Source organism: Oncorhynchus gorbuscha, linkage group LG18 (genome assembly GCF_021184085.1).
Source record: "Oncorhynchus gorbuscha isolate QuinsamMale2020 ecotype Even-year linkage group LG18, OgorEven_v1.0, whole genome shotgun sequence".
Classification (NCBI taxonomy): Eukaryota; Metazoa; Chordata; class Actinopteri; order Salmoniformes; family Salmonidae; genus Oncorhynchus; species Oncorhynchus gorbuscha.
Window position 1 is genome coordinate 46,912,310 of NC_060190.1, and position 71,598 is coordinate 46,983,907.

General features: G+C 44.3%; 3 protein-coding genes and 1 long non-coding RNA gene across 5 annotated transcripts; all 4 read left to right on the forward strand.

Moving 5' to 3' along the window:
* The first annotated feature begins 614 nt into the window (after positions 1–614).
* On the forward strand, positions 615–8,494 carry LOC124003305 (inositol hexakisphosphate kinase 2-like). The gene is made up of 3 exons (XM_046311447.1): positions 615–1,206; positions 6,092–6,323; positions 6,472–8,494. The coding sequence occupies exons 1-3, from the start codon at positions 990–992 to the stop codon at positions 7,418–7,420; spliced, it is 1,398 nt and encodes a 465-aa protein (XP_046167403.1). The 5' UTR covers positions 615–989; the 3' UTR covers positions 7,421–8,494.
* A 21,491-nt stretch (positions 8,495–29,985) lies between these two features.
* LOC124004288 lies at positions 29,986–33,195 on the forward strand. The gene is made up of 4 exons (XR_006833341.1): positions 29,986–30,231; positions 30,898–30,970; positions 31,662–31,773; positions 31,862–33,195. It is a non-coding gene; the product is annotated as an uncharacterized LOC124004288 (long non-coding RNA).
* Positions 33,196–43,525: 10,330 nt separating this feature from the next.
* Positions 43,526–48,946, forward strand: LOC124002885 (protein transport protein Sec61 subunit alpha). The gene is made up of 12 exons (XM_046310690.1): positions 43,526–43,733; positions 44,596–44,663; positions 44,783–44,848; positions 44,956–45,034; positions 45,296–45,427; positions 45,548–45,657; positions 45,896–46,049; positions 46,245–46,405; positions 46,601–46,798; positions 46,951–47,142; positions 47,333–47,409; positions 47,544–48,946. Exons 1-12 carry the CDS (start codon positions 43,727–43,729, stop codon positions 47,728–47,730), a joined length of 1,431 nt encoding a protein of 476 aa, XP_046166646.1. The 5' UTR covers positions 43,526–43,726; the 3' UTR covers positions 47,731–48,946.
* Positions 48,947–50,011: 1,065 nt separating this feature from the next.
* On the forward strand, positions 50,012–56,540 carry chchd4b (coiled-coil-helix-coiled-coil-helix domain containing 4b). Of its 2 annotated transcripts, XM_046310692.1 has the most exons (4): positions 50,012–50,645; positions 54,663–54,761; positions 54,984–55,387; positions 55,745–56,540. In XM_046310692.1, the coding sequence occupies exons 1-3, from the start codon at positions 50,624–50,626 to the stop codon at positions 55,346–55,348; spliced, it is 486 nt and encodes a 161-aa protein (XP_046166648.1). In that variant the 5' UTR covers positions 50,012–50,623; the 3' UTR covers positions 55,349–55,387; positions 55,745–56,540. The 2 variants fall into 2 exon arrangements, with proteins under 2 accessions (XP_046166648.1, XP_046166647.1); XM_046310691.1 differs by having other exon boundaries at positions 54,984–56,540.
* The last annotated feature ends 15,058 nt before the right edge of the window (positions 56,541–71,598 follow it).

Consider the following 71,598-nt stretch of genomic DNA (forward strand, 5'->3'; position numbering starts at 1 on the left):
GTTGTAAAATATATCATTAGTAAAGTACAGATCAACAAAAACACCACAGTAAATACTACATTAAAGTCTGCAAAAAGCACTACAGTGAATACTATAGTATTTTTTTCACGTGGGTCTCTCTCTCCCAGATTCAAATTATCTTCTGCAGTGGCATCGGAATGATAAGTAGAATGTTTCATAAGCAGCAACCAATTCAACAGATATGAACGTACTGGCCTATGCATTTCATGTCTGTCTGTCTGTCTGTCTGTCTGTCTGTCTGTCTGTCTGTCTGTCTGTCTGTCTGTCTGTCTGTCTGTCTGTCTGTCTGTCTGTCTGTCTGTCTGTCTGTCTGTCTGTCTGTCTGTCTGTCTGTCTGTCTGTCTGTCTGTCTGTCTGTCTGTCTGTCTGTCTGTCTGTCTGTCTGTCTCTCTCTCTCTCTCTCTCTCTCTCTCTCTCTCTCTCTCTCTCTCTCTCTCTCTCTCTCTCTCTCTCTCTCTGCAGTGCTCTCCTTCCTTTGTTTGCTTGTTCCTGATCTCAGTGCTTAGTTCCCACCCAACAACAGCTGCTGAGCTCTGATAGGCTGAAGCGGGTATGAGGCGGGGCCGACCTGTTTTTATATTTTTCTTGATCTGAGCTCCGTACAGACCCCAGTTCAGTATCGGCGACAGACAGAGTCAGGAACAATCTACACTCGCTCTCACACGCAACCTACAGCCCCAGACCTGTCGAAAATAATGATTTACTAGCACTACGTACACAGGGATATTACCTTAACCCGAACCTGGACTATACTACTCTGCTTTCGGACCAGGATAGCACGGGGAACTAAACGTTTTTTCTCTTCTCCTTCCTGCTGCACCCTTTCTTTTTCCTGCTGTGGTCTCTGCTGTCCGAGCAGGTGTCCTCTAACGCCCCCCAGAGAAAAAGAGCGGTACAGCCAGAAGATAGACAGCCCGAGCAGCCTCATCGTGGGCCCCTCCAGTTTAGCTGTCCGATGCGGAGTGAGGATGAGCCCTGCTCTAGAAGCCCTTATGCAGGCAGACGGGAAGCTCCCCTATCCCGGGAAAGGGGTGATGCTTGAGCCCTTTGTGCACCAGGTGGGGGGCCACTCTTGCGTACTGCGTTTCGGCGACCAGACCATCTGCAAGCCCCTCATCCCCCGAGAACACCAGTTCTACAAGAGCCTGCCCCCCGAAATGAGGAAGTTCACCCCCCAGTACAGAGGTAAGCTTATTCCCTGATCCAACCTAAACCTACAATATAACGCTACCATCATCTGAATAACATCCATTATGCTGTGTGCGCCACTGCTACTGCCCCACATTTCTCTCCCCATCTCCCATCTTCTCTCTCTATCTTTCTACATCCACCTCTTAATCTCTCCCTGGTTTCTCCACTGATATGGTCAGCTGCAGTGTTTTGTAACATTAGCTGCATTTAGGATTACAGTAGGTCACTGGAGATGGCAGTACCACAGCAGCACAAAGGGATTCGTTTCATGGTGGTGCTTAAGTGGGGGGTTGGGGACAGACAGTATGTGACTGCATGATACATCAGGGCTCTGCAGTGTCAGGTTATGTAATGGTGGTGGGGGTGTGTATGACAGGATCTTTATCCCCTGATGGATAGGTGTGAGCCAGGCATTCTGCATTAGACAGAGACAACCCTCCCACACAAAGGTGTCCTTGGTTGGGTGTCAGTCACACAAACAGGATTTAATGTGTTTTATATTATATTTTGTTCCATTGGATTCGATCACCTTTGAAATATCACAGAGGACCAACAGTATCGCTATCTTGTCTGCTCAGACCCTCTCCTGACAGTAGGGATAAAAGCCCAGTAGCCCTGCACCTGCCTGCATCTCCGAAGAGGGCTAAAGTTCCTGGAGGAAGGATCCAGTTCCCAGCATACTCAATAATAATGGGGCTGATCATCAGAGACGGAATGCTGAGTGGGAGAGATAGCGGTGTCTGACTGGACATCAGCCTGTCATGGATAGTTAAATAAATGTTCAATCAAAAAAATGTGTGTTTAACGAGTACACACACAAACACTCTCACACACACACACACACACATATACACACACACACAAACACTCTCACACACCTTGGGTGGAAAATCTCACTCTGTGTTGTTTTTCATTGACCGTGATGCGACATACGGTGTCTCCTGACACTTGCACTCACAGATCGGCCTACACACGCACATCTCACACACACTTTCTATCAAGTCACTCCTACCCTGGCACTGTGACAGAGTTGAGGCACCAGCGTGGTATCTGACTCCGCAGCAATGCGTCGTGGAACTATAAAAAACCCCAGGGTGATTTGGATGGGAGATGAAGTTGTAGAAAGAAGAGCACAGACGTCTGGTGACACTGAGAATATTACATAACAAACACATTCACTTCTGCTCAAAACACTTTTACACACACTCTCACACTCTTACAAACGTATGTTGGCCCATATACAGTCACGTTCACACACTCGCGTACTCACAAAACACATGAGTCGCAGGCACTTAAACACTCATCCTCACATGCCCCGCTGACAGTGCAGCTCTGACAGTTGAAACAGGCCTGGCCAGTAGAGGGTTAACTGCTGCAGGGTAGTGACATCACTGTGCATGACATCACTAAAGGCGGGAGCTGCAGAGGAGAGATAAGCACTGGGTCCCATTGTCCTCCATGTCACTGGCCAACACACCCGTTATCACTAAATACACATAGGCCCTAATGAAGGGTCTGTCTTGATGCTGTAGAGAACCTTCCCTCCAGTGTAAACCAGGGATGTTTTTGTTTGTATTTCAGAAAGGCTGGGATTTGCTTTTGTTGTCAGTCTTATTATCATGTTTATATTCAATGGGATGCTGAATATCCATCCTCCTCCCTATCTCTCTCCATCTCCCAATCCCTCCCTCTCTCTCTCTAATTTATCTGTCAGCCCCTGCAGCTGTGATGTTTGCTCTTCCTGTCTTGACACCCACTGCCCCCTTCCCCCAGCCTGCAGAGAGGGTTGCAATACATAGGCTCTTCTACAGGGGTTTATTAGGTAGAGTGGGGTAGGGGTGTGTGCATGTTTAGGGAACGCATCATAAATGATCCCAGGAATAAGTAAGTGTGTACAGTTTTCTATGAAAGTGTTCTGGAGACCCACCACCCTCCTCCCCACCACCCTGTCCTTCTCACCACCCTGTCCTTCCCACCACCCTCCTCCCCACCACCCTGTCCTTCCCACCACCCTCCTCCCCACCACCCTGTCCTTCCCACCACTCTCCTCTCCACCACCCTCCTCCCCACCACCCTGTCCTTCCCACCACCCTGTCTTTCCCACCACCCTCCTCCCCACCACCCTGTCCTTCCCACCACCCTGTCCTTCCACCACCCTCCTCCCCACCACCCTGTCCTTCCCACCACCCTGTCCTTCCCACCACCCTCCTCCCCACCACCCTGTCCTTCCCACCACCCTGTCCCACCACCCTCCCCACCACCCTGTCCTTCCCACCACCCTGTCAATCCCACCACCCTGTCCTTCCCACCACCCTGTCCTTCCCACCACCCCTGTCAATCCCCCACCACCCCTGTCCTTCCCACCACCCTGTCCTTCCCACCACCCTCCTCCCCACCACCCTGTCCTCCCCACCACCCTGTCTTTCCCACCACCCTGTCCTTCCCACCACTCTCCTCCCCACCACCCTGTCCTTCCCACCACCCTCCTCCCCACCACCCTGTCCTCCCCACCACCCTGTCCTTCCCACCACCCTGTCCTCCCCACCACCCTGTCCTCCCCACAACCCTGTCCTTCCCACCACCCTGTCCTCCCCACCACCCTGTCCTCCCCACCACCCTGTCCTTCCCACCACCCTGTCCTTCCCACCACTCTCCTCCCCACCACCCTGTCCTTCCCACCACCCTGTCCTTCCCACCACCCTCCTCCCCACCACCCTGTCCTTCCCACCACCCTGTCCTCCCCACCACCCTGTCCTCCCCACCACCCCATCCATCCCTTCCCTTTTTACTTTTTAGTGTGTTTGGATTATTGCCTTGAAATGCTGTATAAAAAGGCAAGTCAAACCTGAATGGACTCTTAAAATAGAGAGACGGTGCTCGCAAAATGCCCGACTTGATGGAACTGTTGTATCTTAATGAAATATAATTCAGGTGTGTTGTTGTCGTGGTTGTTTTTGAGTTTATACAGTGTATCTTTGCTATCGTTTCCTTTGGGTTGCCTTGAAACCTTGTAGCACTATGTGTATCAGTTAATGTGTGGTTTGGGTGGGTTTGGTAGTTTCTCAATAAAGGTTGGACTGAGTGTCACATTCGAGCCTCCTGTGGTGTTTGTGTATCTCTTTGCTTCTTGGGTTCATTCTCACGTACACATTTGAAGTACTTGGGAACACATACATTGTTGCTGCTGCTGCGTCCTTGCCCCCCTACCCGCTCTCTCTCTCTGCTGCCTACTTGCCCCCCACCCGCTCTCTCTCTCTGCTGCCTACTTGCCCCCCTACCCGCTCTCTCTCTCTGCTGCCTACTTGCCCCCTACCCACTCTCTCTCTCTGCTGCCTACTTGCCCCCTACCCGCTCTCTCTCTCTGCTGCCTACTTGCCCCCTACCCGCTCTCTCTCTCTGCTGCCTACTTGCCCCACTACCCGCTCTCTCTCTCTGCTGCCTCCTTGCCCCCTACCCTCTCTCTCTCTGCTGCCTACTTGCCCCACTACCCGCTCTCTCTCTCTCTCTCTGCTGCCTACTTGCCCCCTACCCGCTCTCTCTCTCTCTGCTGCCTACTTGCCCCCTACCCGCTCTCTCTCTCTCTGCTGCCTACTTGCCCCTCTACCCGCTCTCTCTCTGATGCCTCCTTGCCCCTCTACCCGCTCTCTCTCTCTCTGCTGCCTACTTGCCCCTCTACCCGCTCTCTCTCTCTCTGCTGCCTCCTTGCCCCACCAGCCCGCTCTCTCTCTCTGCTGCCTCCTTGCCCCCCTACCCGCTCTCTCTCTCTGCTACCTTTTTGCCCCCTACCCGCTTTCTCTCTCTCTGCTGCCTACTTGCCCCCTACCCGCTCTCTCTCTCTCTGCTGCCTACTTGCCCCCTACCTTCTCTCTCTCTCTCTGCTGCCTCATTGCCCCCTACCCACTTTCTCTCTTTGCTACCTTCTTGCCCCCCTACCCGCTCTCTCTCTCTGCTGCCTACTTGCCCCCCTACCCGCTCTCTCTCTCTGTTGCCTACTTGCCCCCTACCGGCTCTCTCTCTATGCTGCCTACTTGCCCCCTACCCGCTCTCTCTCTCTGCTGCCTACTTGCCCCCTACCCGCTCTCTCTCTCTGCTGCCTACTTGCCCCCCCTTCCCTCTCTCTCTCTCTGCTGCCTACTTGCCCCCTACCCGCTCTCTCTCTCTGCTGCCTCCTTGCCCCCTACCCGCTTTCTCCCTCTGCTGCCTACTTGCCCCCTACCTTCTCTCTCTCTCTGCTGCGTCCTTGCCCCCTACCCGCTCTCTCTCTCTGCTGCCTCCTTGCCCCCTTACCCGCTCTCTCCCTCTGCTGCCTACTTGCCCCCTACCTTCTCTCTCTCTCTGCTGCGTCCTTGCCCCCTACCCGCTCTCTCTCTCTGCTGCCTCCTTGCCCCCTTACCCGCTCTCTCCCTCTGCTGCCTACTTGCCCCCTACCTTCTCTCTCTCTCTGCTGCGTCCTTGCCCCCTACCCGCTCTCTCTCTCTGCTGCCTCCTTGCCCCCTACCCGCTCTCTCTCTCTGCTGCCTCCTTGCCCCCTACCCGCTTTCTCTCTCTGCTACCTTCTTGCCCCACCACCCGCTCTTTCTCTCTGCTGCCTCCTTGCCCCCCTACCCGCTCTCTCTCTCTGCTGCCTCCTTGCCCCCTACCCGCTCTCTCTCTCTGCTCCCTCAATAGGAAAGCCTGTGTTTGTTTGTGTTTGTCTTTCTCTTTACAGAGTGTATTTGGCTGGAAGCAGGACCCAGTTGGTAAGAACTGCCTATGACTAACCAGTTACTGGGAGGTTTTGGCTTCATCATAGCATTATAAAATAAAAAATCCAATGCCGGGTACTAACCACCTTCCTATCGTTCTCTTTCCCGCTTCCCTCCATCTCTCCCTCTCTCAGGTGTGGTGTCAGTCAGCTTTGAGGAAGATGAAGAGGGCAACCTGTGTCTCATCGCTTACCCCCTCCACAATGAACCAGAGAACATGGAAAACAAGGACCCCTCAGCTGAATGCGAGCCTAAGAGTAAGATGATCAAGTGGGGCAACAAGAAATCATCGTCCCTATTGCTAGATAATGACAACTACAGCAAAGACCGGGTCAGACAGAGCACTAAAGAGAACAAGAGCAAAAGGTGAGCACATACACTGTTACATCGGTACACATACTGTATATACAAATATATCCAAACACCAACGTAGATTCATAGATTCTATACAGCAAATATGTACTGTATGGTGATTGGCAGATATCTAACCTCTCTTTCCTCTCTGTGTGTGTAGTTATAACGGTGCGGAGGTGCAGCAGCAGGCAGAGGTTCTCCGCTACAGCCTAGATCGGAAGCAGATCAAACACAACCCCTGGAGTCTGAAATGCCACCAGCAGCACCTCCAGAGGATGAAGGAGAACTCCAAGCATCGCAACCAATACAAATTCATCCTGTTGGAGAACCTGACGTGGCGTCACGCGGTGCCGTGCGTGCTGGACCTGAAGATGGGCACGCGGCAGCATGGTGACGATGCGTCAGAGGAGAAGAAGGCCAACCAGATCCGCAAATGTCAACAGAGCACTTCCGCCTCCATCGGTGTCCGCCTTTGTGGCATGCAGGTGTACCAGTCGGACTCAGGCCAGCTGATGTTCATGAACAAGTACCACGGGAGGAAGCTGAGCCTGCCGGGCTTCAAAGATGCCCTTTTCCAGTTCTTCCACGATGGGCAGCGTCTGCGGCACGAGCTGCTCTCCCCGGTGCTGCGGAAGCTCCGGGAGATGCAGGAAACCCTGGAGTCCTGCGAGTCTTACCGCTTCTACTCCTCCTCCCTCCTCATCATCTATGATGGGGAGCCCCCTCGCCCTCGCGCCCCCACTCGACGCCACCGCGGAGGAGAGGAGGGTGATGAGGACGAGCTCTCAGATGAGGAAGAGGAAGAGGGGGCGTTTGGGTTCACCCGTGGCTCGGCAGCTGGTAGCAGTGCTGGAGGGAGCAGTAACGGTAGCAGTAGCAGTAACGGTAGCAGTAGCAGTAACGGTAGCGTCGGTCGCTCGTCCCGTGGTGCAGCAGGGGAGGCCAGCAGCCCGGCAGTGGATGTGAGGATGATAGACTTTGCTCATACGACGTGTCGCCATTATGGGGAGGACAGTGTTGTGCATGAGGGTCAGGACAGCGGCTACATCTTCGGCCTGCAAAACCTCATCACCATCATCTCCCAGCTGGAGGAGCACAGCGCCGACTAAAGACTGAGCCTCCACTCTGGGAAACTTGAACCTAACCTGGGAATAACAGCACTGAGCTGTCGCTGTAGCCCTGATTTACCCTCCTCCGACAATGGCCTGGTCCTAATGGGCACCACACGGCTGGGGGTCTGACCCCCCACCTACTGTAGGGGACAACCATGGAGTTTCTGGCCCGGGGGAGAGGCCACGCTGGAGTCGGTTCTGCACTCCCCACCCTCCCCCTGAACCAACACGGGACAGGACCACTTGTGCACTCGTTTGCATCTTGTCTCTGTGGCTGTTCTCTCTATTTCTTCCTTTCTTTCTTTTCTATGTGGTGGGAGAGATTGTGACTGAGACTCTGGTCTATTAACAGGCTCAAGGACTCCTGTATCGTTCTGTCCTCCTTTCCTCTCGTTTCCACCTCTCTGCTCCTCTGTTACAGACTGTTTTCTTTACTGTATGGTCTCTCTGAGAGAGAGACGTAAAGCTTAAGTGTAGTTCTGGGAGTCAGACTTGGTGCTTATTAAACTGTAAGGTGACATGAGGTGTTTGTGGATGGAGTTTGGACTGATATTCCCCCAACAGCACAGCACACACGAGTGGGGGTTGCTTCTGTACAGACTAAACGGGGCTGGCAGCTTTGTAACGAGTGATCTCCTCGCTCTCCTATGGCTGACATTTCATATTTCCACCATACACCCCCCCCCTGTACTGTTTTGTCCCTAAATCATAGACATTTAAAGTAGGGGGTAATAAGGGGATAACATCAATACTTTGTAACTTTCTTTGTTTGTCATTCCTGAAATGGTGACTGAAGAAGAGAATATATTGGTTAGGACAATAAATACTATATAGAGAAAGTGTATATAGAATCTTTATTTATTTGAAATATTTCTTCAAAATAAACTAAACAAAAAAAATGAGAAACAAAATGGAGAAAAGAATTCCTACATTCCATATTACTGTTCTAAATGTTCTGTTCTGATGACATTAGTGAATCTAGTTTTTTTGCAAGATACCTCTCTTGTATACCTGTGAGTAAACAGTATGTTGTATGTTGGAAGTAAAATAAAGACATTTCTTTGTGGAAAAGCACTTTCCTGTCATTGAGCGCATAATACTTCTAGGAAAGGGGTGGCAGGGGCACAGAGTGTTGTAAAATAAGGTGGGGGGTTTTAAAATAAAGTGTGGGGGGGGGTTAAAAAAGGTGGGGGGTGTAAAATAAGGTGGGGGGTTGTAAAATAAGGTGGGGGAGTTGTAAAATAAGGTGGGGGGTTGTAAAATAAGGTGGGGGGATGAAAAATAAGGTGGGGAAGTTGTAAAATAAGGTGGGGGTTGTAAAATAAGGTGGGGGTTGTAAAATAAGGTGGGGGTTGTAAAATAAGGTGGGGGGTTGTAAAATAAAGTGTGGGGGGTTTAAAAAGGTGGGGGTGTAAAATAAGGTGGGGGGTTGTAAAATAAGGTGGGGGGTTGTAAAATAAGGTGGGGAGTTGTAAAATAAGGTGGGGGGTTGTAAAATAAGGTGGGGGGTTGTAAAATAAGGTGGGGGAGTTGTAAAATAAGGTAAGGTGGGGGGTGTAAAATAAGTTGGGGGGGTTGTAAAATAAGGTGGGGGGGTTGTGAGAGGAAAGTCAGTAAATAGAAATGACAGGGCTGTTAAATTGACCACTGAAATACTCTTGTGTCACCATGGCACACCACACTTGCAGGGAGGAAGTCTGTTTAAATAAGCCATCCTGTGGGAAAATTAGTCACTTCTTCTACACAGGTGTGGTTCATGGAGAGAATAAAGAGGACTGAATCTGATGTCACTCCTTCACCCTATCCACCCAGTTACACCTCTTTCACAGCCAAGGGCATTGGCAGTTCACAACTCAATTAAAACAATTAACTAAATGGAGTTTATATGATTTAGAGAATGTCCCTTTGCCTGTTGATGGACTGGTCTTGGGGTCTATGAGTGCACAATGGAAAAATTAAGGACACTTTTCATTACATGCGTCACACTATTTGAAAGTTTATCCTGTTATGCAGTTGAGGTGTTTTTCTTTGTTTTCTGTCCGGCTGAGACGTCTGTGACTGCCACACCTGTTGTAGCACGTTTATGACCCTGGCGTTAGGGCTCAGATTATCCTCTGCAATCCAGAAAAACTACAAGAGCGGAAAACATTTGGTATTGTGTAAAGTAGTAGGCTGGTAGAACCAGGTGTTATGTTTGTTCCTTATATAATGACAAAATGGGGTGTAGGTTTACTACTTTTAATGAACATATACTTCAGCTAGAAAACTCCATGTTTAGCCATGCAAGACATTCTTCAACCCTCCGCAAAGCCTGCTGGGTAACGTAGTCTAAATGTTATTAACACATACCAACACATCTTCTTTCCTTTAATTAAAAGAAAACTACTTTTTAATGCAACTACACATGTCACATCACATTTGTTTACTCAACCTGCATAACATGCAATTTTCTTCTCCCCAATTTCTTTCCCCCCAATTTTTATTTTTTTCAACTAAATATAGTCTGTCCAACAATACTATATTGTGGCTCTTTCCTTTTCTTTTCACATTAACAAAACATTCAGTCCAGGTGCCCCTTTTTTTCAGCAATTCTCAATAAGCCTTTCAGGGGCTCTCACAGTCCTTTTTGGTCGCTCTGCTGAAGTGCTTCCTGAAACAGTTGGACAACGTTCATTGTCAGTCAGGGTCTTCTGACGGAATTGTCCATTTCTAAAGGCATTTGACGCTTCAGCAGTATCCTCCTGATGATCCTCAGTTCCTTGAGTGAATGGCTGAAGCCTTAGATCCACTCCGTTTCGTCTCAGTTGTGATCCATGCTCCGTTTGGATTTCATAGGATCGCGGTGCAACTTCACTCTGCACACACCCTTTGCTGCATCCAGGTCCCTGTAGTGATGTCTCGGAGTCGTACATGATCTCCAGGTTTCAGTTCAGGTAAGTGCTGGCACTTTTGTCGTGTCGCTGTTTTTGTTTGTCTTTCTGTTTTTCCTTTGCGAGTTTGACTTTGTGAGCACCTCTGGGTGTTAACAAGTCCTCATGGATGGGTAGGTTGGTTCTGATGCGACGTCCCATCAACATTTGTGCAGGTGAAAGTCCGTTCTGCAGCGGTGCGCTGCGGTAGTTCAGATTTTTAGGAAATCCTCCTTTCCATCGTGTGCCTTTTTCATCAGACCTTTGACAATTTTGACTGAACTCTCTGCTAAGCCATTGGACCTTGGGTAGTTGGGGCTGGAGTTGTTGTGTCGGAATCCCCAGTCGTTAGTGAACGATCGAAATTCGGAACTTGAGAACTGTGGGCCATTGTCTGAGTACAGTTCAAACGCAAACTCATGTCTTGCAAAGACTAATTTCAGGTAGGTGATTACAGCTTTGCTGGAGGTAGCTGGCAGTGTTGCTACTTCAGGGTAGTTTGAGTAGTAGTCGGTAACAACAATGTGAATTTTGCCATTGCAGTCAAAAAGGTCAACTCCAACATTGTAGTAGGGTCTGTTGGGTACTGGATGAGGCATTAGCGGCTCTGCTTCCTGCTTCCTTTGGCCTGTAGGTCAAACACAGTTCACATGAAGCAGTGGTCTGGCTGATTTCCTGGTTCATTCTTGGCCAGTACACTACTTCTCGTGCTCGTCGTTTGCATTTTTCCTCACCCAAGTGGCCCTTGTCTATTTTCTGTAGCATTTCTTTGCGTAGTGTCATGGGAATGACAATCTTATTGCCTTTGAACACTATGTCATCCACATTGGTGAGCTCTGCTCTGCACATCCAGTAATCCTGTATTCTCCTCGGACAGTTGTTTTTCTGTGCGGGTCATCCTATCAGTGTTATTTCTTTCAACTCTGTCATTGTTTGGTCAGCTGCGGTCTCTCTTTTGATCTGCTCCATTCTCTCAGAAGACACAGGAAGTGATGCTACGATCAGGTCGACGTAGGCTTGAATCTCAGTGTTTTTCTGTGTGTCGAAGCTCCTTCTTGTCGACTGCTCAAGAAAGAGTGTCGGCGGCGAGCATGAACTTTCCCGGGGTATAGATCATCTTCACATCATACTTTTGCAGTCTGATCAACATTCCCTGGATTCTCATTGGATAATCATTCAGGGGCTTAGACATGATTGACACCAATGGCTTGTGGTCAGTTTCTACTTCGAAGTCTCGTCCGTAGACGTATTGGTGAAACCTTTCGCAAGCGTATGTGCTCGCCAGTAGTTCTTTCCCTATTTGTGCATACCTTATCTCTGCGCCTGTCAAGGCTCTGGACGCATAAGCGACGGGTTGCCATGTGTCGTCATGCTGTTGCAGAAGAACTGCTCCCAGGCCAAACTGTGACGCGTCTGCAGAAATCCTTGTGCTTTTCTCTGGATCATAGAACCTGAGCACTGGCTCTTCTGTGATTGTCTTATTTAGGTTTTTGAAGCAGTTTTCCTGTTCATGGGACCATTCCCATACATTTTTCTGTTCCAAAAGACATCTGAGTGGAGCGGACTGTGCTGACAGTTGAGGTATGAACTTTGTACGGTAGGTGATCATGCCCATGAAGCGTCTCAAATCGTCCTTGTTCTTCGGGCGCTCCATGTTGTTGATAGCTGATGTTTTCCTCGGGTCTGGTTTGACTCCGTCCTCTGAAAGTACGTCTCCCACGAAGGTAAGTGTTTTCACACCAAACTCGCATTTGTCCTTGTTTAGTTTTAGGTTGACGTTCCGTGTCAGGTCCAGCACTTGTCTCACTCTCGCATCGTGTTCTTCTTTTGTGGACCCCCAGATGATGATGTCATCCGTCAAAGTCTCCAGTCCTGGAATGTGCTCGAAGATCATATGGATTGTCTTTTCACATTAGTGCTGAGTGCAAGTGCTGAGAGAATCCCATATGGTAGACAAAGAAATCTGTACCTGCCCTCAGGTGTGTTGAATGTGCATAGCCTTGAGCTTGCATCAGCTAGCTTCATTTGCCAGAATCCTGATGAGGCATCAGGCTTACTGACATTATCTCTTCTCTGGTTGGCAACTCTGAAATGCTCTCTCTTGATTGCTTTGTTGAGAACTCTCGGGTCTAGACATATCCTGAGATCGCCGTTCTTTTCCCCCACAATAACCAGTGAGCTTCCCCAGTCTGTAGGTTGATCCATTTTTGTGATGACGTCCATCTTTTCCATGCGTCGTTACAGTTGTTACATGATTTGCCATGTGCAGGGAATTGTTTTGGCTTGTGGATAAATCCACATTTTCCACATGTAGTGTTTTGATTTCTCTCTTTTGCTTGTTTATGTTTTGTACGGCGTTGTGTGTGTGTTGCTCGTCTCTTTTTATTGCATACACTGACGTCTCTTCCCTGCACAGCTCTTTAGCGTGTGCTCTGGCGGTTTCAGCTGCTCGACACATATTCACTGCTTTATCCACAGTTAAATCTTGCTCACGCAGCAATCGCTCCTTGAGTCCATTATCAAGTGTGCCACAGACTATCCTGTCTTTCACTAGTGAGTCTTTCAGATTTTCAAATTCACAAGTTTTTCTCAGTGTGTTCAGCTCAGCCAAATACGGGTCCAAACTGACTCCCTGTTTCTGATCATGAGAGAAAAACTTGTATCTCTCAAACATGACGTTCTGGCTTGGTACAAAGTACTCCTCAAATTTAGCCATTAGCACAGTCAATGTCAAGGAAGCTTTCAATTTGTCATCATCTCCCCCTGCACCACTGGCTGCTAGGTAGATATTGAATCTCTGCTTGAAACGTTTCCAATTGTCAGCTAAATTGCCTATTAACTGCATAGGAGTAGGAGGACTAAGCCTATCCATGACGGAGAACAGGAACAGTATCAATTTCTCTTACGTATGTTGCTCATCAACTTGCTCGTCAACAGATTCCAATGCAGCCTCACTCTCGCTGCTGTCACTCTCGCTGCTGTCACTCTCGCTGCTGCGGCTCGTTGCCCCTCGCTCTTGCAAGCTGGCATCTTCGACTTCTCACGTCACTTGACTTGTGGTAGAATGTTCCATTTTCGATGCGGAAATTTGCAGTTACTCCTTTCTTATCTCTGTCTCGTCATAGCGACTACCAGTCTGACACCATGTTATGTTTGTTCCTTATATAATGACAAACTGGGGCGTAGGTTTAACTCCTTTTAAATAGCATATACTTCAGCTAGAAAACTCCATGTTTAGCCATGCAAGGCATTCTTCAACCCCCCGCATAGCCTACTGGGTAACGTAGTCTAATTGTTATTAACACATAACAACACACCACGGAGTGGTAATCTCCCTAAGTAACATTTTGGGTTTACATGTACCCTCTGACCCTCGTATTGGAAGCCGTTGTTTCTTAGTGGCAGCAGAGCCTTTGTTCCACATCCAAATCGGCTTACCAGGATTGGAAAATGCTGAACTGGGTAGGGTGATACCACAGCTTGACAATGTGGAAAGTATGTGAGGAATGCTGCTTTACACTACAGGCATGGCTCACCTGATGCATGTGTGAGACAGTTGACGGGGCGAAGTGACAGGATACATAAAGAGGCTTAGAGGCCTTTATCAGTAGTGGAGCTGTAAACTGAGAAGGGATGTGTTGTTAAAGTGGAGTGTCGGTTTAGAGACACTGGATATGATTTGTACTTGGATTATTATAGACTGATGGGCTCATTTTACATGGCGTTTTTGTCATTTAGCAGACGCAATTATCCAGATGTCTTTAGAGGGAGAGATTGTGGATGTAGTGAAGTTGAATGATGGAGGCTGAGAGAGACAGTATATTTGATCCATCATCAAGGAGCAGATCGAGGTCCATGTTGAGGATGTAATTAATATGACACATGGAGGTTGAGAGAGAGAATGCTGAGGTCTAGATAGGCCGATGACGTCTGTGGAGTCTGACGTGTGGGCTTGATGTTTACTGGGCTGATGGAGGCCTAGGCTGTGGAGAGCGGCTTGATTATGCACCATGAAGGGCACACGGCGCCTGGGGGAAAGTCACGCAGACTCCTGCCCACCCCTATGTCCACCATGATCCGATCCCAACTGATATGAGCTGAGTGGCTCACTCAATCAGGGCCTGCAGTCAGACGACCCACATACACAGACACGATGTGTGTGCCATCCATTCATTCACCCATGATACACTGATACTAAGGCCTCTGCTGTGTACTGTACCAAGCCTTGCACTCATATCTGCTTACAGTAAGACTCAAAGTCAAATCAAATCAAATGTATTTGTCACATACATATGGTTAGCAGATGTTAATGCGAGTGTAGTGAAATGCTTGTGCTTCTAGTTCCGACAATGCAGTAATAACCAACGAGTAATCTCACCTAACAATTCCAAAACTACTACCTTATACACTTTTATTTTATTTTTAATTTATTTCACCTTTATTTAACCAGGTAGGCGAGTTGAGAACAAGTTCTCCTTTACAACTGCGACCTGGCCAAGATAAAGCATAGCAGTGTGAACAGACAACACAGAGTGTAAAGGGATAAAGAATATGTACATAAAGACATATGAATGAGTGATGGTACAGAACGGCATAGGCAGTAGATGGTATCGAGTACAGTATATACATATGAGATGAGTAATGTAGGGTATGTAAACAAAGTGGCATAGTTTAAAGTGGCTGGTGATACATGTATTACATAAAGATGCAGTAGATGATATAGAGTACAGTATATACATATACATGTGAGAAGAATAATGTAGGGTATGTAAACATTATATTGAGTAGCATTGTTTAAAGTGGCTAGTGATATATTTTACATCAATTTCCATCAATTCCCATTATTAAAGTGGCTGGAGTTGAGTCAGTGTGTTGGCAGCAGCCACTCAATGTTAGTGGTGGCTGTTTAACAGTCTGATGGCCTTGAGATAGAAGCTGTTTTTCAGTCTCTCGGTCCCAGCTTTGAAGGATCGTAAGGGGGAAGCTACAAAATTAATCATAAACACATCCATAATTGTACAGCAGATTTCCAAATTGTCTTGAGTTAGCCCTGCCTCTTACGTCACAACTTAGAGTAGTAAAGTCGCAATGCGTTCAAGGACAGTTTCAATAACAATCCATCTTGCTGTAGGCCCAATAACTGACGTCAGCTAGAACTGCCGAGTCAATGCTTCAACAAGGAAATCCTCTAATTACTGGAAATGTCATTAATTCATCTTCATTACCAAGCAGAAAACTGACAACTCACCCCCCTACCAGACATTGGACCAACACCAACATCAGCTATGAACTGATTTATCATCATAAGAAAGGCAGGGATCAGCTATTTCATATGTGGTCAATTTCACACTCTTGTGCATATACCCTGCCTCTAGTCTTTTCTAGGAAAATTGTGTAATTTGTTATCGTTATCAAGGTCGATACTAAAACTGAACTTGACCATAGTTAATCTCTTATCAGTCGCCCAGGCTTGCAGTTTGAAGCGTTTCACTGCTCTGCCTCTGTTCCTCATGCAGTCCTTTTGTAAATCCGTGTTCCAAGCTACTCGTTCTGGTGCTCTGTAATTATAGGCCCCTTTCATAAGCCTCTTCAGAAACTCTGTGGCTTTCTTTCTGTTACTGACCCGGGATTTGGTGTGTACTTTTCTACTATGTTTGGGGGTGGAGGGGTATGTGTGTATAAGTGTGGGTGACTGTGTGGGTGACTGTGTGGGTGCGTGCATTTTATAATATAATATAATAATAATAATAATATATGCTATTTAGCAGGCGCTTTTATCCAAAGTTCTGCACCTGTGATCTGAGGACACCGTGTTTCATCAAGGGAACATATGGAGAGGGAGGAAATAGAGATGGACAGGGTGGGATTAAACAGTATGATAAATATTCATATACAACAGCATGAGGAATGATAATCTGTTTTGCACAAATCTAAACATGGTCAATAAATCTGTAATCCCTGTTCGTCACATGAGCTCTGGCTTTGTTAAATGACTGATGTGATGGAGGGTTAATTTTGTTAACAATTTTTTTTTAAATCAAACATTTTTATATTTTTAAGGCAAAATAGACCCAGAAAAAAACTATAACTAAAGAAACATTATTATTTATTTCAGTTGACTAAGATGAGAAGAGAGAAAATGTGTTCAGCAGTGGGAAGGACGGGTCACACCAGGCAAACACAGCCTACATCAGCTGGTAAGCTGCGGTTGAGCAATCGATTAGTGTGGGCAGAGCAGCAGACAGGCTGAGCCTGTGCATGTGACTCTTGCTTCACCTAACTATCTCACCACCAGCTTTCTAGTTAGCTACCATTTGCCTGGTTAAAAAACACATGCTGCTTTACAAAATTAAAAACAATAGCAGCACTGATTTTAATAATAAAACAACAGTCTAGCTATGTTTATCTCTCCCTTGAGTCGGCTATAGAAAAGCAGGCTGTCTTTGAATATGTAATCTCATACAACCCTCATGCTTTTCCCACTGCATTTCATATACATGTTCTGTAGCCAACGTAGCCGAGTCTCCCTAAAGCTTGGTCGCAAATGGCTCTTCCAAATGGACAATGACCCCAAGCATACTTCCAAAGTTGTGGCAAAATGACTTAAGGACACCAAAGTCAAGGTATTGGAGTGGTCATCACAAAGCCCTGACCTCAATCCTATAGGACATTTGTGGGCAGAACTGAAAAGGCTTGTGCGAGCAAGGAGGCCTACAAACCTGACTCAGTTACACCAGCTCTGTCAGGAGGAATGGGCCAAAAGTCACCCAACTTATTGTGGGAAGGTTGTGGAAGGCTCCCCAAAACTTTTGACTCAAGTTAAACAAAATAAAGACAATGCTACCAAATACTAATTAAGTGTATGTAACCTTCTGACCCACTTGGAATGTGATGAAAAAAATAAAAGCTGAAATAATGTTAATGTTAATAATGTTTTCATCATTTTGACAATGACTAGATTAAATCATTATTCAAATGACAAAAATGTGACTAAGACTTAATGATATTTTAGTCAAAATGACTAAGACTAGACAACAAAAAAAATGTAAGTACCAAAATTAACACAGACGAGATGTGGATTAGAGCATTGTGTGTGTGTGTGTGTTACGTGCTCCACTTTCCACATTTTGGGGGATTTTCAGGTTGCCATAGTAACTGAATCAGTTCCGTAACGGAGACAAGTCTCCATGGCAACAGCACCAGTAGGCATGGAAGGGTTGGCGTGTTCCAGTTAACCAAACAGTTCAGCATTTTTAGGAAAGACCTCGAAAAAGGACAGAAGAGAAAAGAGCTGAGATTTCACTTCAGTTGCAGCAGAACTTCAATTCCAGTACACACAAATCTGTTCAAATCTCATGCCATCCTTCTCGTGGGTATTATTTTCTCAAAGCTTTTCTTTACAGATGATGGTCTTGCTCTTGCCTTGATCACACTACAACAGTAACACTTTGCCTCACAGTTGGGCTGACCTCGATAAACTGCCTCTTGGTCTAACTACTATATTATACTGTCCCGATTGGCCAGAAACTTTGACTTGTCACAATCTCACCTGCAGTTCATTAGGTTTTAAGAGCTTTATCAGGCTCTAATGAGGATAGTCATTGTATTAGGCCATTCATAATGTAGGCTACTGATAACATTAATAATGCTGTCTGCTAAGACCTACTGGTGCCTAAGTTCTGTAACACTGTAAAGTCCATGGAGAATAAGAGCACCTCCTCCCAGCTGCCCACTGCACTGAGGCTAGGAAACACTGTCACCACAGTCACCACTATAATTGAGAAGTTCAATAAGCATTTTTCTACGGCTGGCCATGCTTTCCACCTGGTTACCCCTACCTCGGTCAACTGCCCTGCACTCCCCACAGCAACTCACCCAAGCCTCCCCGATTTCTCATTCACCAAAATCCAGATAGCTGATGTTCTGAAAGAGCTGCAAAATCTGGACCCCTACAAATCAGTCGGGCTAGACAATCTGGACCCTCTCTTTCTAAGATTATCTCCCAAAATTGTTGCAACCCCTATCACTAGCCTGTTCAACCTCTCTTTCGTATCGTCTGAGAATCCCAAAGATTGGAATGCTGCCATGATCATCCCCCTCTTCAAAGGGGGAGACACTCTAGGCCCAAACTGCTACAGACCTATATCTATCCTACCCTGCCTTTCCATGGTCTTCGAAAGCCAAGTTAACAAACAGATTTCCGACCCTTTAGAATCCCACCGTATCTTCTCCGCTATGCAATCTGGTTTCAGAGCTGGTCACGGGTGCACCTCAGCCATGCTCAAGGTCCTAAATGATATGATAACCGCAATCGATAAGAGACATTACTGTGCAACCGTATTCATCGACCTGGCCAAGGCTTTCGACTCTGTCAATCACCGCATTCTTATAGGCAGACTCAACAGCCTTGGTTTCTCAAATAATTGCCTCATCTGGTTTACCAACTACTTCTCTGACAGAGTTCAGTGTGTCAAATCGGAAGGCCTGTTGTCCGGACCTCTGGCAGTCTCTATGGGGGTGCCACAAGGTTCAATTCTCGGGCCGACTCTCTTCTCTGTATACATCAATGATGTCGCTCTTGCTGCTGGTGAGTCTCTGATCCATCTCTACGCAGACGACACCATTCTGTATACTTCTGGCCCTTCGTTGGACACTGTGTTAACTAACCTCCAGACAAGCTTCAATGCCATACAACACTCCTTCCGTGGCCTCCAACTGCTCTTAAATGCAAGTAAAACTAAATGCATGCTCTTCAACCGATCACTGCCCGCACTTGCCCGCCCGTCTGACTTAGAATATGTGGATAACTACAAATACCTAGGTGTCTGGTTAGACTGTAAACTCTCCTTCCAAACTCACATTAAACATCTCCAATCCAAAATTAAATATAAAATCGTCCTCCTATTTCGCAACAAAGCATCCTTCACTCATGCTGCCAAACATACCCACATAAAACTGACCATCCTGGCGCTCCAGCTCCAGCAGGTATATCTCACTGGTCACCCCCAAAGCCAATTCATCATTTTGCCACCTTTCCTTTCAGTTCTCTGTTGCCAATGACTGGAACGAACTGCAAAAATCACTGAAGCTGGAGACTCATGTCTCCCTTACTAGCTTTAAGCACCAGCTGTCAGAGCAGCTCACAGATCACTGCACCTGTAAATAGCCAATCTGTAAACAACCCATCCGACTACCTCAACCCCATACTGTATTTATTTATTTATCTTGCTCCTTTGCACTCCAGTATCTCTACTTGCTCTACATCTTCTGCACATCTACCCTTCCAGTGTTGAATTGCTATTTTGTAATTACTTCGCCACCATGGCCTGTTTATTGCCTTAACTCCCTTATCTTACCTCATTTGCACTCACTATAGATTTTTTTCCTACTGTATTATTGACTGTATGTTCTGTTTATTCCATGTGTATTTTGGCTAAAGCTGCTGGTGTAAGCGATGTACAGTATCATTATTTAACGTGGTACATGGTTTAACATCCTGCTGTTTGCTTTAAATGATCAACCACAACTAACCTTGATTGTATTGATTTGGTAAGAGGCTAATGAAATACACAATGGGACCTGGACTGTCTGTCTGTGTGTTGAGTGCCAGAGAATTGGGTATATCGTAGGTAACAGGATCGAAGGTCCTGTAGATTCTTGTCTGGGCTGATGCCCATTCACCACAGGCCCGCCTTTTATCGTCTATCATCATTACCATTCAGACTTGTACCATCAGCATTGTGTTTTGTTCGTGTGATTGTGTTCAAGTCAGGGGAACCAGGCCCTGCCACCCGCTGGGCAGCCAGCCCTGCCAGGCCCACTCAATCACAGCAAAACCACACAAAAAAAAACATGACTATTACAAAAATACTTTGAACCAACATGGAATAGACGTTGAATTGATGTCTGTGCCCAGTGGGTGTGCTGTGCTCGTCGTAAACTATGAATGCGCTTTTGAACGAGCTGTAGAAACAGAACTTTCAGCAACGTGACCTTTAAGCACTGGCAAGACGTGCCACACAGAGTACAAAGGCCATGCACACGTGAAATAGCACATCACAAAGAAAGCACCACGTACTGCGCAGGTCTGCCTGCATCAGAATTGTTGATGTCATCAGTGCGAACCATGGAGGTACCTATAGCTGAGAGACAACCAAAGGTGTTGTGTTGGAAATTGGAAGACAGGAGCACAGTGCTGTATCTGAACAGGTGCTTATATTACCTTAGAATGGGTCCAATGGGCCCTGGATATCAGCTGAGATCTGGCCGGCTATGATCACTGCGTGAATGGGGGTGTTCTTTACAGCTCAAGAACGCCTGTCCTCTGCCCCTATTGCCCCTGGTCCACTTCAATATTAGGGCACTTTTGTCTTGTTACTTTGCCTCATCACATACACCTGACCATCAAAACCCCACCATGATACATATAACAACCAAATAGACCGCTGATTGATTCTAAAACAGTGTAGTGTGAAGGTTAGTAAGATGACCCTCCAATTATTGATAGACAATACCAGAGATCAGGGCTGAATTTATATTTTATTTGGAGTATATTGATGCATTTGTCATTGTGTTTTGATAATGAATTACTTATCAAGGACAATGCTAAAGTAATATTTCACCTGAACGAGGTAACCTGTGGCGGTTGTGAAAATATGCGATGACCCAATTGATTCAGATTGCAACATTTACTTGTTTATATGTTTGTTCATATTAACAAAGGATTTATAGCGAAATATGAGAGAGTTGAAAGAGAGAGAGAGAGAGAGAGAGAGAGAGAGAGAGAGAGAGAGAGAGAGAGAGAGAGAGAGAGAGAGAGAGAGAGAGAGAGAGAGAGAGAGAGAGAGAGAGAGAGAGAGAGAGAGAGAGAGAGAGAGAGAATGAATGCACTTGACTTCTGGCAGTCGCTGTGGTTGATGCTTGCATAAGACTGAAGGTCAGACATAAGCGCTGACTGCAGTTTTCCCTGTTCTGCAGCACTCAGAGTGAAGGGTCAAAGGTTGATCTGATAGGGATGTACACGATGAGCTCTTTTCTAGTGGTACAGAACACAGTATCTCATTTAGATAGGTACACAATGATCTCTGTTCTACTGGTACGGAACACAGTATCTCCTTTAGAGAACTGAGGTAGCCCAAAAATAACTTTATAACACCTACAGTATAACACAATAGATCTACTGAAAACACACCATCACACTTTATATTACAATATTTTCATTCTTTATCCTTCTCATACACACATACACAATCTAACATTCACATAATTCACTATAAAAAGCCAATACATGTACTGTATTCACTTTGAACCCTTAACAGGGCCCATGCCCAACTCTCCCAACTCCCTTCGTTCACAAGCTCTTTGATATCTTCCTACTTCCTGAAGGAAAGTGTTTACATTTACCTGGTGCCTTTTGAAAGAAAGTGTTCACACACACACCCTTTCATATGGTGACCCATTGTGGTTACCGCTATGTGGAATCAATTAGCAATCATGTATCATACATGTAGTTTAGATGTTTACACTTTACAAACACATTTAATTTCTGTATTTTTTTGTACCTTTATTTAACTAGGCAACTCAGTTAAGAACAAATTCTTATTTATTATGAAGGCCTACCAAACACCTACAAGAGAGACACCACAACACTTCATAAAGAGAGAACTAAGACAACAAGATAGCATGGCAGCAACACATGACAACAAGGCATGGTAGCAACACCACATGACAACAACATGGTGCAACACAACATGGCAGCTGCCCCTCTCTGCCCTTCATTACGCACACCTGTCACCATCATTACATGCATCAGCGCTCATTGGACTTACCTAGACTCCTTTACTTTGTTAAATAACCCTTTCCTTGAAAGAAAGGACGAAAAAGGTTCTAGGTAAAAACCCTTTGCCTTACAAAGAACCCTCATCTCCACCCCCCAAAAAAATCAGATAAAAACAGTTATTGACAGAACCTTATCACTCCGTAAAGAACCCTTTGGAACCCTTTTTTCTAAGGGTGTAGAACTGTAACATAACTAGACTCTGCTAGGTTCCAACACACACCATGCATTTGAACTATTCACAACTTTCTCATTAAAGCCCCAATCAGCATAGCTGCCCTTGACTAACCACTTACCCAATGCTTATGGCTTTGATGGATGTGTTTTTAAAGAGGGGGACAACAGAGAGAGGGAGGCAGATGGCAGGGAACTGTTGTGTCTAATGAAGTCCGGGCCATCGTCATTGACCATGTGGAAAACAGAGGCCTTACCATGGCAGAGGCTGCCAGATTAGTTCGCCCCAATCTGAAAAGATCAACTGTCAATTCCATCATGAGAACATTTCGGCAAGAAAACCGGTAAGTCTGCATTATGCTTTACCATTATATTGACAGTAAATGACATATTGTAATGCATGTACATTCACAAAACATGTTACAGTGTTCTTACAGTATTATCCATTGACGGTGTACTCAGTTCTACCCTTAGAATTGACAGAAGACCCCATGGTGGTGGCCATGGCCGTGTGCTGACCGACCAGCAGGAGTGGAAATGGTGAGGGCCAGGAATGACATGCGGCTGTCCGAAATAAAGCACGCCACTGAGGAGAACAATGACACCTTTGTCAATGTGGCATCCATCAGCCTACCAACAATCGCCCGCCAGGTATCTCTGAAACACATTTACCCGGTGCCTTTTGAGAGAAACAACAAACGAGTAAAACAACTGCGGGCCGAGTATGTTCAGATACAGCACTGTATACTGTATTACTGTGACTATTTGATACAAATGCTAATTCACAATATCATATTGGAATTATACTGTAAAAATAACTGACCAAAATATATTTTTAGAGGGTGCTGGTGTTTGATGCTGCTGTGAACCATCACAAGTATGTCTTTGTTGAAGAAGCGGTATTCGACCTGGCCAAAACTCGGCACCGTGGGTGGAACCTTATCGGCCAATGGGTGACCGTCCAAGTGCCTTGGCAACTTAGGAAAACATCTCCATGTGCGCAGCTATCTCTGAAGATGGTGTGGTAGAACATAGGCCATTACTTGGATCCTACAATGTTGCACACCTCATTGTGTTTCTCAGTTAAATTGAGCAAGGTGTCAAGGTGAAAAGGTCACCTATGTCATTGTGTGGTACTAAGTTAGGTTCCACCGTGTAGAGGTGGTTTCGGGCCCATCCCTGTTTCGTGACCCGATACTCTCCTTTTTTCAGCTCTATTGTTTTTCAGCTTAGAGGTGGAAGGTGTACGATTGCCATTCGTGCCACCCTCCTTCTGGCCATGGATGACGCATGTGACGACATTATTGCAGACCCATGTCAAGCTTGGATTCACAATGCCAAAAGTTTTTTTCGCATGAACAATGAGGACATTCACTGTGATGTAGATGACCATTTTTGGCTAAATCCTCAAGACAGGCTTGATGCAAATTAATGCATGCTAAATGTGGTGTTTTATTTTCATGAATTTAATTCGTTTAATTTCTTACATTTGATTACAGACACCAATGTCACAATTATATATATGAATAATATGTTTTGTTGCATGAATGATTGTAGAGGATGTCTTCATTGATCCCACCTTTAATTACACATTGGATAGATATTATGGAAATGCATTTTCTGTACATTTTGTTGGGTTATGTAAGTGCATTGCCTAATGTGAAAACTGTGTAATCTACTGTAATTGACAGTACTGTAGCATATTACTTTCAGCACTTCTAGGGGCGATTTGAAACACATATTGCACTTTTTTGCTATTAGATTAACTGGTAATTAAAACAAATCAATTGAAAAGATATCGTTGTGTTGTGTTTTGGTGATTAAACCAATGTTTTCATTATATTTCACAATAAACTTATATTTACATTTACATTACATTTACATTTAAGTCATTTAGCAGACGCTCTTATCCAGAGCGACTTACAAATTGGTGCATTCACCTTATGACATCCAGTGGAACAGTCACTTTACAATAGTGCATCTAAATCTTAGGGGGGGAGAGGGATTACTTATCCTATCCTAGGTATTCCTTAAAGAGGTGGGGTTTCAGGTGTCTCCGGAAGGTGGTGATTGACTCCGCTGTCCTGGCGTCGTGAGGGAGTTTGTTCCACCATTGGGGGGCCAGGGCAGCGAACAGTTTTGACTGGGCTGAGCGGGAGCTGTACTTCCTCAGTGGTAGGGAGGCGAGCAGGCCAGAGGTGGATGAACGCACAGTGCCCTTGTTTGGGTGTAGGGCCTGATCAGAGCCTGGAGGTACTGAGGTGTCCATCCGTTCCCCTCACAGCTCCGTCGGAGGCAAGCACCATGGTCTTGTAGCGGATGCGAGCTTCAACTGGAAGCCAGTGGAGAGAACGGAGGAGCGGGGTGACGTGAGAGAACTTGGGAAGGTTGAACACCAGACGGGCTGCGGCGTTCTGGATGAGTTGAAGGGGTTTAATGGCACAGGCAGGGAGCCTTATATGTTGAATCAATGGTTGTTGTGATGATAGATGTTTACAGTACAAATGACAGCACAATGGTGGGTTTTGACTGAAAGATTGGCTTTGTTACAAGTGTGACCGGTTTAGAGTTTTGCACTAAGAGTTGTGAAAATGTACTACATACACTACATGACCAAAAGTATGGGCATTAATATGGAGTTGGTCCCCCCCACCCTCCGTTTGCTGTAATAACAGCCTCCACTCTTCTGGGAAGGCTTTCCACTAGATGTTGGAACATTGCTGCGGTAACTTGCTTCCATTCAGCCAAAAGAGGATTAGTGATGTCAGGCACTGAACCATGAAAAACATCCCCAGACCATTATTCCTCCTCCACCAAATTTTATTGTTGGCGTGATGCATGCAGGCAGGTAGTGTTCTCCTGGAATCCGCCAAACCCAGATTAGTCCGTCACACTGCCAGATGGTGAAGCGTGATTGATCACTCCAGAGAACGTGTTTCCACTGCTAAAAAGATGAATAGGACATGGCTCAAAAGAAGGATAGGACATGGATCAAAAGAAGGATAGGACAGCGGTAAAAAGAAGGATAGGACAGGGCTCAAAAGAAGGATAGGACAGGGCTCAAAATGAGTATAGGACATGGCTCAAAAGAAGGATAGGACATGGCTCAAAAGAAGGATAGGACAGGGCTCAAAAGAAGGATAGGACAGTGCTCAAAAGAAGGATAGGACAGGGTTCAAAATAAGGATAGGACAGGGCTCAAAAGAAGGATAGGACAGGGCTCAAAAGAAGGATAGGACAGGGCTCAAAAGAAGGATATGACAGGGCTCAAAATAAGGATAGGACAGGGCTCAAAATAAGGATAGGACAGGGCTCAGAATAAGGATAGGACAGGGCTCAGAATAAGGATAGGACAGGGCTCAGAATAAGGATAGGACAGGGCTCAGAATAAGGATAGGACAGGGCTCAGAATAAGGATAGGACAGGGCTCAGAATAAGGATAGGACAGGGCTCAGAATAAGGATAGGACAGGGCTCAGAATAAGGATAGGACAGGGCTCAGAATAAGGATAGGACAGGGCTCAGAATAAGGATAGGACAGGGCTCAGAATAAGGATAGGACAGGGCTCAGAATAAGGATAGGACAGTGCTCAGAATAAGGATAGGACAGGGCTCAGAATAAGGATAGGACAGGGCTCAGAATAAGGATAGGACAGTGCTCAGAATAAGGATAGGACAGGGCTCAGAATAAGGATAGGACAGTGCTCAGAATAAGGATAGGACAGGGCTCAGAATAAGGATAGGACAGGGCTCAAAATCCTCAAATGAATATAATACAACAAATGTTTTGTTTGAATCAGTGACGTTACACATGCACTACTCTTTATTGCAGCAGCCAACTGTATGACTATCTGTGCCTTTATATAAATAACACAGACAGAACTGGAGGGGTTGGGGGAGCTGTCTTTCTCCAGTTTTGTGTGCGTAATCTGGAATAATCTGGATTAAGACTGTGGGCTGGACAGCAGTACTGAAGCACTGTGTTTAATGCAGCTGGGTTATGTTGTTGCTGTATCTACAGTATAACACCACAGACAGTAAATGGTATAGAAATACTGCTGACGTTCCCAGGTTAAGTGGGTGTGATACTCATAAATTTAACCTGAGCCACAATAGTACAGGTCAGAACACAGGCCCTGAGCCTTTCTGAGGAATGAAGAAGACATGTCTCTTCAGTAATTGTGTTACGATGTGGTGTTATGGGCTACTGTTCTGGACAATTGAGCTAAAGGGTAATTCAAAATGTTTATAGAGTTTTGCATAGCTATAGATGCTGTGTATAGATTTGGTACAATGTGTTCAGAGATTAATGAACTGTTTCATGTTTGTGAGTGAGTGGATGAGTGGAGGCAAAGAGAGGATATTGGAGGTAGTAGAGTGAGCTCTCCATTGCTGTACTGAATACAGTAACCGCATGGTGGAGAGAGGGACTTTCTGCTCTGTGAGTGAGTCATATTGTGGTTCTCTACTCTGCTCGACTGGACAATATGTCTTTAAATGGCACACCCACAGTATCTCCAGTCAGTGCTTAAGTGAACCTCTTGTCTGCGTCATGGCCCACTACAGGTCAGAGAACAGCTTCCTTTCCCACACCTTAGCAACTCAGCTACGTGTGTGTAAGTAAGAGAGGTGGATGGTGTAGGTATTTAAGTGTAGTTTCCTGCAAATTACACAACGCCTGAGGTTGTGAGTGGCAATGAACACTATGGTGATGTCATTATTGGTTTGTGAGAGTAATTGTCAATGAGACACACAATGATAAAAAAAATCCCACTGAGTGATGTCATTTACACCCAGTAAAATGTGCAGCTATTTTCTGTTATGTTTTGTCAAATTGTATTCTGGTTTTCTGTTTTCTGTCAGTTGCGCTGTGTTGTAAGACATCTTTAGAATGTTTTGTTGTGTTAGACCACGTCTTTTGTTGTGATAACTACTATTATCAGATAGCCGTGTTTACTACACTGTTAGCCATTTTTGTAATTTAATCAGTAACTTACTGTATTTATCAACAGTATGATACTGTTTACAGTAGATACAGACAGCAGGGTCCAGATGCTACAGACAGGCCACTGGCAGGGCCAACCAATCATAGAGCAGCAAACCTTGTGAAGATGTCAGTACACACAATACACTACAGCGGCCTATCATTCCTCCAGTACTGTACAGTACACAGTCAATCAGAGAAGTCTCTGTCTGTCAGTCTGCAAGCAAACGTAATAACCCAAGTCAAGTAAAGAACAGACACCATTTTTGTAAAAAGAAATATTTAACTAGGCAAGTTAGTTAAGAACAAAAATTCCTATTTACAATGACGGCCTACCAGAAGGTCAAAGGCCTCCTGCGGTGACGGGGGCTTGGATTTATTTTATTTTATATATATACAGTTGAAGTTGTAAATTTACATACACTTAGGTTGGAGTCATTAAAACTCATTTTTCAACCACTCCACAAATGTCTTGATATCAACTATAGTTTTGGCAAGTCGGTTAGGACATCTACTTTGTGCATGACACAAGTCATTTTTCCAACAATTGTTCACAAACAGATTATTTCACTTATAATTCACTGAATCACAATTCCAGTGGGTCAGACGTTTACATACACTAAATTGACTGTGCCTTTAAAGAGCTTGGAAAATGATGTATTTGGCTAAGGTGTATGTAAACTTCCAAGTTCAACTGTATATAGGACAAACACATCACGACAAGAGAGACACCACAACACTACTTAAAAAGAGAACTTAGACAACATTATAGCTTGGCCGCAACACATGAAAACACAGCATGGTAGCAAAACAACATGGCAGCAGCAGAACATCGTAGCAGCACAAGACATGTTACAAACATTATTGTGCACAGACAACAGCAGAGGGCAAGAAGGTAGCGACATCAATACATCACGCAAAGCAACCATAACTGTCAGTAAGAGTGTCCATGATTTCATTTCATATGAGTAGACAGATATTGGAATACATGAGAGAAAGATGTTTGACACAGCATCAAGAGGATATTACATTCCAGGGGAGAAAGAGAGAGAAAAAAATTGAAAAGAGAGAAAGATGGACAATAGAGTCAGAGACACCATCAGAGAGAGAGAGGGGGGAGGGAAAAAGAGAGAAAAGGAAAATATAGAAAGACGGGTAGAAGAAAGAGAGAGTTATCTGAGTAGTCATGTCCTGGGCTGTTTGATTGTTCTTGGTGTGTTCCAGCGAGCCAGCAGACAGACAGGAAACAAGAGGAAGAGGATAAGACAGCAGAGTAGAGAAGAGAGGAGTGACTCACTCTGCTCAGTCCTGTGGTTGTGGTGGTCTTGTGATTACTGCTCCCATTGCTTTCTTTCTCTCTCTCTCTCTCTCTCTCTCTCTCTCTCTCTCTCTCTCTCTCTCTCTCTCTCTCTCTCTCTCTCTCTCTCTCACTCACACACATTGTTACTGTGTATCTACAGATTCTTTCTTCTGGTGAAGACACAGCATGGTGTGGTGTGCATGCGCGCATGCATGCCTGCGTGCGTACCTACGTGTGAGCGAGCATGCGTGTGTCACACTCTGGTTTGTTTCAACTGTCTTTGTGCTTGTCTCCACCCCCCTCCAGGTGTCGCCCATTTCCCCCATTATCCCCAATGTATTTATACCTGTGTTCTCTGTTTGTCTGTAGCCAGTTTGTTTTGTTTATCAAACCTACCAGCGGGTTTCCCCTTGCTCCTGTCTTTTTCTAGTTCCTGTTTTCTAGCTTCCCCGGTTTTGACCATTCTACCTGCCCTGAGCCTGCCTGCCGTTCTGTACCTTGTCACACCACCCTGGATTATTGACCTCTGCATGCCCTGACCCCGAGACTGCCTGCCATTCTGTACCTTACGGACTCTGATCTGGATAACTGACCTCTACCTGCCCTTGACCTGTCGTTTTGCCTGCCCCCTGTTCTAGTAATAAACTTTTGTTACTTCGACACAGTCTGCATCTGGGACTTCTCCTGAAACGTGATAGCATGTGTGTTTTCATATGAGCATGTCTGCGTGACTGTGTTTGTATCTGTGTATGAAGTACCCCATGCTCACACTATCTAACCTTCACTGCACCTGTCCCTACCACAACCCCTCAACGCCTTGCCTTCACTTCCTCTCTCAGTTTCTCTGACAACTGTCTCATATTAACTCCCACTTTCACTTCCTGGTTTAAGCAGTGGCTGTCTTACAACAAACAAGAACAGGCCAAAGAAACCAGAACTGCCAGGAAAACATGAAGGAGATAAGAAAACCTTTATATAACTAGGCAAGTCAGTTATTAAGAACACATTCTTATTTACAATGACGGTCTACATCGGCCAAACCCGGACGATGCTGGGCCAATTGTGCGCCACCCTATGGGACTCCCAATCACGGCCGGTTGTGATACAGCCTGGATTCAAACCAGCAGGTCTGTAGTGACGCCTCTAACACTGAGATGGGGTGCTTTAGACCGCTTCGCCACTCGGGAGAACAATGCCATTTGTTCAGATAACAGATGATTTATTGATCGATTAAATCATTCCTTCAGGCATCAGTCTCACTTCAGAATCCAAACCGGATGTAATATATTTCTTGCCACTGGTTGGCTTTGTGACGCTAGTCTGATTTCCAATAGGGAACACTGTAAACAGAAAGAGTTGCATACTTCCTCACCCAGCACGGTCACTGAGCTGGCAAGCTAAAGTTAGCTAGTGAGTCACAGAAATGTACGTTCAGTCTGTTAATTATTTCAGTCCGATTGGACTTATCCTACTCAAATCAACATGGCTCAACATAGTTTTTTCGTTTTTTGACCTCGACATTCTTGCTGGATAGATACTTTGATAGCTAACATGTGGGCTAATCTCCTGTGGATGCCTCCATCTAGTTCCCTAGAGCAGCAGACCGGTTAGTCAACTTTGCTTTCGAACTTTGTAATCATCTGTAAAGTTGTTTTACATGAAATCACACTTGCTAGCTAGCTATATTTTGTTAAAAAGCCTGTTCATGTAATTGGTTGTTTATTTGGAGCTAGCTTACTAAGCTATCACTAGCTAGCTAGGTGGTTAATGTGGTGTAGGCAACAGTACCTTTACAGTGTTACTGAATGACAACAATATAGCCTTGTAGCTGGCAAGTTGGTTGATTATGGGGTGCAGTAGGCTATAGTACAAAAGTACTAGTAGTTGGTTGATGGGGTGGGGTAAAGTAGGCTACAATACAGCAACAATAGCCTTCCTACTGTTCTGTTATTCGTTGGGTCTGGAAATGGTTAAATTAGATAATATAATAGAAATATCACACATTCGTGCTACGGATATGCCTTTTACTTGAGAGCTCTGTCTTTGCCAGGTCTCCCTTGACAAAATAATGTTTTTTTCGACCTGGTAAAATAAGCTTGTGTCCACTCTCACTAAATATAATTGTGTGGTTCGGTGGCAGATTTTCAAAAGAAAATAGACATATACAGTATATCATCAGCAATTTTCAACCAGATAAGATACACAGCTAACCCATATTTAATTGAATTCATAAATGTGGACACTAATTATTGTTAATATTCCAATCCTCTAGGCCCTCCATTCCCAAACCTGAAGCCCCCTGTCCCCAGCAGGAAATACCAAGAAAAACTTCCTATTGAGGAAATGTAAGATAACTAACTCAATGTCATATTTAGATTTAGAGTTACTGACATGAACAGAAGCATATACAAGCAATCTATCAAATGTATTTTATAAAGCCCCTTTTACATCAGCAGATGTCACCAAGTCCTTATACAGAAACCCAGCCTAAAACCCCAAAGTGCAAGCAATGCTGATGTATAAGCACAGTGGCTAGGGAAAACTCCCTAGAAAGTCAGGAACCTAGGAAGAAACCTAGAGAGGAACCGGGTTCTGGGGGGTGGCCAGTCCTCTTCTGGCTGTGCTAGTGGAGGTTATAAAACAGTACAGCGTTTTAGGCCAGATCGTTCTTCAAGATCGTTCAAGGTCCTGCAGCCTTTATTTAATTGTTGTAAGCCCTAGAGGCTTTGTAACGTCACAGGATTTAGCGTACTTGTCAATCCAGATCTGAATATTTGATATCCTTTTTACTGTACACAGTTTTTTCTTCTCCTAAGCTAATCACTGAATGTCCTACTACAAGGATGTGGTCAGGTTGACACACTTATGAGCCACAATAACACAGATCACACACACCAGAGATTGCGAGGGCAAGTACAATGATCAGTTGGGAAATTGAAGTCTGCTGCATGGTTGCCCCACATACACACACACTTAATTTAGGTTAGTGTGTAGTCAAGGCTTGATCGTTAAAATAATATAGTGTCTATCTTTCAGATCTGTCAACCAGGCTCGTGGGTGACAGGTAACCGTGTTTCCACAATGATGTTCCAGACCTGGAGTGGCACGCTGGAACTTCCAGAGGCTTGTAGACCTGAAGTAGTGTGAGGTAGGTAATTATCACACACACGTATACACACTCACTCTGTTTTGGTGTATAATTATTTTCACTTATGAAAATTGTTCCTCTCTTTTAGATCTGACACCCTTACTTCTCACAGCTGCAGTCGTCTGCTCCTGCACCTGCTACACCAGCCACGACAGGTGATTCAGGTAATTATCACATGCTTGTATACACACAGGCATACTCTTCCTCACTTTGGGCTCTATTCAATCACATCCACTTTAGCCGACATCCGCATAGCAGTTGTTTTGGCGGTGTCTGAGATGAAACTGTGTTAGAGCTGTCAAATTCACCAGCGGCTCCTGGCATTATACCTAAAGCGGACATTGCCGTTGGCTGCACAGAGTCGTAATAACAGAAATCTCATGCAGCCCTGTTTACAAGTTAGACCACTGGAATTTGAGATGTAATCTACACCTCATTTCGGCTGATAGAAATCCTCATTATTTAGTTGAATGATTTAGAATTTGAGCATCATTATTTCTCTATAACCTGCACTTTCTCATTCTGAACTTGTAACGCGAGTAGGACGGATGTAGCTTCGTGCCAGTGATCAACAGCAGCTTCTTCCTGATTTGACAGATCCTACTCAGTTACGCCTCAGACACCGCCAAAACATCAGCAATGCGTGTGTCGGCTATCGCCGGTTAATGCTTAATCTGATTGAATCTAGGCCTTACACTCATTCAGTCTGTTTAGTTGTATGATTATTGTCAGTTAAGAAAATGATGCCTCTCTTTTAGATCTGCCACCCCCAGCAGTCCTCTGCTGTGGTATTGAATTTACTGGCTACACCGGTTCCTACTACATTGGCCGTGAAGGGAGAATCTTTTGAGGATTCCCAGATGGATACAGGTCATTTAGAATGATATTACATACACATACGCTCACTCACACCAACAGATGTGCACACAAACATGTTGAACTGTATACTTACTGTCACGTTGTGCATCTCTCTTTCAGATCTGCCATGCACTCCACCACGACCCCAGACAGCCTCACCCAGAAGTGCATGCACCGGGCCTATCACAAAGCAGAGATGGGTGGCTGACAAGGAAAAATAAAACACAACATGCACACACACTCTCTCTCTCTGTTACACACACATTATCCCCAATGTAAATCAATTGTAATTATTTTATTTTAGGATTGGAGATATCTTACGCCTACATATCCATTATCAATAGCTACATAATTACTCTATACAATCAAAGTGTGATTGATAATATTGTAAGAGAATTGCTTAATTGGTAGTTTGAGGAAATTCTGTGTGCTTTTTTTCTGAGTTGAAAAACATGCCTCCCTCTCTCTCTCACTCACACACACCCAATGTAAAGACATTGTTTATTTTATGTATGTTCTATTTTATTTGAGGATTGTGTGCAATAAAGTACATTCACAGTTAAAGCAACAGTTTGGTTTATTGGATATTTCTCTGATTAATATAAATAAATGACCAAAAGGAAGTTGGCAGACCTGCAACCAACCCTCTGGGAGTGTGTGCAGGTTTTGTCATCTGGAGCTGACACGGCCCCAACAGCCCTCACATATGTATAGGGTTCCCATGAGTGGCAGGCAAATATGTTTGTTTTGCAAAATAAGTTTTTATGTACCAAGGCCATTCCCTGGCTACCTACCCAAATCGCTCAGGCTAAACTGACTTTAGTTCTCCACAATGAATGTATGTAAAATTCAGGATGAGATATCAGGCAACCAAGGCCAAGGAATGGCGAAAGAGATGACCTGGAGGGAGTTCCAGACCTCAGCTTTTTATGAAGCAGAAAACCACAGATGGTTGGCTAACAACAAAAAATGACACACACACACGTAAACACATTGTAATTACTTATTTATTTCATATGTATGCTCCATTTTATTTTAGGTTTGGAGATATTTAGGCCTACAGATTGTGTTATCCATTTCCCACAACAGACATATGCAGTTGTGCTTACTCAGTTGGTGGAGAGGTCATGGTTAGGAGAAATGGTGGCTGACAAGGAAAAATAATAGAGTGACCAATAGTTACTCTATTGTGATAGTTTAGTGTTTTAATTACTCAACAAGTAGCGCCCCAAGATGGGATCCAACTGTGTCTCAAAAGCAGTATAAAAGGTCAAATAAGGTCACCAGAATTTCTGTTACAAGTCTGGCTCCCGCGAATCAGGGGCAGGTGCTTACGCCAATCCGCCTTCCCTATCCACAATGCCCTAGCAAAACCAAAACATACTAGAATGTAACAGCGCTCTCTGTTGCCCCTAGTGGCCATTTTCCTCGTCATCTCCCGACATCCTCAAACATGGATGCATGTCTAACCTGGCTGATTATGTCACCACTCTGAACAAACAATGCTTTTTAAAAAAGTAGACAGTGCAGGTGTCCCATGTATTTGTGCATATTTCTCCATTTACATTCAAATGAAGTTTGAAGTTAAAGAAGTTAAAGTGTTGCCCCTTTCTTATCTTGTGAGGCATGTCCCAACATATACATGGTAATACAATGGTCAATAAATGTGCCTGTCAATAAAATGTTCAGTTCAATTAGCTGTAGCATGATATCAATATATTGCACAATACTACATACTCACCCAGATACATCTTGATATTGGGAAACTACAAGCCGTTAAAATAAATGGGTCATTCTCTGACTAAAATATCCTGTCACATTTGAACATAACAAGTCATTCCAAGAAATCATCACACAACTGTTTGTGTCATTTGGTGTTTGTACCTACTCCACATTTCATAACTACATACGCATTTCCACATTTCACATATTCCTATTTCGCAACTGTTTGAGCCACAATATTACATTACAGACCCAGTCTGCCTCCTGCTGGATATATTTAGTACTATTTGACAGCATAATCCCTTTGCATTGTAGAGTGATGGGGACACCTGCTGGTGGCAGAAAACATGTGGACTGCTGATGTCCTTGATTGATTTGATTCATATAAAGGCGTCCTTTTGCTTCCCACCTGAAAACGTTATTGTATATACTATTTTCTACATTGCAGAATAATAGTAAAGACATCAAAACTATGAGATATCACATATGGAATCATGTAGTAACCAAAAAAGTGTTAAACAAATCCAAATATATTTGAGATTTTTTAAAGTAGCCACCCTTTGCCTTGATGACAGCTTTGCACACTCTTGGCATTCTCTCACCCAGCTTCATGAGGTAGTAACCTGGAATGCATCTCAATTAACAGGTGTGCCTTCTTCAAAGTTAATTTGTGGAATTTCATTCCTTTTAAATCAAATCAAATCAAATCATATTTATTTATATAGCCCTTCGTACATCAGCTGATATCTGTACAGAAACCCAGAAACCCAGTGCTGTACAGAAACCCAGCCTAAAACCGCAAACAGCAAGCAATGCAGTTGTAGAAGCACGGTGGCTAGGAAAAACTCCCTAGAAAGGCCAAAACCCAGGAAGAAACCTGGAGAGGAAGCGGGTGGAGATTATAACAGAACATGGCCAAGATGTTCAAATGTTCATAAATGACCAGCATGGTCAAATAATAATAATCACAGTAGTTGTCGAGGGTGCAGCAAGTCAGCACCTCAGGAGTAAATGTCAGCTGGCTTTTCATAGCCGATCATTAAGAGTATCTCTACCACTCCTGCTGTCTCTAGAGAGTTGAAAACAGCAGGTCTGGGACAGGTAGCGTGTCCGGTGAACAGGTCAGGATTCCATAGCCGCAGGCAGAAGCCCTATTTGGCAAAAGACCAAGTCCATATTATGGCAAGAACAGCTCAAATAAGCAAAGAGAAACAACAGTCCATCATTACTTTAAGACATGAAGGTCAGTCAATATGGAACATTTCAAGAACTTTGAAAGTTGCTTCAAGTGCAGTCGCAAAAACCATCAAGCGCTATGAGGACCGCCACTGGAATGGAAGACCCAGAGTTACATCTGCTGCAGAGGATAAGTTCATTCCCAGATAAATTCTTCACAGAGTTCAAGTAACAGACACATCTCAAGATCAACTGTTCAGAGGAGACTGTGTGAATCAGGCCTTCATGCTTGAATTGCTGCAAAGAAACCACTACTAAAGGGCACCAATAAGAAGAGACTTGCTTGGGCCAAGAAACACGGACAATGAACCAAAACAGCTCAAATAAGCAAAGAGAACCCCTTCAATGAGTAGGTGTTCTAAAACGTTTGACCGGTAGTGTATTATGACGACATTTTGTGACGTTGTTGCTCGTTTTGGTCTTCGGCAAATGTTTCTTTGGATGTGCTCCCTCAGAACAACAGATCTATACATGCTTTATTTCAAATTGATATTGTATCCATTCCTTATGTCACAACTTACTGGAATACATTTGTCAATAATATCTGCTGGAAAAAAGTCTGGTTATTACAACACAAATACCTGCTCGTTAACAAGGTCAAAGATGTCTCTTTCAGAATGATCCATAAGTATTACCCTGCGAATCATTACCTGAAGAAACTCAAAAAATACATTAACATTAACTGTACTTTTTGGGTTGAGCATCCAGAAACAGTTTTGCATTCATTTTTGTCATTGTCTACATGTAAAGAAATGACAGTGTCACGTTCCTTTACTTCCTTTGTTTTGTCATTATTTAGTATGGTCAGGGCGTGAGTTGGGGTGGGCAGTCTATGTTTGTCTTTCTATGATTTGGGGATTTCTATGTTTCGGCCTAGAATGGTTCTCAATCAGAGGCAGGTGTCATTAGTTGTCTCTGATTGAGAATCATACTTAGGTATCCTGGGTTTCACTGTGTGTTTGTTTCAGTGTCTGTGTTTTTTCACCACACGGTACTGTTTTGGGTTTCGTTCATTCCATGTTTATTGTTTTAGTATTCGGTTGTTCATGTGTACTATTTCTTATTAAAAGAACCATGGACACTTACCACGCCGCATATTGGTCCTCCGATCCTTTTCGCCACTCCTCTTCGGAAGAAGAGGAGGAAATCTCTTACAGACGGAAAGATATTCATAGTTTTATAATTGCTAATATTCTTGACGACTTTTGTTTTTAATGGGTGAATGTGCTGCTCAGTTTCCTTAACTATAAGGATAAAGAAAAAAAATCCTCATCAATCTAATTGTGCTGATGGTAAAATGTAATATTCATAAATGTAAATTCACGAATGAACTCTTCCGTGTTTTCTATAAGGAATTTGAACAGTACATTAAGACCATTCTACATTCTTCTATTAAGAAAGCTGTTAGAACAATCAATATGTGTATCTTTTAATGTCTTTGTATAATCTGTAGTTTGTTGTACCTCCTAGCATATGTTATCATTGTCTGTTTGCATACTACTTGTATGTATACTGGTTTTTCTGTATATTTTATTTAAAAAATAATACGATTTATTCGGATGTTCACACACGTTTTTTCCTGAGGCAAGCCGAAGTTCAGTAGCAGAAGTCTTCACCCCTTCGTTGGTGATTGGTCAACAGTTGGGATTCTTCGATTAAGTGTTTGTTGCACTGAGCTCACTAGCTTGTGGTCAGAATTAGAACAAGAACATTGAGCTAACAATGGATTAGTCATAGAACAATGAGACAGATATTTCACCAGATGTATAAATGTGAAGCATCCTCTTAGCGTTTACACTCACTACCAAATATGGTAGAGAGAGGAAGCCCACTGGCTTGCAGTGGGAGAAGATGGAACAAGGTGGGTTTTGGCCGACATTCTGCTCATTTTCTCAATAGTTTTTTGTTCCAAACAAGAATCTGTTATGAACAGAGTGGACTAAGTTTTGTAAACATTACCCTTTGCAAAAATGAACATTGTTTAAAAGGAGTGTCAAGGCAAAATGAGTTATTGCACACATGCATTTTAAAGAGGAGGCGTTCTCTAACAGAAATATGTAGATGTATGCTAGAACGCGCCAGAGGGATCTCGCGAGCTCATGCTTGGCCCTGCCCACCTTCTTGCTGGCGCTGCCCACTATGACTCATTTGTTCCCATTGGTCTTGTTATTCTTTACATGACGGATCGCAACCAACTGAAAAGTGCACACAGCGCCACCTACTGTACTGGAAAGTGAGGCTCGTTATTCATCTATAAATCTTATCTAGCCCTGTGTTCCACCAACTGTTCTGAAGTGTGAAATCATTACACTTTGAGACACAAAAAAGGGAGGGGAAAAGGGAAGAAAATTGCCCTACCAACTAACCCTACACCCATTAAAACCTCACCAGTATTCCACTACATGGCCCTGATCTTACACCAGACCGGCAGCCTGGGAGGACGGGACTTTATCGTTCAACACATCTTGTAACTCCTCTGCAGTAAAATCTCGTACACTAAAATACTACTCTGCAGCTGCCACCACAACATCTCTTTTCTGAGATGTATGTTTCATTTCTGAGTTACAGTTAATAACCATGGAGATGAAAACTAAGAAGCCAACCTTACCAAAGCACATGTTATTGCTATCACTCTATTGGCCTCGGTCTACTGATAAGTAACCTCTTAAGATCCCTCGCCTTGGACCCATCTTCCTCTCCTACTCTCTTCACTGCCCCAGCAGAAGACACCTCTGATCCTGGAAACCTCGTCCTGCCTTTCTCTCAACGGACACTTCTGCTCTCCAACACCATAGTTCCCCCGTACAGTTAACACACACAACCTTTCCCACAGATACTACACATTCCTTTTTGCTCATGCCCTCCTGCACACTTCTCACATCCAGGAATGTGCCCTCCTACACACTGCTGCAACATGAGCCATAAGCTTAGCACCTAAAACACCATAATCGGTTCTGGACAATAGCTCTCACGGGATAACTGACAGATCCTAACTTGACTTTGTTGGGTAAACATTGCATCAAAACTCAGCAGGACAGACAGTGTCTTCTCTGTTTCATCACAATCTCCACCTAGTCTGCGTCGCACCAAATGGCAGGCATCACAGACACCGGGAAGTAATTCATCTTCCCTCTCGTCAACTTTGCACATTCAGCTAGCCATTGGCTCGACCAACCATTGGCTCGACCAACCCTGATGGTACTGATTTCTCTGTGTGTGTGTGTGTGTGTGTGTGTGTGTGTGTGTGTGTGTGTGTGTGTGTGTGTGTGTGTGTGTGTGTGTGTGTGTGTGTGTGTGTGTGTGTGTGTGTGTGTGTGTGTGTGTGTGTGTGTGTGTGTGTGCAAGAAGAAAAAACATGTTGTCTCACAATACTTGTAGAGAAATGCCAGCCTCCTCTTTCATGTTGCCTAAACGGTCTATGACTCTATCATACAGTACATGCTTTTGGTTTTTATTTTCCTAGGTTACCTGGTTAAAAAACTTGCTTGAAAGCCTGACTTCCTTTCATGTACAACAATGTGCCACAGGCCGGCTAGTTAACATTCGCATACTACGTCTAGCTACATGTTGAACTTCAAATCTCTCAGTCCAGGGGTACGATATAATTTATTTATGGTTGGATCAGAATCCCTGTTATAATCATTGGACAATACGGTGAATTAAGTAAAACCACAAGTCCAAATCCGTATATCCATCCATGGTTAATTTAGGAGATGGACAATTTTAGCTCGCTAGCTAGCCACCAGAGGACAACAACATATAGAGATGAGATTTCTCCTGTCAATAATGATGTTTGGCTTGTGATGTCATTGGTCTGAAGCAAAATCCAAACTGGCTCCCTTAAAATGTTTTTTTTTTTTTTGTGCACGAGGACCATTCACAGATGAGCTCACTCAGTGTAGCTCAATGCTGATTGGCTATGATTTTATTATTATTTATCAAGGGAAGCCAAATGCTTGTCGTCTTCCCTTGCATTCAATGCTATGGGCGGCAGCAATGTCATACTCTTTCTGACCAAAAAGCATCAGATAATGTAGATACGCTACACATACTGAGACAGAGGGGCGCTGTTTCGTTCATTCGGATGCTTTCTCCGATGAAATACATTCAGCCTCTTGCGAATTGAAGGAAATGTATGAAACACAGAGACTAAAGAAAAATAATTTTGTATGTGTTTTCTTGGTAATTTTGGGGGGGAAGCAGGCCACTGTATTTACACACTGTCACTGACCCTGAAACTGCCAGGTCTATCCACTGAAAGATGGCTTGGTTAGAATCTGTTAGATTATTCTTTGGACACTGTGCTAACACTGTGCCAAACAAGTTAGTGGTCCTTCTGTAGCTCAGTTGGTAGAGCATGGCGCTTGTAACGCCAGGGTAGTGGGTTCGATTCCCGGGACCACCCATACGTAGAATGTATGCACACATGACTGTAAGTCGCTTTGGATAAAAGCGTCTGCTAAATGGCATATATTATTATTATATTATCATTAAGTTTCAATGCCATACAACACTCCTTCCGAGGCCTCCAACTGCTTTTCAACCAATTGCTGCCCGCACCCTCCCGCCCGACTAGCATCACTACTCTGAACGGTTCTGACTTAGAATATGTGGACAACTACAAATACCTAGGTGTCTGGCTAGACTGTAAACTCTCCTTCCAGACTCACATTAAGCATCTCCAATCTAAAATTAAATCTAGAATCTGATTCCTATTTCGCAACAAAGCCTCCTTCCTTCACAAACATACCCTCGTAGAACTGACTATCCTACCGATCCTTGACTTCGGCGATGTCATTTACAAAATTGCTTCCAACACTCTACTCAGCAAATTGGATGTAGTCTATCACAGTGCCATCCGTTTTGTCACCAATGCCCAAAATACTACCCACCACTGTGACCTGTCGCCAAACCCACTGGCTCCAGGTCATCTATATGTCTATGCTACATAAAGCCCCGCCTCATCTCAGCTCACTGGTCACCATAGCAACACCCACCCATAGCATGCGCTCCAGCAGGTATATTTCACTGGTCATCCCCAAAGCCAACACTTTCTTTGGCCGCCTTTCCTTCCAGTTCTCTGCTGCCAATGACTGGAACGAATTGCAAAAATCACTGAAGCTGAAGTCTTATGTCTCCCTCACTAACTTTAAGCATCAGCTGTCAGATCACTGTACCTGTACAGAATCTGTAAATAGTACACCCAACTACCTCATCCCCATATTGTTACTTGCTCTTTTGTACCGCAGTATCTCTACTTGCACATCATCATCTGCACATCTATCACTCCAGTGTTAATGCTAAATTGTAATTATTTCGCCTCCATGGCCTATTTATTGCCTTACCTCCCTACTCTTCTACATTTTCACAGATTTTATATTGTGTTATTGACTTTAAGTTTGTTTATCCCACGTGTAACTCTGTGCTGTTGTTTTTGTAGCACTGCTTTGCTTTATCTTGGCCAGGTCACAGTTGTAAATGAGAACTTGTTCTCAACTGGCCTACCTGGTTAAATAAAGGTGAAAAAATACATTTAAAAAAAGATGTACTGCTGTAATGAGGATGGAAGTGTGGTGCTGTTGCCTGTTGGTGACTTTGATGACTACTCTGAGGCTCTCAGAAAAGCAACCCCCCAGCTGATTGTTGCCAGGCAAACCAAATTTGCTGAAGTACACTAGAATGAACAGAACCTTTGAATTCCCCATAACTGAGTGCCTCATTGAAATACAGTGGGCTTGTTCGGCATTGCAGCCGATAGTGCTGACTGATCTTGCAGCATAAATAACTATTCCTTATTATTTGTAGATCAGTCAGTCAGTCACAATCTACCCATGACACATTATGTTTTTGATCCTCTCGAATATGGCTAGTGATTGGGCTTCTTCGACATTGCAGAGGACAGTGCAGGAGACTGCAGATTGACTGGCTGATCTACAAAGAACTTTGCATCATAAATAACTACTCATTAGGATTTGTAGATCAGTCAGTCAGTCACAATTTACCCATGATACATTAAGGTTTTGATACTCTTGCACACAGGCCATTGGGCTCGTTTGACTGGTAAGGCGAAAGCAACCGACTATAGATGAAAAGTCGAGGAGTGAAGCTGGGGGAGATGCAGCTGCGACAGACAAAATTCAGAGACTGATGTGGTTTTCCAACAGTCGATGCAACATCAAATCAACTTTGACTTGTCACATGCGCTGAATACAACAGGTATTCAACAGGTAAAAATCTTAAAGCAGGTACAGCCTCAGTGCTCACAGTAAAACTGTAACTTAGTGGGTACAGCATCAGTGTTCGCAGTAAAACTGTAACTTAAAGCAGGTACAGCATCAGTGTTCACAGTAAAACTGTAACTTAAACCTTACTGTGAAATGTTTACTTACAAGCCCTTAACCAACAATGCAGTTTCAAGAAAAATAAGAGTTAAGAAAATATTTACACAATAAACTAAAGTAAGAAAATGAACACAATAAAATAACAATAACGAGGCTATATACAGGGGTACTGGTACCGAGTCAATGTGCGGGGGGTCTCCCTACCACTGAGGAAGTACAGTTCCCGCTCAGCCCAGTCAAAACTGTTCGCTGCTCTGGCTCCCCAATGGTGGAACAAACTCCCTCACGACGCCAGGACAGCGGAGTCAATCACCACCTTCCGGAGACACCTGAAACCCCACCTCTTTAAGGAATACTTAGGATAGTATAAAGTAATCCTTCTCACCCCCCCTCCCCCCCCTTAAAATATTTAGATGCACTATTGTAAAGTGGCTGTTCCACTGGATGTCATAAGGTGAATGCACCAATTTGTAAGTCGCTCTGGATAAGAGCGTCTGCTAAATGACTTAAATGTAAATGTTAAATGTAATTGAGGTTATATGTACATGTAGGTATGGGTAAAGTGACTATGCATAGATAATAAACAGCGAGTAGTCTGGGTAGCCATTTGATGAACTGTTCAGCAGTCTTATGGCTTGGGGTTAAAAGCTGTTAAGGGAGCCTTATGGATCTAGACTTGGCGCTCCGGTACCACTTGCAATGCGGTATTAAAGAGAACAGTCTATGACTAGGGTGGCTGAAGTTTGACAATTTTTAGGGCCTTCCTCTGACACCGCCTGGTATAGAGGTCCTGGATGGCAGGAAGCTTGGCCCCAGTGATGTACTGGGCTGTACGCACTACCCTCTGTAGCGCCTTGAGGTCGGTTGCCGAGCAGTTGCCAAACCAGCCGGTGATGCAACCAGTCAGGATGCTGTCGATGGTGCAGCTGTAGAACATTTGGGGGATCTGAGGCATTGTTCCCATTGTTTATAAAAGGTTTTCTTTATTATGTCAAAATAAACATGTCGCCAACACCCATATCACACAATAATAAACTGAAAATATACATGTGTACATTGTACAATCAATTGGTGAGAAAGACTGTATACATACGTGAAAAGCAAAGTTGGTTCCACGGTTAACACTCTAATGATCTGTTGACAATAGAACCTCCCTCAATGCAGGTAAAGGCTGCAGGATGAAGTTGGTGAAGAGCAACTGCAGAAACTGGCAGTCGACTGCAGTCAAAACTTGATGACCTTTGATCACATTCTTTTTGTAAAGCTCCTGCAGTGGACATGTAGTTGCAAGTCGAAAAAAATGTATCCCCATAATGCAGCACGGTTTGAATGGGTTATGTGCCCATTCGCTTACATTTGTTTGCAGGAAGTAATCTCTTTATTGTTTCATGCCAACGGCGTGTCAATGTTTGTTTTTTATGTCTCTTCGTCATAATAAGAATCTATCAAAGTCATCACATTTTTCATGGAGACAGTGGGGTTATGAAAAAGCTGGCCGACACACATCTAGCCATATGCTTTGAGAGCCAGTACTGTGCTACAACGACCTGGGCAGACAAAAGGAAAATATTGACCCTTCCGCATAGTTTTCAGTTTACTTTTAACTCTAGAAACTAAAGATACACCCACTTTCGGTTGAACTGACGTGTTGAAGCGCCTGTGTAGTGGTGACGTGTCTCTAAAGTGCTTTCTTTCCAAGCGCAGAGCTTTTTGCCCGTAGTCAGAACGAAAACTGGAGAGACCCACTGTCTGACACAGGGACCATAAACTAAGAACGTAACGCTTGGAACATCATCATGGGCAGTGAGTATCCTCTAGAATGAAGTAGCTAGCTAAAGGACGATTTCACATAAACAGGAAACATTTGAATCAGATGCAAGCACTGAGAATTTTCTTTGATTGGAACCATTTATGGAGGCCATTTTCATTGTAACGTTAGCTAGCTAGCAAGCATTTAGCTAGCTAACATTTAGTTTGACGACGAATACTCCGTGTTTAAACATATTTTGAAGTCATGTCTTCAACAACAATGACTGCAATGAAATTGTTAGCTTTGTTATTTGTGAAGAAACTAACGGTTAGACTAACGTTAGCGAGCTAATTAAGGTTAACTAATTTAGCTCGCTAACGTTAGCTGTCAGTGTCAGTTGATAGCTAGTTAACTAGCTACTTGCTAACATTATATTAGCTAGCTAGCTAACAGCTGTACATATGTTAGTTAGTTCGTATTATTAAATGCCCAGTCAGCTACATTGATAACTTTTTAATATCTACCATTGTTACATGATCATTGATATCTCAGAGCTCGGTAACTTTGCAGATTTATCTTGCAGGGGTTAGGCTAACATAGCTAGCTAAACTTGAAGCAGACAACCAGACTAGTGATGACGACGCACAGCTAACAGTCAGTGTTTGCCCCATAAGTAGCTCCATATCATAAGCAGCAAATGCTAACTGAAACCTTTTAGCTGGTATGCAAAATGTTTAATTTAACTATTTTGATAGCGCGATCTGTTTTCATGGTGAATTCACTCATATCCAAAGATGCAAACCTCTAGTTATGCATGTATCGCTATGCCACGTCCCCCTATAAATAGGTTCACTGCCCTTGATTGATGTTTATTATGGGGAACCAATAACATCCCTCCCTTTGTCTGTTTTTTAGTCAAATTCCTGGAGGTAATAAAGCCCTTCTGCGCTGTATTACCTGAAATCCAGAAACCCGAAAGAAAGGTACAGTATTTACTTCATGACAAGAATCGTTTTACTTTAAACTTTATAACCTCTGTATGTGTTATGTTGTTAATGCTGTCATTTTGCTTCCATGTCTCGCTGTAATTGTTGTTCAACAGATCCAGTTCAGAGAGAAGGTACTATGGACAGCCATCACTCTCTTCATTTTCCTTGTGTGCTGCCAGGTAAATATCTGCCTTTTTGTTCACACAATATTTTCTAGCATGTTAAACGAGTAGAATTTAAAAAATAAAAACCTCACACCTGAATGTCTGTCACGTTTATCATCCAGATTCCCCTGTTTGGCATCATGTCATCAGACTCTGCAGATCCCTTCTACTGGATGAGAGTGATTCTGGCCTCCAACAGAGGTGGGTTGTCACTATTGCAGTGTAGAGACATCAAATTAGAGTAACAGGTGAATAAATTAATTGATAAGTCAATCAAGGGACATATCAACTAATTAGTAACAGTGTGTGAATTGATAGTGTTTAATGAATGTTGATTTGATCAATTGGAGGGATAACTTTATCTCCAACTTGAATGGGTGAATGGTGTTATTTATGAATGAATGGCTGAACATCTCTATGGCTCTGCTCTCCTGTTAACTTCCCCTGGGTCTCTCCCTCAAGGTACCCTGATGGAGCTGGGTATCTCTCCGATTGTCACCTCAGGCCTCATCATGCAGCTCCTGGCTGGGGCTAAGATCATCGAGGTGGGAGACACACCCAAAGACAGGGCCCTCTTCAATGGAGCACAGAAATGTAAGACCACAAGCCCCACTTCCTGTTCCAAGTTTGAGTATCTTTGACTTGATTCTATCAAGCACAAGCATTACTGTGAATGAAGCCATAGATTCTTTAACCCCTTGCCATCTCCTACAGTGTTTGGTATGATCATCACCATTGGTCAGGCCATCGTGTATGTGATGACTGGCATGTATGGAGACCCCTCCGATATGGGCGCTGGGATCTGTCTTCTCATCATCATCCAGGTGGGCCCTCCTCCCCACCCCTCTGTATCATATTCTTAGCCCTACTCTTTATCTCCTCTATCAGATCCAGGCTTGGTCCTAATATAGAGCAAGGTTCACATCATATTCTTGAATCAATCCAACCCTCTCAGATTACTTCATGGAATGTAGGAAGAATAGGTATATTTAAAGGAAGTCAAATATGGCTCCAGTGCGAGTGGTTTGTCTGTCTTACTAAACCATCTGTCTCCCCCTCTAGCTGTTTGTGGCCGGTCTGATCGTGCTGCTGCTGGATGAGCTGCTGCAGAAGGGTTATGGTCTGGGTTCTGGTATCTCTTTGTTCATCGCCACCAACATCTGTGAGACCATCGTCTGGAAGGCCTTTAGCCCCACCACCGTCAACACTGGCAGAGGTATGGGGCATTGAAACTGATGTTCCATGTCTGGGTGTACATTTAGGACAGATTTACTAATTTCCAAGTAGTCATTTCATATAAGACCAACTAGGGCTCCTATAGATCCAGACTTGGCCTTGAAACCCCCCAGGAGTATGGCCAGTTGGTCTCTAGATGTGAGGCTGATGTTTGAGTATCTTGTCTTGTGTTCAGGCACAGAGTTTGAGGGGGCTATCATTGCTCTCTTCCACCTGCTGGCCACGCGAACAGACAAGGTGCGCGCCCTGAGAGAGGCCTTCTACCGCCAGAACCTGCCCAACCTCATGAACCTCCTCGCCACTGTCTTCGTCTTTGGTGTAGTCATATACTTCCAGGTCAGTAACGCTCTTTCTTCATTGTCTGTCCTAAAACCAGTTAAAGGAGTTGAACACATTTGTTAGTGTCAGATAATTAGTTACTCAAAAAACAACACAATGTGGTAGTTTTTTTCTTCACCTTTTTAGTAATGTCCATTTAGACTTTCTAAATGTATCTCACCATGTCCGTCTCTTCCTCCCATCTCTCCACAGGGCTTCAGGGTGGATCTGCCCATCAAGTCTGCCCGTTACCGTGGCCAATACAACACTTATCCCATCAAGCTCTTCTACACCTCCAACATTCCCATCATCCTCCAGTCTGCCCTCGTGTCCAACCTGTACGTGATCTCTCAGATGCTCTCCACACGATTCAGTGGTAACTTCCTGGTTAACCTGCTGGGCACCTGGTCAGTAAGTACACACCCTATGTTTTTTTTTATCCCTGCTCTACCATATCTGAACTACCATGTCTAAACTCAATTTAACTACATTTGACATGTTTGTCACGTGAACATATCCAGCGGCACAGACTATATGAGATGACCAGACGTGTGTGTTTGTAGGATACGTCGTCAGGTGGTCCAGCCCGTGCCTACCCAGTGGGTGGGCTATGTTACTACTTCTCTCCCCCGGAGTCATTTGGCTCGGTCCTAGATGACCCCATCCATGCTGCCATCTACATCTGCTTCATGCTGGGCTCCTGTGCCTTCTTCTCCAAGACCTGGATCGAGGTGTCCGGCTCATCTGCCAAAGATGTAAGTCATGCTACCACATGTGCTGTACATTTGTTAGACTATGTATTCATCAACTAATTTGATTTAATTCAAATTACTCAAGTTGTTTTGATGTAGAAATCTTATTAACTAAACATTTCCAGGGCTTTTGTGGGCAGCGTGTGTCAGTGGACCTGTAGATGTTATGTAAACAGTGTGTTTTGTCTCCCAGGTGGCTAAGCAGCTAAAGGAGCAACAGATGGTTATGAGGGGACACAGAGAGACCTCCATGGTCCATGAACTCAACAGGTGAACAATCTCAGCCATCTCTCTAACCTTTAGCCATAACAATCCACATCATCATAGCTTTACCAGGGTTTAATATTACACTATTCCAAACTTTCTTCAGGTAATGATTGGTGCTTTACTACTCTGTGTTCAAGGTACATCCCCACAGCAGCTGCCTTTGGTGGTCTCTGTATCGGTGGCCTTTCTGTCATGGCAGACTTCCTGGGTGCTATTGGCTCGGGAACTGGTATCCTGCTGGCCGTCACAATCATCTACCAGTACTTTGAGATCTTTGTCAAGGAGCAGAGTGAAATGGGCAGCATGGGAGCCCTGCTCTTCTAGACAGACACCTGGCTGCCAACACCTGTGACGAAACAACCCTCTTAATGCACATGGACAGATCAGACCAAGTCCCACCAAATCTCCATCTATAATTATTATTCCCATAATTTATGTCCATTTTTAGATTTTTTAAATCTGCATAATTAATCTGTCATTTCCCGGGTGCTTTCTGGCATCTCCCCCTGACATGGCCTATAGAAGGTTCAGCTCGAACAGAATGGTTTGTGTAGCAAAGTGGTGGGACTGACTACATCCTGACATTCACAACCCTTGGCCTGCTCACAACCCGTGGCCTGCTCCCAACCCTGGCCTGCCCCCTTTGAGTCATAACACATAGATCAATCTCTCAACTCAGTTTGCCTGATGCCTGGGACTGGTTGGCCTTCTCAGAGTCATCTGGAGTGTTTCATATCTGTATAAAATGGTCTGATCCACAGGGGGGGTGTTCCTTTTCAGACAGAGAAGAGCTCTGTGGCTCATGTATGCAATCATGTGTGCTACACTGGGATGAGGGGTCCCTCTCTTATTGGACTTCTTTCATACAACCCAACACAGTATACACAGTATATACATTAATTTCCATCATCTCTATTACCCGGAGGATATAGATGAGTACGAGTGTACAGTATACCTTCACAGCTGGGCTCTTTGGTACAATCTTTATCTGGGGTGTTGACCTGATGGCCACTCATTTCACTGAGTAGCAAAGGAAGTTTTGGACCAGGCTCAGAACTATTTAGAACATAACCATGTTTGTCTGCCAGACGTGACTGTTTTAAAGCAGTGATCCAATATAGGATCAGGTAGAGTGTAGGGCTCTGTGGTCCAGCTTTGTCAAAAAGTGTGCAGCAGTGGAAGAGTTTATCAAGTGAACCACTCAGCAGAAGGGCCTTAATGTTGAAACTGGGCGTGCGTTTAGGGAGAGGTAATCGTATATATGCCACGTTCATACCTGTTGCCCACGTTGTTGGGTAAGACTGGGTGAGGAAAGATTTATTTTGTGTGTTTTTGTCTGCTTTGAGCATGACTGTATTAAAAACACTTTCACATGTCGTGGATTTTGGTTTTCTGTATATATGCCATGCATTGAATCCATCAACAGTGTAAAATACTTTTTTTTAATATGTAAAAAAAAAAAAATAATAGTATGCTGTTCCGAACAAATGTTTTCCGGGAAAAAAAAGATATTTCTCAATAAAAACTCATTTTAGGGAAATGTTGTTTTTTCTTTGTAAAGATTACACTAACAACTTGAATTATTGTCTGGATAAATCCATCACAACACACTTAGAGCAAAGTAGCTTTGTGTCACATGATGAAAATAACTTTCCAATATCTAGAAGTGTAAACTCATGGTCTATGGTGTAAACCAACATACTTTTTATATGTAGCTAATACAGTCAAGTTTATTGTCCCTCACGATGAAATCGGGGAGGGGGCTGTGGATCTCTGTCCCTTAAAGCCGATTTATGCTTGGTGTTGAGGCTCCGAGGTGTAACTGATGTGAAATTGGCTAGCTTGTTAGTGGGGTGAGCACTAATAAAGTTTCAATCGGTTGACGTCACTCGCTCTGAGACCTTCCTTGCTCTGCAAGAGCCGCAGCTTTTGTGGACAGATGGGTAACTGTTGTCTGTGTGCAGAGGGTCCCGGTTTCGAGCCCAGGTAGGGGCGAGGAAAGGGATGGACGCAAAACTGTTAGAGGGTGTGACGCAATTGATGAGCTTGCGGAGGCCAAATCGAGCTCCGTACACCTCCCAAATGTTTTAACGAGGGCTCTGAATAGCTCCGCATTGACACGATTGGTTGACGTTAGGTGGAGGCGGAAGGTTCTGTATAAACACAAACCCACTTCCTTAACAGCTCTGCTCCACGAATCGCATTAAGTATGCCCTGACTTCCGCAGAGGCCGTATGACAGCATTTTAAGTCATACCTGTACATTAAAGCCGATCTATGCTTGATATGGCCCGAAGATTCTGTATGGAGGGTTGTGACCGCATCGCCTTGCGTCTCCCAAACGTTTTAACAATGCGAGGGGCTCCGTATAGCTCTGCATTGACATGATCGGTTGACAATTTATGGCTATTAAAAGCCAATGTATGGTCATTCAAGCATCGAATTTGCCATACAGTATTTACTGCAGTGTGGCCTCTACATAAGTCAGGGCATTCATACTTCTTGCACTTCGAGAAGCAGAGCTGTTGTGAAGGACGTTTTCAAGGAAGTGTGTTTGTGTTTATACAGGACGCACCTACCGTCAACCAATCATGTCAGTGCGGAGTCCTACACATTGTTACAACATTTGTGAGGCGCACAGTGATGTGGTAGAGCTTGATTTGGCCTCTGTTAGCTGCGCCATATTGCATCAAGTTTAAATCGGCCTTAGTTACATGCGTATGTTAACTCCGTATTAACGTTAGCGGACTTTTCTTAGCGGATTTACAATCATCGCGAATCGAATTAGTGGCGTTTCAGGCCCGACGTGAACATAATTGTACACTCGCAAACTCCATTAGAAACGAGGGCTAAGGGGCTTAAGTTGCAAACTTGCCTTGCTTGACTAATCATTTGGACTGACGACAAATATGGTTGCGGCGATTCCCCCAAGGGCATATGACGAGGGTGGTGTGTTTTGGACTGCAACCTATTCCCCAAGAATTTATGTCAGGAACTAAGAGGGGCAGCTAAAATGGGTCCTTCGTTCTTACGTCCTCAGATGCGCTGACACAAAAAAACGTGTGTTATGTGAACGATGAAGTAGTTGTGAAACAGCTAGCTAGCTATACAATACCAAATTATTCTCCTTTTGTAATTGATAAAGTAGTATAACATCAGTCGGGACCGCAGGGACACCTTGAAGGGCACTACACGTCAGTAGACACCACACCGAAGAAATGTCCTCAGTCAAGGAGGAAGGTAACTTTACGTGCTGTGTGAATGAATGACCGCTTCTTTTCAAACTGGTTAGATGCAGTAGTTAGCTAGCTAACGTTGCTCGATCATTGTATTTTATAATTATGATTCTACTTAGAACGAGGCAATGTTTTATCTCCAATGCTTGTAGAACCAGGTTCAGCCAGAGATAGATTTGGAAAATCTATGTCGCTGATTTCAGACATGGTGTGTGTGTTTCAGTACAAGTAGACGGACTGCTCTCGGTGTGATAACTTATGAATGGGTGATTCTACAACTACGGGCACTTCTATGTCCTCAGGTCAATTTTGGGGATTTTATAAAAAAATAAAACAAACATACAAATATTAAGTTCACACTAATCACCCCATACTTTTTTAAACACCTCTCAAGTATTTTAGCTACTTTTCAGATGCATTTTATACCTCAATTTGTCAGACCCATGTCCCTGACCCAGACTTTTAAACTTCAACTTGTTTTTCTATGAGAACATTAATAATTACACATTTATATAATGTCATGTAATAGTCAATTAAATAAAATCTATATCAATATTTGTGAGAATGCCCTTTTATATTGTTGTTTTTTTATACCTTTTGTAGTGGTGTCATTTCCACCACTAAGGACAAAATACCTCATTTAATAACGTTTTTTCAATAGAATGTTATTTTTGTTACCAAGGAAACAGTGACACTGAAGCACATGGCTGCAGTGGACAGTTGTTCCATATGTGATGTCCAGAAGTTGAAGAAAAATCGAGAAAAATGTATATTTTATGTATTTAGTATAAACTATATGCTAGCTGTAATACTAACCAAAGCATGCTAAGCAGTCTGTCAATTTTCTTCAGAAACTGTAGAAGTGTCATTTCCATCAGTCATTTCCATCATTTACATTTACATTTAAGTCATTTAGCAGACGCTCTTATCCAGAGCATCAAATTGGTGCATTCACTTAATGACATCCAGTGGAACAACCACTTTAAATAGTGCATCTAAATATTTTAAGGGGGGTGAGAAGGATTACTTTATCCTATCCTAGGTATTCCTTGTGGGGTTTCAGGTGTCTCCGGAAGGTGGTGATTGACTCCGCTGTCCTGGCGTTGAGGGAGTTTGTTCCACCATTGGGGAGCCAGTTTTACATTAATTTGCGAACAGTTTTGACTGAGCTGAGCGGGAACTGTACTTCCTCAGTGGTAGGGAGGCGAGCAGGCCAGAGGTGGATGAACGCAGTGCCCTTATTTGGGTGTAAATGAGGTCCAAGCACCATGGTCTTGTAGCGGATGCGAGCTTCAACTGGAAGCCAGTGGAGAGAGCGGAGGAGCGGGTTGAAAAGAACTTGGGAAGGTTGAACACTAGACGGGCTGCGGCGTTCTGGATGAGTTGTAGGGGTTTAATGGCACAGGCAGGGAGCCCAGCCAACAGCGAGTTGCAGTAATCCAGACGGGAGATGACAAGTGCCTGGATTAGGACCTGCGCCGCTTCCTGTGTGAGGCAGGGTCGTACTCTGCGGATGTTGTAGAGCATGAACCTACAGGAACGGGCCACCGCCTTGATATTAGTTGAGAACGACAGTTTGTTGTCCAGGATCACGCCAAGGTTCTTAGCGCTCTGGGAGGAGGACACAATGGAGTTGTCAACCGTGATGGCGAGATCATGGAACGGGCAAGTTCAGCTTGAGGTGGTGATCCGTCATCCACACTGATATGTCTGCCAGACATGCAGAGATGCGATTCGCCACCTGGTCATCAGAAGGGGGAAAGGAGAAGATTAATTGGGTGTCGTCTGCATAGCAATGATAGGAGAGACCATGTGAGGTTATGACAGAGCCAAGTGACTTGGTGTATAGCGAGAATAGGAGAGGGCCTAGAACAGAGCCCTGGGGGACACCAGTGGTGAGAGCGCGTGGTGAGGAGACAGATTCTCGCCACGCCACCTGGTAGGAGCGACCTGTCAGGTAGGACGCAATCCAAGCGTGGGCCGCGCCGGAGATGCCCAACTCGGAGAGGGTGGAGAGGAGGATCTGATGGTTCACAGTATCGAAGGCAGCCGATAGGTCTAGAAGGATGAGAGCAGAGGAGAGAGAGTTAGCTTTAGCGGTGCGGAGCGCCTCCGTGATACAGAGAAGAGCAGTCTCAGTTGAATGACTAGTCTTGAAACCTGACTGATTTGGATCAAGAAGGTCATTCTGAGAGAGATAGCGGGAGAGCTGACCAAGGACGGCACGTTCAAGAGTTTTGGAGAGAAAAGAAAGAAGGGATACTGGTCATCAAACTTAAGTGTGGTAAAAATGACACACATCCATTATCTTGTTTTTACTTTACTTGTTTTTTTTTCTTTAGGCTTATTTAGTAATGTTTTACATTAATTTAATCTAGAAAATGCTCCAAGGTGTGCACAAGTTGAAAACTAAGTAGTGTTTGTCTTTATTCTTAGCAGATACCACATAAAACAGCACAGAGGTCACAGACCATATAGAAACAAAATAGAAAATTATTATATACGATACCAGGAACATCTGCAAAAAGTCAGGGAGAGATACTGGAAGAAAAGGGAGAAGTGAAGTCTCACTGAGCTTACAAAGCAAGAACAAATAAACAAGAGAAGGCAATGAAGATGCAACCAACGGAATAGAAGACAGACTTTAAAGAGAACAGTTGCAATGGAGACCTACCTATCAGAACATGAGGCTAACATGCCTGCCCCTAACTTGCCTGCCGCTGATGGAGACCCTGATACCCCTTCCTCATCGTCTGCAACAGGAATGAGAAGTCAAATACTTGCTGGAAGGAAAAAGGTTGTAAGAGGTCGCTGATGAACAAAATGGAGAGACACGATTCCCCAAAGACAAAACAGCAAATGAAGAGACCTCCAAAGAACTTGAAGGATTTTATTGTTTCAAAATGCCATCATTGCAGAGTTAAAATAAATGTCCAGTGCCAAGGTCAAACAAGTTGCTTCAAAAACACTGAGGCTAAGTATGGCTTGGTCAAAGCCACAAACAGAGAATTTGGATTTTTAGCAAAAGCAATGAGGACAATTTGAAAACAGGCCATCCAAGTCTTCAATACTCCAGGAAAAATCAGTGTAACCGAATTGGCACTGCCACAGAAGAGAAAATTACTAGATTCTATGAACGTGATGACAACAGCAGAGCAACAGGGAAAAGGACCCACTAACGAGGAACAAGAACAAAAAGCAGAAGCGCTTCTTGAATGGCACAATTCAGAACCTTTATCAGAAGTTTAATTTCCCACTGTGAATTCTGCAAAATATGTCCTTTTTGGGTTGTCAAGCCAGCAGTCCAAGATGGGGACACATGCCTCTGCAAAACCCCACGCCAACCTCCAGTTCATGGCTGACAAACTACAGTATCACAAAGGGATCAGCTGCAGCAACATTGAGAAAGTTATTGAGTGTTTGTGCTGAGAGAACCTGAAGAAAGAGTGCATGTATAGAGAGTGCTCCCGTTGTCAAGCCAAAGAGCTTGAAACATCTGCCTTTGATGCTGGTGAGCAGACATGGTGGTTTGAGTGGGAAAACCAAGCTGAAGGGAAATACAGAGGGGCACATGGAGAAGTTCACGGGACATTTGACAGTAAAAGAAAAGGTATGTGTCACACTGTAGATTCTATTGGAGGACTTCTCCAAAATGGATGTTTAATGATGTGATGGAAATTACATTTTGTCTGGGAGAAAATGACAAAAATATATACATTCCTGAATAGTAAAATCGCAACCATTATCAGATATAGTTTCTAGACTAATCAAAGACAAGTACAATACTGGTAAAATGGTGTTTGAATAAGTTTTAATTTCTGAAAGTTTACACAGCTAAAGTCCCCTAAATTGCAGAATCACCTGAAATATAAATTGGCTGGCCATTCATTTACATCACATTTGACTGTGTATAAGTGTATTTGATTGGACATATTAGGGTTGACTAACTCCAATCCACTTCATGCCACTTGAGTCAGCGGAGACTATTCTCACTGATATCTGCCTATCCTCTCCACACCAGGTAAGGACCGTGTCATCTTTGTGACTAAGGAGGAACATGAAGCACCGAGCAACGCTGAGCTGGTGGAGGAGGATCCTGATGACCCCTATGAAGAACGAGGTGAGTAGAGAGAAGTAGTGCTTCTCAATTAGATTACATTAGGCCCAGATTAGCTCAATTCCTAACTAGATTGACATGAGGACATGCCCCATGCCTTACATGTTTTCAATAGGTTTGTTGTGACATTGGCCAAACTTGCTGCCCTCTGTGATAACCAGTAACCTAATAGAGCTGCACTCCTTTCTGGTATAATTAGTATATTTTTCTCTGTCTCCTCCCAAGGTCTGATCCTGCCCAATGGGGAGATCAACTGGAACTGCCCCTGTCTGGGAGGGATGGCCAGCGGCCCCTGTGGAGCATCGTTTAAGGAGGCCTTCTCCTGTTTCCACTACAGCAAGGAGGAGGTGAAGGGCTCAGAGTGCCTGGACCAATTCAGGGGCATGCAGGATTGTATGCAGAGATACCCAGAACTCTACCCCCAGGAGGATGACAAGGAGACCCAGGGAGGGCCATCTGAAACGGATCCTTCCAAACAAGACTCTGCCCCTGAACTAACCCCTACACCTGCAGCCCCTGTCCAAGACTCTAGCCCTTCCACCGCCCTTGCTGACACCCCACCACCCTCAAACAGCTCAGCCTCAGGCTGAGCATGACTCACGACAAGTCCTTTCTATGGATGTGTTAAGGTGATCCTTTTTGTATCAATTATTTAAACTGATAAATGAAAGTGTTGACTATTTCCCCCCCACTCTAACCCAGATTGGGTTTTTCCTGATATAATATAAGAGAGGGTAAGGAAAAATATGTGGTAACTTCACTCTAGGTGTGTGTATATTTCTTTCTTTGTGCTCCTTCGGGAAAAAAACAAGACCATGTGCTGTGCTATCCTTTGCCATTACTAGTGTTCTGTTTTTGTTTTGATTGTTCTCTTTACTATAAAGTCCAATTAGTAATTGCTTTTTGTATTTAAAAAATGTCATTTCTACTTTATTTTTCCATTTGTCTTTTATATTTAATTCACACCTGTTTTTTTATTTTCTCAGATTCTGTGGGTGCCTTGCAAAAGTATTCAGACCCCTTGGACTTCACATTTTGTTGTGTTGCAAAGAGATGAAAATAGATTTAATTGTTTTTTTTTGTCAACAAATCTATAAAAAAAAGACTCTGAATGAAAAAAGTTGAATAGAAATTAAAAAACAAAAATATAGTCGTTGCATAAGTATTCAGCTCCATGAGTCAATACATGTTAGAAACATCTTTGGCAGTGATAACAGCTGTGAGTCTTCTTGGGTAAGTCTATAAGAGCTTTTACACACCTGGATTGTGGAATATTTGCCCATTTATTATTTTAAAAATTCTTCAAGCTCTGTCAAGATGTTGGGGACCATGGCTAGACTCTCAAGCAGAAAAAAAAGTATTGCCATAGATTTTCAAGCAGATTTAAGCCAAAACTAACTTGGCCACTCAGGAACATTCACTGTCCTCTTGGTAGATTTGGCCTTGTGTTGTAGGTTATTTTCCTGCTGAAATGTGAAGTCCTCTGCTAGTCTCTGGTGTAAAGCAGACTGAAGCAGGTTTTCCTCTAGTTTGTTGCCTGTGCTTAGCTCCACCCCTTCATTTTTATCCAGAAAAACTCTTATTTGCCGATGTCAAGCATACCCATTCCATGATGTAGCCACCACAATGCTTGAAAATAAGGATGCAGTTACTCATTATTGTGTTATGTTGGGGTCAAATCCAACACAAGGCTTTGCATTTTGGCCATGAAGTTTATTCCTTTGCTGTTTTTTTGTTGCAATATTAATTTTGTGCCTTGTTGCATACACGATGCAAGTTTTGTATATTTGTATTCTTTTCACTGACATTTAAGTCCTTATTGTGGAGTGACTACAATGTTGATCCAACCTCAGTCTTCAACCATCAGACATTGCACTCTAGCTGTTTTAAAATCACCAATAGCCTCGTCAAATCAAGTGTATTTATATAGCCCTTCTTGCATCAGCTGAAATATCAAAGTGCTGTACAGAAAACCAGCCTAAAACCCCAAACAGCAAGCAATGCAGGTGTAAAAGCATGGTGGCTAGGAAAAACTCCCTAGAAAAGCCAAAACCTAGGAAGAAGCCTAGCGAGAAGCCAGGCTATGAGGGGTGGCCAGTCCTCTTCTGGCTGGGCTGGGTGGAGATTATAACAGTGCATGGCCAAGATGTTCAAATGTTCATAAATGACCAGCATGGTCAAATAATAATAATCACACTAGTTGTCGAGGGTGCAACAAGTCAGCACCTCAGGAGTAAATGTGAGTTGGCGTATTTTTCCCGCTCCTGCTGTCTCTAGAGAGTTGAAAACAGCAGGTCTGGAACAGGTAGCACGTCCGGTGAACAGGTCAGTGTTCCATAGCCGCAGCCAGAACAGCTGAAACTGGAGCAGCAGCACGGCCAGGTGGACTGAGGACAGCAAGGAGTCATCATGCCAGGTAGTCCTGAGGCATGGTCCTAGGGCTCAGGTCCTCCGAAAGAGCGAATTAGAGAGAGCATACTTAAATTCACACAGGACACCGGATAAGACCGGAGAAATACTCCAGATATAACAGACTGACCCTAGCACCCCGACACAAACTACTGCAGCATAAATACAGGAGGGGTCAGGAAAAACTGGCCCCATCCGATGATACCCCGGACAGGGCCAAACAGGCAGGATATAACCCCACCCACTTTGCCAAAGCACAGCCCACCACTAGAGGGATATCTTCAACCACAAACTTACCATCCTGAGACAAGGCCAAGTATAGCCCACAAAGATTTCCACCACGGCACAACCCAAGGGGGACGCCAACCCAGACAGGAAGACCACGTCAGCAACTCAACCCACTCAAGTGACACACCCCTCCTAGGGACGGCATGGAAGAGCACCAGTAAGCCAGTGACTCAGCCCCTGTAATAGGGTTTGAGGCAGAGAATCCCAGTGGGGAGACAGCAAGAGCGGTTCGTTGCTCCAGAGCCTTTCCCTTCACCTTCACACTCCTGGGCCAGACTACATTCAATCATATGACCTACTCAAGAGACAAGTCTTCAGTAAAGACTTAAAGGTTGAGACCGAGTCTGCATCTCTCACATGGGTAGGCAGACCATTCCATAAAAACATAAAAAAATTGAGTTCTATAGGAGAAAGCCCTGCTTCCAGCTGTTTGCTTAGAATTTCTAGTGACAGTAAGGAGGCCTGCGTCTTGTGACCGTAGCGTATGTGTAGGTATGTACAGCAGGACCAAATCGGAAACTTAGGTAGGAGCAAGCCCATGTAATGCTTTGTAGGTTAGCAGTAAAGCTTTGAAATCAGCCCTTGCCTTGACAGGAAGCCAGTGTAGGAAGGCTAGCACTGGAGTAATATGATCCATTTTTGGGGTTCTAGTCAGGATTCTAGCAGCCGTATTTAGCACTAACTGAAGTATATTTAGTGCTTTATCCAGGTAGCCGGAAAGTAGAGCATTGCAATAGTCTAACCTAGAAGTAACAAAAGCATGGATTCATTTTTCTGCATTTTTGGACAGAAAGTTTCTTATTTTTGCAATATTGCGTAGATGGAAAAAAAGCTGTCCTTGAAACAGTCTTGATATGTGTGTCAAAAGAGAGATCCGGGTCCAGAGTAACGCCGAGGTCCTTCACAGTTTTATTTGAGACGACTGTACAATCATCAATATTAATTGTCAGATTCAACAGAAGATCTCTTTGTTTCTTGGGACCTAGAGCAAGCATCTCTGTTTTGTCCGAGTTTAAAAGTAGAAAGTTTGCAGCCATCCACTTCCTTATGTCTGAAACACATGCTTCTAGCGGGATCAATTTTGGGGCTTCAACATGTTTAATTGAAATGTACAGCTGTGTGTAATCCGCATAGCAGTGAAAGTTAACATTTATGTTTTCGAATTACATCCCCAAGAGGTAAAATATATAGTGAAAACAATAGTGGTCCTAAAACAGAACCTTAAGGAACACAGAAATGTACAGTTGATTTGTCAGAGGACAAACCATTCACAGAGACAAATTGATATCTTTCTGACAGATAAGATCTAAACCAGGCCAGAACTTGTCCGTGTAGACCAATTTGGGATTCCAATCTCTCCAAAAGAATGTGGTGATTGATGGTATCAAAAGCAGCACTAAGGTCTAGGAGGACGAGGACAGATGCAGAGCCTAGGTCTGACGCCATTAAAAGGTCATTTACCACCTTCACAAGTGCAGTCTCAGTGCTATGATGGGTTTTTTGTTTGTCTTCAGGAAGGCAGTGAGTTGCTGCGCAATGGTTTGGCTTTTTCAAGAGAGGCTTTATTACTGCCATTTTATTGAGTTTGGTACACATCTGGTGGATAGAGAGCCATTTATTATGTTCATCATAGGAGGGCCAAGCACAGGAAGCAGCTCTTTCAGTAGTTTAGTTGGAATAGGGTCCAGTATGCAGCTTGAAGATTTAGAGGCCATGATTATTTTCATCATTGTGTCAAGAGAGATATATATATAGTACACTTGAGTGTCTCCCTTGATCCTAGGTCCTGGCAGAGTTGTGCAGACTCAGGACAACTGAGCTTTGGAGAAATACGCAGATTTAAAGGAGAGTCCGTAATTTGCTTTCTAATGATCATGATCTTTTCCTCAAAGAAGTTAATGAATTTATTACTGCTCAAGTGAAAGCCATCCTCTCTTGGGAAATGCTGCTTTTTAGTTAGCTTTGCGACAGTATCAAAAATACATTTCGTATTGTTCTTATTTTCCTCAATTAAGTTGGAAAAATAGGATGATCAAGCAGCAGTGGGGGCTCTTCGATACTGCATGGTACTGTCTTTCCAAGCTAGTCAGAAGACTTCCAGTTTGGTGTGGCGCCATTTCCGTTCCAATTTTCTGTAAGCTTGCTTCAGAGCTCGGGTATTTTCTGTATACCAGGGAGTTTCTTATGAAAAATGTTTTTAGTTTTTAGGGGTGCGACTGCATCTAGGGTATTGTGCAAGGTTAAATTGAGTTCCTCGGTTAGGTGGTTAACTGATTTATGTCCTCTGACGTCCTTGGGTAGGCAGAGGGAGTCTGGAAGGGCATCAAGGAATCTTTGGGTTGTCTGAGAATTTATAGCACGACTTTTGATGCTCCTTGGTTGGGGTCTGAGCAGATTATTTGTTGCGTTTGCAAACGTAATAAAATGGTAACATCCCTGAGCTGTTTCAACCTGTCCTGCAGCTCAGTTTAGGAGGACAACTGTATTTTTTTATGTGTCGGGGTGGTTTAATATACACAGAGTACAAAACATTAAACTCAAGAGCCTTAAGACAATTAGGACATGGATTATGTATGTATGCCATTCAGAGGGTGAATAGGCAAGGCAAAATATTTAAGTGCTTTTGAACTGGGTATGGTTCCTTGTGGGATGCTTTCGACACCTTGTAAGGTCCATTCCACGACGAATAGAGGCTATTGTTAGGGCAAATGGGGAATGGGGGGGGTGTTAGTCATTCAGAGATCATGTAATTTATTATGTGATTTGTTAAACCAAATGTTACTCCTGAACTAATTTAGGCTTGAATGTATTAATCCACTTTGATATTTCAGATTATTTCGTTTTAATTGTTGACAAAAAATTACAAATCCATTTGAATCCCTCTTTGTAACACAAAATGTGAAGAAATCCAAGAAGTCAGAATACTTTTGTAAGGAACTCTATGTATTGTTTCTGGATAGCTGAAAGCTTAAAAATATATATGAAATGGGAACACAATAGAATCTACAGTGCCTTCAGAAAGCATTCAAACCCCTTAACTTTTTCCACATTTTGCTGTGTTACAGCCTGAATTTCAAATGGATACAATTTCAATTTTGTGTCACTGGCTTCCACACAATATTCCATAATGGTAAAGTGGAATTATGTTTTTCAATATTTTTACAAGTTAATGGATAATGAAAAGCTGGAATGTCTTGAGTCAATAAGTATGCGACCCCTTTGTTATGGCAAGCCTAAATAAGTTCAGGAGTACACATTTGTTTAACAAGTCACAAGTTGCATGGACTCACTATGTGCAATAATAATGTTAAACATGGATTTTTGAATGACTACCTCTGTACCCCACACATAACAATGAATTATCTGTTAATTGTATGTGTGGGGGTCGAGCAGTGAATTTCAAACACATTCAACCAAAAAGACCAGGGAAGTTTTCCAATGCCTGGCGAAGAAAGACACCTCTTGCTAGATAGATAAGCAAAACAGACATTGAATTTCCCTTTGAGCATGGTGAAGTTATTAATTACACTTTGGATGGTGTATCAATACACCCAGTCACAATAAATATACAGGCTTCCTTCCTAACTTAGTTGCCGGAGAGGATGGAAACCACTCTTAGAAAACTGAGGACATATCAACAACATTGTAGTTACTCCACAATACTAACTTAATTGACAGTGAAAAGAAGGAAGTCTGTACAGAATAAACATTTTCAAAAACATGCAACAAGACACGAAAATAATACTGCAAAAAAACTGGCAAAGCAATGAACTTTTTGTCCTGAATACAAAGTGTTATGTTTGGGAAAAATCCAATATAACAAATTACTGAGTACCACTCTCAAATGTTCAAGAATAATGTTGGATGCATAATGTTATAGGCATGCTTGTAATCGTTTAGGACTGGGGAGTTTTTCAGGATAAAAAAGAAACAGAATGGAGCTAAGCACAGGCAAAATCCTAGAGGAAAATCTGGTTCAGTTTGCTTTCCACCAGACACTGGGATATGGCCACATCTTCGCTGGAGTTGCTTACCAAGCAGATAGTGAAGGTTCCGGAGTGGGCAAGTTACTTTTTTGACTTAAATCTACACTGAACAAATATATAAACACAACATGTAAAGTGTTGGTTTCATGAGCTGAAATAAAAGATCCCAGAAATTGTCCATATGCAGAAAAAGCTTATTTTTCTCAAATTGTGTGAACAAATCAGTTTAGAATGTACCTTTTGCCAAAATAATCCATCCACCTGACAGGTATGGCATAACGAGAAGCTGATTAAACAGCATGATCATTACACAGGTGCACCTTGTGCAGGGGACAATAAAAAAACACTAAAAAATGTCAGTTTTGTCACAGCACAATGCCTCAGATGTCCCACGTTTTGAGTGAGCATGCAATTGGCATGCTGACTGCAGGAATGTCCACCAGAGCTGTTACCAGAGAATTGAATGTTCATTTCTCTACCATAAGCCTCCTTATGGCAGTACGCCCAACCGGCCTCACAACCACAGACCATGTGTATGGTGTCGTGTGGGCGAGCAGTTTGCTGATGTCAACGTTGTGTATAGATTGCTGCAATATGACAGTGGGGTTATGGTATGGGTAGGCATAAGCTGCAGGCAACAAAAACATTTGCATTTTATCAATGTCAATTTGAATGCACAGAGATACCACGGCAAGATCCTGAAGCCCATTGTCCTGCCATTAATCTGCCACAATCACCTCATGTTTCAGCATGATAATGCATGCCCCCATGTCACACGGATCTGTAGACAATTGCTGGAAGCTGAACATTTTCCAGTTCTTCCATAGCCTGCCTAATCACCAGACATGTCACCCATTGAGCACGTTTGGGATGGGACGTCTATGACAGCTTGTTCGAGTTCCCGCCAATATCCAGTAACTTCGCAGGAGTGGGACAACATTCCACAGGTCACAATCAACAGTCTGATAAACTCAATGTGAAGGATATGTGTCGCGCTGCATGAGGCTTATGGGGGTCACACCAGATACTGACTGGTTTCTGATCCACATCACACCCCTACCTTTTTTAAGGTATATGTGACCAACAGATGCATATCTGAATTCCCAGTCATGTGAAATCCATAGATTAGGGCCTAATTAATGTATTTCAATTGACTGATTTCCTTATATTGCATTTATATTATTGTTCAGTATAGTTGAAGATCTACGGCAAGACCTGAAAATGGTTGTCTAGCAATGATCAACAACCAATTTGACAGAGCTTGAAGAGTTTTTTTAAAATAACAAATTGACAAATGTTGCACAAGCCAGGTGTGGAAAGCTCTTAGAGGCTTACCCAGAAAGACTCAAAGCTGTAATCACTGCCAATGGTGCTTCTACAAAGTATTAAATCGGGCTTGAATGCTTATGTAAATGACATTTTTTATTTCATTTTCAATAGATGTGCAAACATTTCTAAAAACATTTTCCACTATGTCATTACTGGGTATTGTGTGTAGATGGTTGAAATAAATATTTATAATCTATTTTGAAGTCAGGCTGTAACACAACAAAATGTGGAATAAGTCAAGAGGTATGAATACTTTCTGAAGGCCCTGTCAAATACAGGACAGTCTTAGTGGCCTATTGGTAACTTCTGCTATTGAACCCCAGAGATGGAAGACTCTTGCTTTTGTTTGATTCAGTTCATATCCCATCAGTGGAGGCTCCTCAGAGGAGGAAGGGGAGGACCATCCTGAATTTCATAAAAATTAAAATTGTGAAACATTAAAAAAGTAATACTTTTTAGAAAAAAACTATACTAAATATATTCACATCACCAAATAATTAATTAAAACACACTGGTTTGCAATGAAGATCTACAGTAGCCTTAACAGCACTCTGTAGGGTAGCACCATGGTGTAACCGGAGAACAGATATTTTCCCCCCACCTCTGGGTACATTGACTTCAACAAAACGTTGGAGGCTTGGGGTTCTCACCCCCTTTCCATAGACATACACAGTAATTATGACAACACAGATGTCCTCCAACCTATCAGAGCTCTTGCAGCATGAACTGACATGTTGTCCACCCAGAGGGTTGGGGCTAATAAACAACACTTTGGAGTAGGATTTTGTAACGGGGGAAGTGAAGTTTTTCTACAGTCGTGAAGAACGAGGGCGAGAGGAGAGGGCGGTGGTGAGAGGACGAAGGGACGTTGTGTGAACCGTTAGAAATAGTGGGAAAACAAACAATCAAACAATACGCGATGTGGCGACGGTTCGGCACAGCTGTGCTGTGACTGGGTTAGAGATGGTAGGAGATAGTGATGGAGAAGAAAGTGAAGCAAGTATGGAGCAAAGTGGTACAACTAAAAGAGGGAGTAAGAAAGAGTAAAAGAAAGCGGGAGAGAAAGGGACTAGGGGTTTGAAGGGGAGCGAGAGGTCTATAGAGGCAGAGAGGAGGCAGAAAAGCAAGTTTGAGGAGAGCAACATAGTTTCTAATGCTAGCGGCAGAGAGGAGGTAGAAGGTTCCGGGGAAGGGCAAGATAAGATGCAAGGGAAGCATGGAGGTGAGGAGGAGCATGTGAGATGTGCCAGGTGTGGAGGGGAGCATGGAGGTGAGGAGGAGCATGTGAGATGTGCCAGGTGTGGAGGGGAGCATGGAGGTGAGGAGGAGCATGTGAGATGTGCCAGGTGTGGAGGGGAGCATGGAGGTGAGGAGGAGCATGTGAGATGTGCCAGGTGTGGAGGGGAGCATGGAGGTGAGGAGGAGCATGTGAGATGTGCCAGGTGTGGAGGGGAGCATGGAGGTGAGGAGGAGCATGTGAGATGTGCCAGGTGTGGAGGGGAGCATGAGTATGGGAAATATGGGGAGGGTGTAAAACCAAAGTGCTGCAGCTGTGGGGGTGCTCATAGTGTGGCATATAGTGGGTGTAAGGAAATGAAGCAGGAAGTGGAGGTGCAACAAGTGAGAATAGAGAAGGGTGTCATATGCGGAAGCAGTGAGGGTGGTCCAGGTCCAGAGAGATACATGTTCAAGAGAGAGATGGGTAGGAGCATCTAGATCGGGGATTACGGGGCAGGTGGGTGGCGATATGGTATACATAGATAAGAGAAAGCTGGTGACGTTCATAGCAGAAGTTATCAACAGCACTGCTGAAGTAAAGTCTACAACAGAGAAGAGGTTCAATATGACCTCAATCAGCTGAGGGTGGAGCCATGTATTACTGGATCTCAGTTATGGTGGTAGTACTACAATGGAATGCTCGAACCTGTTGGCTAATAGGCAGGAGTTCAAGCAATTCATTGTGGATATGCCAACTAAGCCTGATGTGATTTGTGTGCAACAAACATGGCTCAAACCAAATGTGGAGTTTCTAATACAGGGATATGTAGTGGTCCGTAGGGACAGAGGTGTAGGGGGGGGTCACCTTCATAAAGCAAGGACTTCTCTACACAATGCTAGGCAAAGATACAGGAATATGTGGTGGTGGAGGTGTGGTTGAGAGGAGAGATGATAGTGGTAGTACACTACTATAATCTGTCAGACGTCAGAGTCTGCATTGGACCTCACTCTGGTATCTAGTGCGATGGCCGGAATCTGTGAGTTGGAGTTATGGGAGAAGTCGACAGTAGGGAGTGATCATTACCCCAAATTATGCACAGTAGGCCGGAGGGAGGAGGAGGTGTCAGTGGATGGAGTCGGCAGGTGGGCGTTTGAAAGGGCAAAGTGGGATCAGTTTCAGCAGTTAACTGAGTAGGTGATGGCTCAGGTGGATATGAGAGCGGAAGTAGATACTATGAATAACTGGGTGAGAACAGTGTTGGTGGGGGCAGCTACTGAGACGATACCTAAGCGTTAAGGGAGAAGGAGGAAAGCAGTCCCGTGGTGGACAGAGGAGTGTGGAGCATTGGTGAGGAGTAGAAACAGGGCATTTAGAGTGCTGAAATGGACACATAACTTCCACCATCTGATTCAGTATAAGCAGGCCCAGGCTCTGGTCCGTCAGGCAAAGAGGTCATGTTGGTGTTGGTTCTGTGGCACCATTGGAAGGGCGACACCAGTGGGAGAAGTGTGGGGGATGATTAAGAGGATGAGTGGGGTCCGAAGGGAGTGGGATTATCCAGTGTTGACGAGTCGGAAGGATGTGGCAGTAACAGATGAGAAGAAGGCAGAGATAATGGCCAAAGCGCTTGTCCAAGTGCATAGATCGGCAAATTTGTCAGAGGAGAGAGAGAGAGAATGAAAAGGGAGCATCCTGGAGTGCTAGATAGGAGGGAGGATGTAAATGATGCACAATTTATCATGGCAGAGGTGAAACGGGCAATAGGTAAGGCTGGGTTAACTTCACCTGGGAAAGATGAGGTGATGAGGCACTGGATAAGGTATTGGGGTTGTACAACAGAGTGTGGAAGGAGGGCAAACTACCAGACAGTTGGAAGGAGGCAGTAGTAGTACCAATTCGGAAGCCAGGGAAGGACCCAACGAGGCCAACAAGCTATCGGTCAATAGCCTTAACATCACATGTATGTAAGATTATGGAGCATATGATAACGGAGAGGCTAACTTAATGCCTGGAGAGCAGGGGGTTAGTATCGCCAGATCAGAGTGGATTCAGGAAGGGTAGGGGAACAATGTGCCCAGTGATCAGCTTAGAAGCAGGGGTCAGGTAGGCTCAGGTGAACAAGGAGACTGTTGTAGCTGTATGTTTTGATGTGGAGAAGGCATATGATGTGGAAGGAGGGGTTGTTAATCAAGCTTGATATTATGAGGGTAGGAGGAAGAACATACAACTGGATAAAGGATTTCCTGCTTGGAAGGTCTATCCAGGTAAGGGTGGGTAAGTCTCTCTCAGGAAGCTACATGGTGGATAATGGTAAACCACAGGGGAGTGTGATTAGTCTTCTGTTGTTCTCAATCATGATCAATGATGTTTACTCTCAGGTACAGCTGGATTTTGGGACGTCGTTATTTGCAGATGATGGGGCCTTATGGAAGAGAGGAGGAAATGTTCCATACATAGTCAGAAAGGTACAGAAAGCAATTGATGAGGTAGAGTGGTGGGCATTAATGTGGGGATTCAGGTTCTCTGCAGAGAAAACTCAGACAGTGTTCTTTACCAGGAGGCAGGTGGGAGATGAGGTATGCTTGAGGTTATATGGGAGAAACTTGGAGAGGGTGGGGGCCTTCAGGTTCCTTGGGGTGTACTTTGATACTAGAATGGCCTGGGCAGAACACATTGAGAGAGTGGTGGGAAGTGTAAGAAGATACTAAATGTGATGCGCTGTCTGACAGGGAAGGAGTGGGAGGCTGGGCGTTCCTCATTGAAGACCATATATGTCGCATTGATCCAATCTGTAATAGACTATGGCAGTGTAGCGTATGGTTCGGCAGCCCGGACATCATTGGAAAGGCTAGATGTCAAACAGGGACAAGGACTCAGAATATTTAGTGGGACATGTTGGACGTCTCCAGTGGCTGCACTACAGGTGGAGATGGGGGCTATGCCATTGCAGATTAGGAGACAGCAGCTGGCAATTAATTATCAGGTCAACCTACAGGGACATGGGGTGTCTCATCCTGCAAAAGGGGTTTTACAGGCATGCTGGGAACATGAGCAAAGAGAGAACACAAGCTTTGTGTGGGTAATAACCAGACGAAGGAGATGGGACTGTATGGAAGGGAGTTTAGTCCAACGGTAGCTATTCCTGTGAATCCACCATGGCTCCTCCCGTCTCCAGTAGAAGTTCTAGAAGTGTTGGAAAGACTACAGAAAGATAGGGGGGTGTTGATCCATCTGATTTGTTTAAGAAAAGTCTTGATACTGTGTATCAGGATTTTGCCATTTACACAGATGGTTCAAAAGATCCAAGAACAGGACGTACTGGGTCAGCATTTGTAGTGCAGGAATGTGGGGTGGCAGTCAGGAAACGTATTACAGATCCTATGGCTGTATATACGGTGGAGATGATGGCCATACTGTTGGCCTTGCAGTGGGTGGAGGAAGTTAAGCCAGAAAGAGTAGTCTTTTGCTCTGATTCATGTGCAGTGCTAAGGAGTCTCCAGTCCTTTATATCACGCAGCAGACAAGTCCTGCTTTATGAGGTGCTACAAACCCACGGCAGGAGTAAACAAATGGGTATACAGATCATATTTACATGGGTCCCAGCTCATGTGGGAGTGGAGGGGAACGAGGCAGTTGATGTACTGGCTAAACAAGCACTAAATAGTGGGGATGTTGATGTGGTAGTTTCAATGAGTAAGGCAGAGGCAAAAAGCATGATATGGACAGTGATGGTGGAGAAATGGCAGGAGCAGTGAAATAGAGATATTAAGGGTAGGCATTTTTTTAAAGTACAGAGGAAAGTTGGGGAGGTGAGATCGGCAGGAAGGGACAGAAGAGAGGAGGCTATATTTACAAGATTAAGGGTGGGACACAGCCAGTAGATTAAGGGTGGGACACAGCCAGTAGATTAAGGGTGGGACACAGCCAGTAGATTAAGGGTGGGACACAGCCAGTAGATTAAGGGTGGGACACAGCCAGTAGATTAAGGGTGGGACACAGCCAGTAGATTAAGGGTGGGACACAGCCAGTTGAATAAGGGTGGGACACAGCCAGTTGAATAAGGGTGGGACACAGCCAGTAGATTAAGGGTGGGACACAGCCAGTAGATTAAGGGTGGGACACAGCCAGTAGATTAAGGGTGGGACACAGCCAGTAGATTAAGGGTGGGACACAGCCAGTAGATTAATGGTGGGACACAGCCAGTAGATTAAGGGTGGGACACAGCCAGTAGATTAAGGGTGGGACACAGCCAGTAGATTAAGGGTGGGACACAGCCAGTAGATTAAGGGTGGGACACAGCCAGTAGATTAAGGGTGGGACACAGCCAGTAGATTAATGGTGGGACACAGCCAGTAGATTAAGGGTGGGACACAGCCAGTAGATTAATGGTGGGACACAGCCAGTAGATTAATGGTGGGACACAGCCAGTAGATTAATGGTGGGACACAGCCAGTAGATTAAGGGTGGGACACAGCCAGTAGATTAATGGTGGGACACAGCCAGTAGATTAATGGTGGGACACAGCCAGTAGATTAAGGGTGGGACACAGCCAGTAGATTAAGGGTGGGACACAGCCAGTAGATTAAGGGTGGGACACAGCCAGTAGATTAAGGGTGGGACACAGCCAGTAGATTAAGGGTGGGACACAGCCAGTAGATTAATGGTGGGACACAGCCAGTAGATTAAGGGTGGGACACAGCCAGTAGATTAAGGGTGGGACACAGCCAGTAGATTAAGGGTGGGACACAGCCAGTAGATTAATGGTGGGACACAGCCAGTAGATTAATGGTGGGACACAGCCAGTAGATTAATGGTGGGACACAGCCAGTAGATTAAGGGTGGGACACAGCCAGTAGATTAAGGGTGGGACACAGCCAGTAGATTAAGGGTGGGACACAGCCAGTAGATTAATGGTGGGACACAGCCAGTAGATTAATGGTGGGACACAGCCAGTAGATTAATGGTGGGACACAGCCAGTAGATTAAGGGTGGGACACAGCCAGTAGATTAATGGTGGGACACAGCCAGTAGATTAATGGTGGGACACAGCCAGTAGATTAAGGGTGGGACACAGCCAGTAGATTAAGGGTGGGACACAGCCAGTAGATTAAGGGTGGGACACAGCCAGTAGATTAATGGTGGGACACAGCCAGTAGATTAATGGTGGGACACAGCCAGTAGATTAAGGGTGGGACACAGCCAGTAGATTAAGGGTGGGACACAGCCAGTAGATTAATGGTGGGACACAGCCAGTAGATTAAGGGTGGGACACAGCCAGTAGATTAAGGGTGGGACACAGCCAGTAGATTAAGGGTGGGACACAGCCAGTAGATTAAGGGTGGGACACAGCCAGTAGATTAAGGGTGGGACACAGCCAGTAGATTAAGGGTGGGACACAGCCAGTAGATTAATGGTGGGACACAGCCAGTAGATTAAGGGTGGGACACAGCCAGTAGATTAATGGTGGGACACAGCCAGTAGATTAATGGTGGGACACAGCCAGTAGATTAATGGTGGGACACAGCCAGTAGATTAATGGTGGGACACAGCCAGTAGATTAATGGTGGGACACAGCCAGTAGATTAATGGTGGGACACAGCCAGTAGATTAAGGGTGGGACACAGCCAGTAGATTAAGGGTGGGACACAGCCAGTAGATTAAGGGTGGGACACAGCCAGTAGATTAAGGGTGGGACACAGCCAGTAGATTAATGGTGGGACACAGCCAGTAGATTAAGGGTGGGACACAGCCAGTAGATTAAGGGTGGGACACAGCCAGTAGATTAAGGGTGGGACACAGCCAGTAGATTAATGGTGGGACACAGCCAGTAGATTAATGGTGGGACACAGCCAGTAGATTAATGGTGGGACACAGACAGTAGATTAAGGGTGGGACACAGCCAGTAGATTAAGGGTGGGACACAGCCAGTAGATTAAGGGTGGGACACAGCCAGTAGATTAATGGTGGGACACAGCCAGTAGATTAATGGTGGGACACAGCCAGTAGATTAATGGTGGGACACAGCCAGTAGATTAAGGGTGGGACACAGCCAGTAGATTAATGGTGGGACACAGCCAGTAGATTAATGGTGGGACACAGCCAGTAGATTAATGGTGGGACACAGCCAGTAGATTAATGGTGGGACACAGCCAGTAGATTAAGGTTGGGACACAGCCAGTAGATTAATGGTGGGACACAGCCAGTAGATTAATGGTGGGACACAGCCAGTAGATTAAGGGTGGGACACAGCCAGTAGATTAATGGTGGGACACAGCCAGTAGATTAATGGTGGGACACAGCCAGTAGATTAAGGGTGGGACACAGCCAGTAGATTAATGGTGGGACACAGCCAGTAGATTAATGGTGGGACACAGCCAGTAGATTAATGGTGGGAAACAGCCAGTAGATTAATGGTGGGACACAGCCAGTAGATTAATGGTGGGACACAGCCAGTAGATTAAGGGTGGGACACAGCCGGTAGATTAATGGTGGGACACAGCCGGTAGATTAAGGGTGGGACACAGCCAGTAGATTAAGGGTGGGACACAGCCAGTAGATTAAGGGTGGGACACAGCCAGTAGATTAAGGGTGGGACACAGCCAGTAGATTAATGGTGGGACACAGCCAGTAGATTAAGGGTGGGACACAGCCAGTAGATTAATGGTGGGACACAGCCAGTAGATTAAGGGTGGGACACAGCCAGTAGATTAAGGGTGGGACACAGCCAGTAGATTAAGGGGGACACAGCCAGTAGATTAAGGGTGGGACACAGCCAGTAGATTAAGGGTGGGACACAGCCAGTAGATTAATGGTGGGACACAGCCAGTAGATTAATGGTGGGACACAGCCAGTAGATTAATGGTGGGACACAGCCAGTAGATTAATGGTGGGACACAGCCAGTAGATTAATGGTGGGACACAGCCAGTAGATTAAGGGTGGGACACAGCCAGTAGATTAAGGGTGGGACACAGCCAGTAGATTAAGGGTGGGACACAGCCAGTAGATTAAGGGTGGGACACAGCCAGTAGATTAATGGTGGGACACAGCCAGTAGATTAATGGTGGGACACAGCCAGTAGATTAAGGGTGGGACACAGCCAGTAGATTAAGGGTGGGACACAGCCAGTAGATTAATGGTGGGACACAGCCAGTAGATTAAGGGTGGGACACAGCCAGTAGATTAAGGGTGGGACACAGCCAGTAGATTAAGGGTGGGACACAGCCAGTAGATTAAGGGTGGGACACAGCCAGTAGATTAAGGGTGGGACACAGCCATGGTGGGACACAGCCAGTAGATTAAGGGTGGGACACAGCCAGTAGATTAAGGGTGGGACACAGCCAGTAGATTAATGGTGGGACACAGCCAGTAGATTAAGGGTGGGACACAGCCAGTAGATTAAGGGTGGGACACAGCCAGTAGATTAAGGGTGGGACACAGCCAGTAGATTAAGGGTGGGACACAGCCAGTAGATTACAGCCAGTAGATTAATGGTCGGACACAGCCAGTAGATTAAGGGTGGGACACAGCCAGTAGATTAATGGTGGGACACAGCCAGTAGATTAAGGGTGGGACACAGCCAGTAGATTAAGGGTGGGACACAGCCAGTAG

What these genes read in the sequence shown, in the direction of transcription:
- LOC124003305 (XM_046311447.1), top strand. Translation starts at nt 990, where the DNA reads ATGAGCCCTGCTCTAGAAGCCCTTATGCAGGCAGACGGGAAGCTCCCC. An exon ending in GTTCACCCCCCAGTACAGAG is followed by an intron (nt 1,207 to 6,091) that starts GTAAGCTTATTC and finishes TCCCTCTCTCAG; the next exon opens with GTGTGGTGTCAGTCAGCTTT. An exon ending in AAAGAGAACAAGAGCAAAAG is followed by an intron (nt 6,324 to 6,471) that starts GTGAGCACATAC and finishes CTGTGTGTGTAG; the next exon opens with TTATAACGGTGCGGAGGTGC.
- LOC124002885 (XM_046310690.1), top strand. An exon ending in CTTCAATGGAGCACAGAAAT is followed by an intron (nt 45,428 to 45,547) that starts GTAAGACCACAA and finishes CATCTCCTACAG; the next exon opens with TGTTTGGTATGATCATCACC. An exon ending in GTCTTCTCATCATCATCCAG is followed by an intron (nt 45,658 to 45,895) that starts GTGGGCCCTCCT and finishes CTCCCCCTCTAG; the next exon opens with CTGTTTGTGGCCGGTCTGAT.
- chchd4b (XM_046310691.1), top strand. Translation starts at nt 50,624, where the DNA reads ATGTCCTCAGTCAAGGAGGAAG. An exon ending in GTCCTCAGTCAAGGAGGAAG is followed by an intron (nt 50,646 to 54,662) that starts GTAACTTTACGT and finishes TCTCCACACCAG; the next exon opens with GTAAGGACCGTGTCATCTTT. An exon ending in TGACCCCTATGAAGAACGAG is followed by an intron (nt 54,762 to 54,983) that starts GTGAGTAGAGAG and finishes TCTCCTCCCAAG; the next exon opens with GTCTGATCCTGCCCAATGGG.